The 71,161-nt window shown below is 44.6% G+C and overlaps 3 protein-coding genes across 5 annotated transcripts; 1 reads left to right on the top strand and 2 right to left on the bottom strand.

The window, feature by feature from the left end:
- Nucleotides 1-35,981: 35,981 nt before the first annotated feature.
- LOC100276694 (uncharacterized) lies at nt 35,982-37,523 on the bottom strand. Of its 2 annotated transcripts, none has more exons than XM_035965612.1 (3): nt 37,037-37,523; nt 36,815-36,934; nt 35,982-36,700 (listed from the first exon to the last, which is right to left on the bottom strand). In XM_035965612.1, the coding sequence occupies exons 1-3, from the start codon at nt 37,055-37,057 to the stop codon at nt 36,350-36,352; spliced, it is 492 nt and encodes a 163-aa protein (XP_035821505.1). In that variant the 5' UTR covers nt 37,058-37,523; the 3' UTR covers nt 35,982-36,349. The 2 variants fall into 2 exon arrangements, with proteins under 2 accessions (XP_035821505.1, NP_001360997.1); NM_001374068.1 differs by having other exon boundaries at nt 35,997-36,700; nt 36,815-36,931; nt 37,037-37,301.
- Nucleotides 37,524-38,148: 625 nt separating this feature from the next.
- LOC100191998 (uncharacterized) lies at nt 38,149-43,963 on the top strand. Of its 2 annotated transcripts, none has more exons than NM_001137422.1 (17): nt 38,149-38,445; nt 38,530-38,583; nt 39,039-39,100; nt 39,171-39,252; nt 39,353-39,476; nt 39,601-39,684; nt 39,832-39,946; nt 40,193-40,343; nt 40,445-40,657; nt 40,892-40,963; nt 41,121-41,171; nt 41,271-41,321; nt 41,411-41,521; nt 41,597-41,761; nt 42,477-42,551; nt 43,135-43,373; nt 43,597-43,912. In NM_001137422.1, exons 1-17 carry the CDS (start codon nt 38,230-38,232, stop codon nt 43,724-43,726), a joined length of 1,995 nt encoding a protein of 664 aa, NP_001130894.1. In that variant the 5' UTR covers nt 38,149-38,229; the 3' UTR covers nt 43,727-43,912. The 2 variants fall into 2 exon arrangements, with proteins under 2 accessions (NP_001130894.1, XP_035822983.1); XM_035967090.1 differs by having other exon boundaries at nt 38,154-38,445; nt 40,445-40,692; nt 40,864-40,963; nt 43,597-43,963.
- Nucleotides 43,964-44,586: 623 nt separating this feature from the next.
- Nucleotides 44,587-46,033, bottom strand: LOC100281334 (uncharacterized). Its single transcript, NM_001154252.2, has 4 exons — nt 45,754-46,033; nt 45,609-45,660; nt 45,437-45,504; nt 44,587-45,181 (listed from the first exon to the last, which is right to left on the bottom strand). The coding sequence occupies exons 1-4, from the start codon at nt 45,907-45,909 to the stop codon at nt 44,705-44,707; spliced, it is 753 nt and encodes a 250-aa protein (NP_001147724.2). The 5' UTR covers nt 45,910-46,033; the 3' UTR covers nt 44,587-44,704.
- Between the last annotated feature and the right edge of the window lie 25,128 nt (nt 46,034-71,161).

Raw genomic sequence — 71,161 nt, 5'->3', positions numbered from 1 at the left:
ATGATAGTAACTAATATAATTAGGTTATGTGTAAGTAACTAGTGCCCGTCTCTCTAATTAGTAAATTAAATTGTTGAAGTATAGGAAGTAATCAGCTTCAAGTGTCGTTATATGGATAAGAAACACAATAAACGAGATGTTACCATTTTTAATACTTGCGTGGAAAATCTAATATTGTTAAATAACCAACCTCATTAGACTAGTATAAGAAGCAGTGCGATTAGGACATCGTTTTCTGTGTGTTCTCTGGGTTGTATGCTTGCAGTAGAATGTTGTGAATAATTGTAAAACACCGATTAAGTGACTATTCCTTTTTAACTAAGTCTGTCTATGTGTAAGTCATCGTAAATTTATGTGTACAGTGTACTTAACTAGTTTAATAATAGAGTAACTAAGAAAGGATAAAAGTGAATGTGGTAAATGCTTGTACGTGTGGTGTCGTGTCGTGTTGGTTAAATATAGGAAATGTTCGTCGTCTTTCCAGTAATGTTGACTTGTTGTGCCCAATGACGTATAGATAGGTAGCGTTAACGTATGGATGTTTATGTGTCTTACTAGTTAAAGTTAGTTCACTATGTACTTGGAGTATCTTGTGCTATTTCATCATATTCATACATATGCATCTTGTATCTCATTTAGGACCGAGAGATGATGATCGTGCAAGTGATGTGGTGCCAACCGCAAGATGCAGTTGGTGGACGACCCAAAGAAAGATGGACTTAACCAGTGGATGCTCGCCAAGCGAGTGTCACCTAGCAAACACTATTTAAGTGTTAAATTCCAGGCAAGCCCTGGTTTTATGCATAACCCTTTATATATGCTATTTTACTGCACTTAATGTTTGTAGGCTTGTACCGTGCACTTAAGTGTAGGAGTTGTCAGAAACCCTAGTTGCATGAACTCAAGATTCCTTTTGAGATGGATACTAGCATGCTAGGTCGAGTAGCCGCTATGCTAAATCAGGATCTCGGTAGAAGTCGAGTGATTTTCTAGCACTCGCGCGAGGTCAGGAATTGGTTGTATCCATTTCGATAACAAAATGATGATGGTCTATGGACACGGATCCATGGGGATGCGTTGTCTATGAGACAAAATTGGAATAAGGATTAACATGCGGATACCTGTGTCAAGCGTTTGAACGTACTAAACACATGTCGGTAAATCTGGTAACCGGTAAGCCTAGTATCTGAGTGAAGTCGGGCGCGGACTTTTCTCCTCACTTGTCCTGAGACTGGGTCTCCCATTCTAGATATGGTGGGTACAAGTGCGGCCACTGCACGACGGCAGCCGGGGTCAGTGGAGCATTGTATGTCAAGGCAGTGAGCCCTAGCCGCGAACGGGAATCGATGGGGACGGTTGACGTGTGTGGGGACGGAGTGCCCCTACATGTCGTGTGTTTAGGTTTACCTTGCAAGGTTAAAACTCGATTTGAATCGTCTGCTTCTCGCAGCTAATGAGACTGCTTGATCCATTGTACTGCATTGAGTAATAAGTGGAAATGAGATACTGGCAAAAGATGATTGATATAATGTTTGATACCATGTATGAATAGCCAGGTGCTCATCTAGTCTAAATTATTAGTTTAGAACTTGAAAAGCTAAAACTTGTTTTTAGACTCAGCTAGTGCTTTTGGCAAACCAAACCCCTCAGCCAAACAACTGCATGGTCTAGAGGTAGAGGAGTAGACTCCTCACACCGGGTAAGTCTAGCTGAGTATTAGTATACTCAGCCTTGCTTGTGGCATAATTTTTGCAGGTACCTCCTTGTGTTGGTTGATGGTGTGACTTGGCCTTCATCCCTACCACCGAGATAGATGGTCGAGAGGGTTACTGCTTTCGCAGGAGAGGACCAGGAGGAGTAGCGTGGCCAGGCTTTGCCATGTTACTCGGTTTTCTCCATTAGTTATTTCCGCTGGTTACTATTTCTGAAACTCCGATAATGTAATCACTAATGATACTTCCTTAATTTATGGTATTATGATTTATTGTATTTGTCGGTACCCTGAAACAGGGGTACCCCTTACTACAGTGTGAAGGCACGGTGCCCGCGCGGCTATCTCTAGTCGCGTAGGGAACAACGCCCGACCCCACCACGTGGATGGCTCTAGGGCCACCACGTGGCCAGAGAAGACAATATCCTCCAAGGTATCAACGGTGGATCCGGACCCCATGGGAAAGTGCCAGACCCCTGCATATATGGACCGGACCTCGGGGCAGGGTCCAGGACCTCCGCGGGTACAGACCGGACCCTAGAGACGGGTCCCGGACCTCTCTGTGTAGGTTCGGGCCACTCTCAGTAGGGTCCCGGGATTCTGGTACAAAGAGTACCTGGACCTTAGTCAAGGCCAGGCGGAGGTCCGGAGCCGACACATGTCCGGACCATACCGTGTACGCTTCTGCTCCCCGCTCAGGCGGAGACCCGATGCTGCCACGTGGCCCACTGCCCGTGACGTAAGCCAGCGGGCGGAGCCTGACGTAAGTGAAAGGGAATTAGGCTTACACCTATTTCCTAAATGATTTTGGTGGTTGAATTGCCCAACACAAATAATTGGACTAACTAGTTTGCTCTAGTCTATAAGTTCTACAGGTGCCAAAGGTTCACAAAAAGCCAATAAAAAGACCAAGAAAAGGGTTCAATAAAAAGAGCAAGGGATAACCGAAGTGTGCCCTGGTCTGGCGCACCGGACAGTGTCCGGTGCACCACCGGACAGTGTCTGGTGCACCAGGGGACTTCAAGCTGAACTCAACACCTTTGGGAATTCTCAGAGGCGCTCCGCTATAATTCACCGGACTGTCCGGTGCAACACCGGACAATGTCCGGTGCCCCAAGGGAGAGCATCTCTGAACTCGCCAGCTTCGGATTTCTGCTCCGCTAAAATTCACGAGACATGTCCGGTGCACACCGGACTGTCCGGTGAGCCAGCGGAGCAACGACTACTTCACGCGCAACGGTCGACTGCAACGCATTAAATGCGCACCTGCGCGCGTAGAGGAGCAGTGCACGCGCGGGTGGCACACCGGACAGTCTACAGGACTTGTCCGGTGCGCCACCGGACAACCAGGCGGGCCCACACGTCAGAGCTCCAACGGTCAAACCCTAACGGTCGGGTGACATGGCTGGCGCACCGGACACTGTCCGGTGGCGCACCGGACTGTTCGGTGCACCCGTCGACAGGAGCCTTCACCAAACGGATAGTTTGGTGGTTGGGGTTATAAATACCCCCAACCACCCCACATTCAAGTCATCCAAGTTTTCCACCTTCCAACTACTTACAAGAGCTAAGCATTCAATACAAGACACACCAAAGTGATCAAATCCTCTCCCAATTCCACACAAGGCTTTAGTGATTAGTGAGAGAGATTTGTTGTGTTCCTTTGAGCTCTTGCGCTTGGATTGCTTTCTTTCTCATTCTTTCTTGAGATCAAACACACTTGTAATTGAGGCAAGAGACACCAATCGCGTGGTGGTCCTTGCGGGAACTTCGTGTTCCAATTGATTGAGAAGAGAAGCTCACTCGGTCCGAGGGACCGTTTGAGAGAGGGAAAGGGTTGAAAGAGACCCGGTCTTTGTGACCACCTCAACGGGGAGTAGGTTTGCGAGAATCGAACCTCGGTAAAACAAATCCTTGTGTCTCACTCTTTATTCGCTTGCGATCTGTTTTCACGACCTCTCTCGGACTCGTTTATATTTCTAGCGCTAACCCGGCTTGTAGTTGTGATTAAGTTGTTAAATTTTAGATTCGCCCTATTCACCCCCCCTCTAGGCGACTTTCAATTGGTATCAGAGCCCGGTGCTTCATTAGAGCCTAACCGCTTGAAGTGATGTCGGGAGATCACGCCAAGAAGGAGATGGAGACCGACGATAAGCCCACTACAAGCCACAGGAAGGCTTCATCGGAAGAGTCCTGCAACAAGGGAAAGGGAAAGGGGAAGGAGAAGAAATCCTCTTCCCACAAGTCGCATCGGAGTGGCGACAAGAAAAAGAAGATGAGGAAGGTGGTCTACTACGAGACCGATACTTCATCGCCTTCCACATCCGGCTCCGACGCGCCGTCCATTACTTCTAAGCGCCATGAGCGCAAGAAGTTTAGTAAGATCCCCCTACGCTATCCTCGCATTACTAAACATACGCCTTTACTTTCCGTCCCATTAGGCAAACCACCAACATTTGATGGTGAAGATTATGCTAGGTGGAGTGATTTAATACGATATCACCTAACCTCACTCCACAAAAGTATATGGGATGTTATTGAGTTTGGTGTACAGGTACCATCCGTAGGGGATGAAGATTACGATGAGGATGAAGTGGCCCAAATCCAACACTTCAACTCCCAAGCCACAACTATACTCCTCGCCTCTCTAAGTCGAGAAAAGTATAACAAGGTGCAAGGATTGAAAAGTGCTAAAGAGATTTGGGACACGCTAAAGACCGCGCACGAGGGAGACGAGGTGACCAAGATCACCAAGCGGGAGACGATCGAGGGGGAGCTCGGTCGCTTCCGACTACGCCAAGGGGAGGAGCCACAAGACATGTACAACCGGCTCAAAACCTTGGTGAACCAAGTGCGCAACCTCGGGAGCAAAAAATGGGATGACCACGAAATGGTTAAGGTTATTCTAAGATCACTTGTTTTCCTTAACCCTACTCAAGTTCAATTAATTCGTGGCAATCCTAGATACACTCTAATGACTCCCGAGGAAGTAATCGGGAATTTTGTGAGCTTTGAATTGATGATCAAAGGCTCAAAGAAGATCAACGAGCTTGACGGCCCCTCCACGTCCGAAGCACAACCGGTCGCGTTCAAGGCGACGGAAGAAAAGAAGGAGGAATCTACTCCAAGTCGAACACCTATCGATGCCTCCAAGCTCGACAACGAGGAGATGGCGCTCATCATCAAGAGCTTCCGTCAAATCCTCAAGCAAAGGAGGGGGAAGGATTACAAGCCCCGCTCCAAGAAAGTGTGCTACAAATGTGGTAAGCCCGGTCACTTTATAGCAAAATGTCCTATTTCTAGTGATAGTGACAGGGGCGACGACAAGAAGGGGAGAAGAAAGGAGAAGAAGAGATACTACAAGAAGAAGGGCGGCGATGCCCATGTTTGCCGGGAGTGGGACTCCGACGAGAGCTCCACCGACTCCTCCTCCGACGAGGACGCCGCAAACATCACCGTCACTAAGGGACTTCTCTTCCCCAACGTCGGCCACAAGTGCCTCATGGCAAAGGACGACAAAAGGAAGAAGGTAAAATCAAGATCCTCCACCAAATATGAAACCTCTAGTGATGAGGATAATGCTAGTAATGAGGAGGATAACTTGCGCATTCTTTTTGCTAACCTAAACATGCAACAAAAGGAAAAATTAAATGAATTGATTAGTGCTATTCATGAGAAGGATGATCTCTTGGACACCCAAGAGGACTTCCTTATTAAAGAAAACAAAAAGCATGTTAAGGTTAAAAATGCTTATGCTCTAGAAGTAGAAAAATGTGAAAAATTATCTAGTGAGCTAAGCACTTGCCATGAGACTATTGACAACCTTAGAAATGAGAATGCTAATTTGTTAACTAAGGTTGATTCAAATGTTTGTGATGTTTCAATTCCTAATCTTAGAAATGATAATAATGATTTGCTTGCTAAGATTGAAGAATTAAACATTTCTCTTGCTAGCCTTAGGATTGAGAATGAAAAATTGCTTGCTAAGGCTAAAGAACTAGATGTTTGCAATGTTACTGTTGGGGACCTTCGGCCTCCGAAGGTCCTCAAAAACAGGATTTAACAGTATTTCTGGAGTATAATGTGTGAACAGGTATCTTCGGATCCAAGTCGGCATCACAGTAGACCAGAGTAATACGAAGGTTGATACAGCGTCGAAGGTGTAAGCAGGAAAGCTTCGGCGCGACAACAAAAAGTGAAACCGACTTAAAGATGAAAAGGCTATTTAGACCTCGACAGATTACTATAGAATTATTACCAAGTGTAAAGGGCATGAATGTAATTTTGTATGGGTTGTGTCCCGTGCCTATAAATAGATGAACAGTACCCCTGTACTGTTCACGCTGACTTGGCATTCGCTTTTTGCGTCACACTTGTACTTTCTTCTCCTTTCAATCGGAGGTACACCTGTAATTCAATAATGTCTTTGTTTATGTCTGATGAGTAATATATAATTACTTATGTTATCTTTTATATCCTTTACATTTTATCCTTCGTCGCTATTTAACGAACTTATGAAGGTATGTCCTTCGTAACCTTCGTCCGAAAATCATTATATCCTTAGGGAAATAATGCTTCGAAGGACGAAGGATTTTGACGTTTAACATTTTGTGTTGCCTTGTTCTTAATTCATAGCATTTGAGAACAAGCCCCCAACATTGGCGCCCACCTCCGGTGAACTCACTTCCACTCTGAATTTTTTGAACACCTTCGGCGATCATAAATCTTCGTTATGGCGCCGAAGAAAGCTTCAGCGACTGGGGCTGCAGCTCTGCAAGCATTGGACCACAATCAGGAGACAGTCTCCCTGCGGGAGGCCCGAAGCCAGAAAAGGAAGGCTGTCAGCCCAACACCACCAGAGGATGAGATAGATCAAGAAATCAGAAACATGGAGATGCTTCATCAAGAAGTACAAAGGAAGAAGGAAAAGATGGCCAGGCTGGCTGAACTACAAAAGCAGATAGACGAAGCCTCTGAAGAAGTTCGTCATCTTGCTCAGGATGAGCAGTACCGAAGGCCTCAGCATCAAGATCTTCATTAGGAGGGTTTTCCCAACGAAGATGACTGGTATGACAATTTCCATCACGGAAATTTTGTTTTTGATGATGCTTCTCCTCTGTCCGCTGAGCTGCAGGCTACACCTTGGCCTCCGTCTTACAAGCCGCCTCAACTTCCTGTATTCGATGGTCACTCGGACCCGAAGCAGTTTTTGATGAGCTACAAAGCAACAGTATCTTCATATGGTGGCAATGCTTCAGTCATGGCCAAATCTTTCGTCATGGCTGTCAGGAGTGTTGCTCAAACCTGGTACTCCTCCCTTCGACCAGGAACGATCACTTCATGGCAGAAGCTGAAGGACTTGTTGTTAACTAGCTTTCAAGGATTTCAGACGAAGCCAGTCACTGCTCAGGCTCTGTTCCAGTGTACCCAGGATCACGAAGAGTACCTTCAGGCGTATGTCCGAAGGTTCTTGCGTTTGAGGGCACAGGCACCAACGGTGCCCAATGAAATTGTCATTGAGGCCATGATCAAGGGGCTTCGGCCAGGTCCGTCAGCTCAGTACTTCGCTAGGAAGCCCCCTCAAACTTTGGAGAAGCTGCTCCAGAAGATGGACGAGTACATCCGGGCCGATAATGATTTTCGCCAAAAAAGGGAGGAGGCTTTCAGGTTTTCTGAAATGACCAGGGGCTTCGGAGGGAGGTTTTACCAGAGGCACGTAAGATCAATTCATAACTCTGCACAAAATGAGGATAGAGGAAGCCAACAGCAAAGGCCACAATGTTCCTCACAGGCTTCGGGGCAACAGCAAAGCTCATTCCGACCACCAGCTCCAAGAGGCAGAGGCGCCAGGGGCTTCGGAGGAAGGTTTAGCGATCAACCGAGAAGAATCTTTTGCTTATTCTGCGGTGAGAACAAAGGCCATACCACCAGGATGTGCCATGTTACTATTCAGAAGCAAAAGGAAATAGCCGAAGCCGCAGCGCAACAAGCTCAGCCGAAGCAGGTCATGCATACAGCTTCATATCATTCGCCATACATTCCAGAGTATGTGGGCAATCACCCTGCAGTTTCTGTTGCTTCGGCGAGTCAGCCTCAAGCTTCCTGGCAACAGCCCCCGCCTCCACCTCCGCTGCAACAAGGTCAGCAGCCAGAAGGGAGCCAGTATGCTCCACACCAGAGGGACTTCAGAGAGCAGTCCGAAGCTCGTACAGTCAATAGCACTGTGCCAGAGTCAAAGCACATCTATTGACAAATATCCTACCTTGATAAGCAATCTTTTTCATTCAGTTTTATTTTCTGTAATAAAGGACATTGTTCGGATTTCATGTAATTAGTTTCGTTGATTCCTACAAGGAAAATATGTTTTCTTCACAGGTTTAAGTTGATTAAAATTCAAAGACTTGTGATAATAAAAAGGACCTTCGAACTATCGAAAATTCTTCGAAGCAACAAAAAGTCGTTCTAAGGAACGCAGAGTAAGTCTGCCGAAGTCACAAAAAGTCGTTCCAAAGAGAGCGCAGTGTAAGTTTTCTGCTCCAAAGTCGTTCCAAAGGGAATGCAGAGCATACAGCGAAAAGTCAACGCTGATACCACCTAAGTAAAAGGCGAAGCGCGAAAAGTCAACGCGAATACCGCTGAAAGTAAAAGGCGAAGAAGCTCCTAAGGGAGGCTTACAGCGAAAAATAAACGCTGATTCCGCCGAAGTAAAAGGCGAAGAAGCTCCTAAGGGAGGCTTATAAAAGAATCATGTTTTATTGCAGGGATGTGTCTGTATCTTCGGAATAAACATCACCTCGCATAACATAACATCATCACATCATTTTGCATAGCATAAGCATCATACATCATTTTGCATATAGCACAAGAGGTGGACACATTATCAATGTACAGAAGAACGCTTTGAAAATATCTTTACGAAGTGTAGCTTCGGAAGTGTAGCTTCGGAAAATATCTTTACGAAGCTTGGATTTTATTCATCAGAACACTGGATATTGTTGTGACAAAGAAAACTTTTTCTTCACGAAGCATGAAAAGAAGGGAAGGTGTTTTTTCGTCAAAGACTCAAAAGCGGTACGTATAAAGTTTCATGCATCGTAAAGAATTGACTAACAAAAATAGGTATATTACATTTGGGGTTACAAGATATTACAGTATATTACATTCCAGAAGTTTATACACAAAATACTCAATCTTCTCTCAAAACGACTTCTGCAGCCTCGTTCAGGAGCCGATTGACGACTTTGTCCAAAATATCTTCAGCCATCTTTTTGATTTCGTCGTCTCCTTTCGGCTGAGGGCCCGAAGACGCTTCAGCAGGATCTGAAGTAGGACAGGACACGGCTACGTTGCTATTACAAATCGCAAACAAATCGTAAAGCTTAAGATTACAACACAATAAGAACTATTAATTAATACCTAATTGACCTTCGGCCTCTACGCTCTTTTCAGCAGCGTCAGCTACTTCTCTAGCATCGTGAATTCCCTTTTCGCTTTTTCGAATAATTTCACCGGCCATTTCTCGGCCACCATTTTCCCAGATATCAGTAAAAAATTTTCCACCAATTATACTTGCTTCGGCCGAAGGATCTCTTGCATCTTCAAAAGACAAAGCTGCTTCGGATTGTGCTAAAGTTTTTACGTGTTCGCAGCCCTTCTTCTCTAAAATGGTGGCAATTCCTCTGGCACCAGAGAAAGCACATATATCTCCACGGCTATTTAAAATTTCTTCGAAGGCCTCAGCTTCGTGGTCAATCCATTCAATGGGACCTTCGGGATTGCCTCTCGTAAAGTTTTCCTCGCTTGAGAAGGCGCCGACTCTGGCGAAGCTAGTTCTTAACTTCTTAACACACTCTATAGACTTATTGTAGCATCTCTTTTTGGATGAACGAAGCTCTTCAACAGTTACTTCTAGGTGATCTGCCCATTGGTCGCTGAGTTCTCGCCTTGTTTCTTCAAGCATGCGCTCTTCCTTAGCTCTGGCCAGTTGTTTCCGAAGATCTTCAATTTCGCGTTTTTGAACTTCAGCTTGACCTTTGAAAGCAGCTTCGTTTTCCTTTATTTTATTTATCAATAAGTGTAATATTTTATCTTTTTCAAGACCTTCGTTCCTCAGTTCAATAACTTCGGAACGAAGGTTGCTCAGGGCTATAGAACACCCTTCGTCTTCAGCATCTTTCTGAGCCCTGAGGGCATTGCTAAGTATCAGGCCCTACGCAGAGAAATATGTGTGTCAGTAGGATTGATCAAACAAAATTTTTTTTTGACTCAACAAAAAATACAAGGATTGCATTTGTCGCACCTTTAAGCTATTGTAAGCTAGGCTGTCGGCCAGACCATTCTTCGATAGCACCGAGAGCCCGTCTTCTAAGGTTGGGAATCCGAAGCTCTTGCTCATCTCCCGACAGACAGAAATCTCCTTGCTGTCAGGAAGACAATACAAGAAGTCTTCTTCTCCACTGCCATTGAATATTAGTGCCCCCTTTGGATACTTCAGTTTTCGGGCATAGTGCTGGGCCTCTTGCTCTTCTTTTTCTGATAATTTTCTCCCCGAAGCATGACGAACAATATAATCACGAACTTTGGGGGATGCTTCGGGGGCAATGACACCGATTTCTTCAACAAAAGTTGGCTTTGTTATTTTTTCTACCTCACTCTCCAAGGATTTTATCTTTGCGGGCTCTGAAGGCCCAGCTTCGGCTTCAGTTTTTTGCTCTGGAGCTTCGGTACCAGAAATTTCAGTTGTTGCTTTAGGAATGATAGCAGCCTTCTTCGGAGGTGTGCTTGAAGAGTTGATCGTTTCCAGCACATCTAGCACATTAGCCATCCTCTTTCTTTTCGGAGTTACTGCTGGCACTTTTTGATTTTTTAATGTCTCAATGTTTGATGCAGGACTCAAAACTTCTGATGTTTTTGATCCCTCAGTTGCTTCTTTTGCCTCCTCCATTTTTTCTGTGAACGGCTCTTCGGCCTTCTCTTTCGTTTCTGATAATAAAATCTTTGATTGCTCCAATTCTATCTTTGTTGGCGCTTCGGCCGTTTCTGCGACTTCTGGCAGCAAAGTTGGCTCGGTTGGTTTTTCAGCTTCGGTGGTCGAAGAAGTTTCTCCGATAAACTCAGGCACCGAAGCTGGTTCAATATAACGCGACCGATGTGTGAGGACCTTTATTTTCTTTCTTTTTGGTTCTGGCTCGTTAGGAGCAGTGGCAGCTTCTTCTTTTGAAGAGATTGTGTTTTTTCTCTTTTGCCTTCGAATGGGATAGCAATAGTCAGGGTAGACAAACCCGATTGCATCAAATACCCGATTTAGCCTCTTCTTTTTTCGGCCTCCGAAGGCTGCTGACATTGCAGTATCTTCAGCCTTCGAATAAGCCCCAAGCAGTTCATCACTTAAATTCTCAATACTTTTTAACCAGTCATCATCTGGCTCAGCGAATTTATCTCCAAATTTAAAAGTGTACTTCAATCTGATAAGACCACCTTCGTCGGCCTCTTTTATGGTTTCTTGCGGCATTTCCCATTTCTCCGCAAGCGGCCATACCCTGAAGGCAATATGCTCTTGAACTAAATCTCTTGTTCCAATAAAAGAACAGATAACACCGAAGGCCCTCTGGCATTCTTCGGCAGCGTCATTCATTTCAACCTTCGGCCTCCGAAGGCCGAAGCTTTGCCAAATAGGGCGCATAATTACACCTTTGATATCTTCTCGAGCTGACGGATCATTTTTCACATAAAACCATTCTGTTGTCCAGTCGCCGGGCCATCTCTTCCGAAAAGTTGGCACGGGGCAGCTTGACCCGGACCGGGAAACGAAACTGTAGCAGCCGAAATTATTATGGTATTGTTCCTTACCCCAAGGTTTTGTTTCATATGATAATTCATGAATATTGCAGAAGCTTTTTGCGTCAGGCTTCAGACCTTGGCTTCTCACGGCCCAAATGAAGATATTCAGCCTTATGATTGCCTCGGGGGTTAGTTGGTGCAGATAAACTTCGAAGATTTTTAGCACCTCCACGACGAAGCTGCTCAAGGGGAATCGCAATCCAGCTTTCAAAAAGCTTCGGTACACCACAACTTCATTCTCTTCAGGGTGTGGACAAGTCCTTTCCCCTTCGTCCGCCCTCACAATGGACAAATCCCGGAAATACCTCCCCCTCATATTAGCAAGATGGTTTTCTTTGATAGTTGATTTGCCGAAAACCGCATGACTTGGTCGCCAGGGGCGATCTTCGGAGTCTTCACCGCCACTGTCCACATCATAGCTGTCACTGTCACCAGTATCCTCAGACAAACCTTCCAGAATCTCCTTGGTGATTTTTTCTGTATTAGTCTTGGACATCGCTATGAGAAACCCCAAGTTTTTCTCTTCGTCGAGGCTCAGCTTCGTCTCAGCAGCAATCTTCTTATCTTCAGACATCTTCGGAGGCACTAAAAAACTATTTTCAAAGCCGAAGCTTCGAAACAAAAAGCTTAGCAAATCGTAATGCACAAGAGCTAAAAATTGAGTGAGCGGGAGCAGTGGGCCAAAGAGCGTATCAAATGAGTCTGCGGTATGGCCGTATATATACGCCAAGGGCGTTGAAAATTGAAAGGCCCCGCTTGTCAGTGAATGTTGCTATTCTAGCAAAGGGAAGGTGTTTTTTCGGACCTTCGGCGAAAAGCCTTCGTCCATGTCGCAATTTAAATTTATTACTTTAAGCAAATTAATATTGCGAGGGGCTACTGTTGGGGACCTTCGGCCTCCGAAGGTCCTCAAAAACAGGATTTAACAGTATTTCTGGAGTATAATGTGTGAACAGGTATCTTCGGATCCAAGTCGGCATCACAGTAGACCAGAGTAATACGAAGGTTGATACAGCGCCGAAGGTGTAAGCAGGAAAGCTTCGGCGCGACAACAAAAAGTGAAACCGATTTAAAGATGAAAAGGCTATTTAGACCTCGACAGATTACTATAGAATTATTACCAAGTGTAAAGGGCATGAATGTAATTTTGTATGGGTTGTGTCCCGTGCCTATAAATAGATGAACAGTACCCCTGTACTGTTCACGCTGACTTGGCATTCGCTTTTTGCGTCACGCTTGTACTTTCTTCTCCTTTCAATCGGAGGTACACCTGTAATTCAATAATGTCTTTGTTTATGTCTGATGAGTAATATATAATTACTTATGTTATCTTTTATATCCTTTACATTTTATCCTTCGTCGCTATTTAACGAACTTATGAAGGTATGTCCTTCGTAACCTTCGTCCGAAAATCATTATATCCTTAGGGAAATAATGCTTCGAAGGACGAAGGATTTTGACGTTTAACATTTTGTGTTGCCTTGTTCTTAATTCATAGCATTTGAGAACAAGCCCCCAACAGTTACAATTTCCGATCTTAGAGATAAAAATGATATATTGCGTGCTAAGATTGTAGAACTTAATTCTTGCAAACCCTCTACATCTACCACTGAGCATGTCACTATTTGCACTAGATGTAGAGATGTTGATGTTAATGTTATTCATGATCACATGGCTTTAATTAAACAACAAAATGATCATATAGCAAAATTAGATGCTAAAATTGCCGAGCATGAACTTGAAAATGAAAAATTTAAATTTGCTCGTAGTATGCTTTATAGTGGGAGACGCCCTGGCATCAAGGATGGCATTGGCTTCCAAAAGGGGGACAATGTCAAACTTAATGCCCCTCCTAAAAAATTGTCTAATTTTGTTAAGGGCAAGGCTCCCATGCCTCAGGATAACGAGGATTACATTTTGTACCCTGCCGTTATCCCGAGAGCAAAATTAGGAGAATTCATTCTAGGAAGTCTCACTCTGGCCCTAACCATGCTTTTATGTATAAGGGTGAGACATCTAGCTCTAGGCAACCAACCCGTGCTAAGTTGCCTAAGAAGAAAACTCCTAGTGCATCAAATGACCATAGCATTTCATTTAAAACTTTTGATGCTTCTTATGTGTTAACTAACAAATCCGGCAAGGTGGTTGCCATATGTTGGGGGCAAACACAAGGGATCAAAGACTTGTGTTTGGGTACCCAAAGTTCTTGTGTCTAATGCCAAAGGACCCAAAACCATTTGGGTACCTAAAGTCAAGAACTAAACTTGTTTTGTAGGTTTATGCATCCGGGGGCTCAAGTTGGATCATCGATAGCGGGTGCACAAACCACATGACAGGGGAGAAGAAGATGTTCTCCTCCTATGAGAAAAACCAAGATCCCCAAAGAGCGATCACATTCGGGGATGAAAACCAAGGTTTGGTCAAAGGATTGGGTAAAATTGCTATATCACCTGACCATTCCATTTCCAATGTTTTTCTTGTAGACTCTTTAGATTACAATTTGCTTTCCGTATCTCAATTATGTCAAATGGGCTACAACTGTCTTTTTACTGATATAGGTGTCACTATCTCTAGAAGAAGTGATGATTCAATAGCGTTTAAGGGAGTGTTAGAGGGTCAGCTATACTTGGTAGATTTTGATAGAGCTGAACTCGACACTTGCTTAATTGCTAAGACTAACATGGGTTGGCTCTGGCAACGCCGACTAGCCCATGTTGGGATGAAGAATCTTCATAAGCTTCTAAAGGGAGAGCACATTTTATGATTAACAAATGTTCATTTTGAGAAAGACAGGATTTGTAGTGCATGCCAAGCAGGGAAGCAAGTTGGTGTTCATCATCCACATAAGAACATCATGACGACTGACAGGCCGCTCGAGCTCCTACACATGGACCTATTCGGCCCGATAGCTTACATAAGCATCGGCAAGAGTAAGTACTGTCTAGTTTTTGTGGATGATTATTCTCGCTTCACTTGGGTATTCTTTTTGCAGGAAAAATCTCATACCCAAGAAACCTTAAAGGGATTCTTGAGACGGGCTCAAAACGAGTTCGGCTTAAGGATCAAGAAAATCAGAAGCGACAACGGGACGGAGTTCAAGAACTCTCAAATTGAAGGCTTCCTTGAGGAGGAGGGCATCAAGCATGAGTTCACTTCTCCCTACACCCCACAACAAAATGGTGTAGTGGAGAGGAAGAATAGAACTCTATTGGACATGGCAAGAACCATGCTTGATGAGTACAAGACTTCGGATCGGTTTTGGGCCGAGGCAGTCAACACCGCCTGCTATGCCATCAACCGGTTATATCTACACCGAATCCTCAAGAAGACATCATACGAACTCTTAACCGGTAAAAAGCCCAATATTTCATATTTTAGAATCTTTGGTAGCAAATGCTTTATTCTTGTTAAAAGAGGTAGAAAATCTAAATTTGCTCCTAAAACTGTAGAAGGCTTTTTACTAGGATATGACTCAAACACAAGGGCATATAGAGTCTTTAACAAGTCCTCCGGACTAGTTGAAGTTTCTTGTGACGTTGTGTTTGATGAGACTAACGGCTCTCAAGTAGAGCAAGTTGATCTTGATGAGATAGGTGATGAAGAGGCTCCGTGCATCGCGCTAAGGAACATGTCCATTGGGGATGTGTGTCCTAAGGAATCCGAAGAGCCTCCAAATGCACAGGATCAACCATCCTCCTCCACGCAAGCATCTCCACCAACTCAAAATGGGGATGAGGCTCAAGTTGATGAAGGAGAAGATCAAAGAGATGAGTCACCTCAAGATGACGGCAATGACCAAGGGGGAGATGCAAATGATCAAGACAAGGAGGATGAAGAACCAAGACCGCCACACCCAAGAGTCCACCAAGCAATCCAACAAGATCACCCCGTCGACACCATCCTCGGCGACATACATAAGGGGGTAACTACTAGATCTCGTGTTGCACATTTTTGTGAGCATTACTCTTTTGTTTCCTCTATTGAGCCACACAGAGTAGAGGAAGCACTTCAAGATTCGGATTGGGTGGTGGCGATGCAAGAGGAGCTCAACAACTTCACTAGGAACGAGTTATGGCATTTGGTTCCACGTCCTAATCAAAATGTTGTAGGAACCAAGTGGGTTTTCCGCAACAAGCAAGATAAGCATGGTGTGGTGACAAGGAACAAAGCTCGACTTGTGGCCAAGGGATACTCCCAAGTCGAAGGTTTGGATTTTGGTGAAACCTATGCACCCGTAGCTAGGCTTGAGTCAATTCGTATATTATTGGCCTATGCTACTTACCATGGCTTCAAGCTTTACCAAATGGACGTGAAGAGTGCCTTCCTCAACGGGCCAATCAAGGAAGAGGTCTATGTTGAGCAACCTCCCGGCTTTGAAGATAGTGAGTACCCTAACCATGTGTATAAACTCTCTAAGGCGCTTTATGGGCTCAAGCAAGCCCCAAGAGCATGGTATGAATGCCTTAGAGATTTCCTTATCACTAATGGATTCAAAGTCGGAAAAGCCGATCCTACTCTATTCACTAAAACTCTTGACAATGATTTGTTTGTATGCCAAATTTATGTTGATGATATTATATTTGGGTCTACTAACGAATCTACATGTGAAGAATTTAGTAGGATCATGACACAAAAGTTCGAGATGTCTATGATGGGGGAGTTGAAGTATTTCTTGGGATTTCAAGTAAAGCAACTCCAAGAGGGCACCTTCATTAGCCAAACGAAGTATATTCAAGACATTCTAAACAAGTTTGGGATGAAGGATGCCAAGCCCATCAAGACACCCATGGGAACCAATGGGCATCTCGACCTCGACACGGAAGGTAAATCCGTAGATCAAAAGGTATACCAGTCGATGATAGGTTCACTACTCTATTTATGTGCATCTCGACCGGACATTATGCTTTCCGTATGCATGTGTGCAAGATTCCAAGCCGACCCTAAGGAAGCTCACCTTACGGTCGTAAAACGAATCTTGAGATATTTGGCTTATACTCCTATGTTTGGGCTATGGTATCCTAGGGGATCCACTTTTGATTTAATTGGTTATTCAGATGCCGATTGGGCGGGTTGTAAAAATCAATAGAAAGAGCACATCGGGGACTTGCCAGTTCTTGGGAAGATCCTTGGTGTCTTGGGCTTCAAAGAAGCAAAATTCCGTAGCTCTTTCTACCACCGAAGCCGAGTATATTGCCGCAGGTCATTGTTGCGCGCAACTACTTTGGATGAGGCAAACCCTCAGGGACTACGGTTACAAATTAACCAAAGTTCCTCTTCTATGTGATAATGAGAGTGCAATCCGCATGGCGGATAATCCCGTTGAACATAGCCGCACTAAACACATAGCCATTCGGTATCATTTTCTAAGGGATCACCAACAAAAGGGAGATATCGAGATTGCATATATTAACACTAAAGATCAATTAGCCGATATCTTTACCAAGCCACTAGATGAACAAACCTTTAACAAACTTAGGCATGAGCTAAATATTCTTGATTCTAGGAATTTCTTTTGATGTTTTGCACACATAGCTCATAAATATACCTTTGATCAAGTCTCTTTCATGTGTTATGACTAATGTGCTTTTCAAGTGAATTTCAAACCAAGTCGTAGGCATATTGAAAGGGAATTGGAGTCTTCGGCGAAGACAAAGGCTTCCACTCCACTCCATCAACTCATCCTTCGCCGTCGCTCCAAACAATTCTCCGTTTTTGGTATAATCTTCACTCATATGTATTTTACCAAAGGGGGAGAAAGTAATTCAAAGGGCTTATACTTCACCCAAAGTATCCGTTTTTGGCGATTCATGCCAAAGGGGGAGAAAGTATTAGCCCAAAGCAAAAGGACCGCACCACCACCTAATTTTAAAAATAATGATTTTCAATTGGTAAATTTCAAATTGGTATCTTAATGTGTTCAAAAAGGGGGAGAAAATAGTATTTTCAAAATTGATATCTTAAAAACTCTCTTGAACACTAAGAGGAGGATTTCATTGAGAGGAAGTTTTGTTTAAGTCAAAGGAAAAACATTTGAAATAGGGGGAGAAAAATTTCAAATCTTGAAAATGCTTCACAAAATCTTATTCATTTACCCTTGAATATTTGCAAAAGGACTTTGAAAAGGATTTACAAAAGAATTTGCAAAAACAAAACAAGTGGTGCAAGCGTGGTCCAAAATGTTAAAATTAAAGAAACAATCCATGTGTATCTTATAAGTATTTATATTGGCTCAATTCTAAGTAACCTTTGCACTTATATTATGCAAACTAGTTCAATTATGCACTTTTATACTTGCTTTGGTTTGTGTTGGCATCAATCACCAAAAAGGGGGAGATTGAAAGGGAATTAGTCTTACACCTATTTCCTAAATGATTTTGGTGGTTGAATTGCCCAACACAAATAATTGGACTAACTAGTTTGCTCTAGTCTATAAGTTCTACAGGTGCCAAAGGTTCACAAAAAGCCAATAAAAAGACCAAGAAAAGGGTTCAATAAAAAGAGCAAGGGATAACCGAAGTGTGCCCTGGTCTGGCGCACCGGACTGTCCGGTGTGCCACCGGACAGTGTCCGGTGCACCAGGGGACTTCAAGCTAAACTCAACACCTTTGGGAATTCTCAGAGGCGCTCCACTATAATTCACCGGACTGTCCGGTGCCCCAAGGGAGAGCATCTCTGAACTCGCCAGCTTCGGATTTCCGCTCCGCTAAAATTCACTGGACATGTCTGGTGCACACCGGACTGTCCGGTGAGCCAGCGGAGCAACGACTACTTCACGCGCAACGGTCGACTGCAACGCATTAAATGCGCGCCTGCGCGTGCAGAGGAGCAATGCACGCGCGGGTGGCACACCGGACAGTCTACAGGACTTGTCCGGTGCGCCACCGGACAGCCAGGCGGGCCCACACGTTAGAGCTCCAACGGTCGAACCCTAACGGCCGGGTGACGTGGCTGGCGCACCAGACACTGTCCGGTGGCGCACCGGACTGTCCGGTGCGCCCTTCGACAGCAGCCTTCACCAAACGGCTAGTTTGGTGGTTAGGGTTATAAATACCCCCAACCACCCCACATTCAAGTCATCCAAGTTTTCCACCTTCCAACTACTTACAAGAGCTAAGCATTCAATACAAGACACACCAAAGTGATCAAATCCTCTCCCAATTCCACACAAGGCTTTAGTGATTAGTGAGAGAGATTTGTTGTGTTCCTTTGAGCTCTTGCGCTTGGATTGCTTTCTTTCTCATTCTTTCTTGAGATCAAACACACTTGTAATTGAGGCAAGAGACACCAATCGTGTGGTGGTCCTTGCAGGAACTTCGTGTTCCAATTGATTGAGAAGAGAAGCTCACTCGGTCCGAGGGACCGTTTGAGAGAGGGAAAGGGTTGAAAGAGACCCGGTCTTTGTGACCACCTCAACGGGGAGTAGGTTTGCGAGAACCGAACCTCGGTAAAACAAATCCTTGTGTCTCACTCTTTATTCGCTTGCGATTTGTTTTCACGCCCTCTCTCGGACTCGTTTATATTTCTAACGCTAACCCGACTTGTAGTTGTGATTAAGTTGTTAAATTTTAGATTCGCCCTATTCACCCCCCTCTAGGCGACTTTCATTAAGGCCTCTGGGCCGTGCGTCCTCTGCATTTATTGTGGATAAGGCGCACCGCCTGTCAAACTGGCAGGTGATGTGCCACCTCAGCATTTAATGAGCCCTGTCACTCCACTGGCAGGCGATGTGCCGCCTCAGCATTAAATGTGCCCTGTCCACTCCGCTGACGGGCGGCGACCAAACCATCCTGCATGTGGTGTGCCTGTCCATTCCGTTGGCAGGTAGTACGCCCGTGCTGCGGCATACACTGTGCTCATCATGGCTCGCGCGTTACCGAGGGAGTAGCCGCGAGATATTAATACTATATGGACTACGGACATTATGGCGCTTGGAGATCTTCTGGGCTACACTGGCATGGGATACTTCCATATGTATTCCCTTCGTTTTGCCCCTGGGCCCACATGTCGGGGCTCAGCACCCTTGTACGTGCCCCCCTTGAGCTATAAAAGGGAGAGCACACAACGTTACAAGGCAGACCCAACTTAGGCTCAAGCTCACTTAAACTCTCAAACTCACAAGTTCATACAAGCTCTCAAGCTCAATACATCACACAGTGGAGTAGGGTATTACGCTCCGGTGGCCTGAACCACTCTAAACCCTTGTGTGTTCTTGTGTTCATTCCGATTCCATCTAACAGGCAAAACTCTTAGGCCCCTCCACATCTTAGGATTTAGGGCGGGTGTGTTCCGCCACCCGGCCGGAGAATTTCCTCTCTGACATTTGGCGCACCAGGTAGGGGGGCCTTAGGCTTTAGGTTTTTGCTTGTTTTTCTGCTCGACGCCATGGTTCACATCGTCGAGCACCATGATTTCATGCCCGAGGATTTCATGGTGGAAGAGGCAGCTGCCTCTTCCACACCGTGGGCCACCAACCTCCATGCGCCTAGTGTAGCTGCTGCTGTGCACTCGGCTCGGCAGCACACTCCCGCGCAAACATCTAGGGCGTCTAGGGCTTCGCCTGGGGCGCTATCTGTGGCCAGAGAGCTGCTGCGCCACCCCCTAGCTCCACGGCCTCGACGGGGGCCATGAAGCAGTGGTGTGACGACGTTGACCGCCTGCTCGGCATGGCGCACTCTGGCTCAACCAGGCCCAGGCCTCGGTCATGCCAGCGTCAACATGAGGCGTCGGCATCAGTGCGCTCCCCTTCGATGAGGGCCGCACCGACTGAGGACCTGCGGGCAGAGCTCAACCGCTGGCAAGTGGGCGAGGATGCCCTAGCCTCTCTGGAGAGGTCTAATGACCTGTGGGTAGAACTCAACCGCAGGCACGCGGGCAAGGATGCCCGCGTCTCTCTGGAGAGGGCGCGCGAGCGCCGACAAATTGTCGAGGGTCGCAACCTCGACTACGACTTCGTTGCGGTTGCACCGCAGACTCCAACGAGCGCCCAGATCCAAGCAGGTGTCCCATTGGCCGGCGTGGGCTGCGCTGCACTGGCGGATCATCTCTGCGCGGCGACCTGGCCATCCAAGTTCCGGCCACACTTGCCGGAGAAGTACGACGGTACGACAAATCCGTCAGAATTCTTGCAAGTTTACGTCACCGCCATTACGGCAGCCGGTGGAGACACCACCGTAATGGCGACATACTTTCATGTTGCCTTGTATGGGCCACCCGGACTTGGCTCATGAACCTTGCCCCAGGATCGATCTACTCCTAGGAAGAGCTCTGCGCGTGGTTCACAGCGAACTTCGCCAGCGCTTACCAACAGCATGGCGTAGAGGCTCACCACCACGCAGTGAGGCAGGAGCCCGGGGAAACTCTCCGGGCGTTCATCTCCCGCTTCACCAAGATACGAGGCTCCATACCTCGTATTTCAGATGCTTCCATCATCACTGCTTTCCGCCAGGGAGTACATGATGAGAGGATGTTGGAGAAGTTAGCCACACATGACGTGGAAACTATCACCACGCTATTTGCTCTGGCTGACAAGTGCGCCAGAGCTGTCGAGGGCCGCGCATGACACTCGGCGCCACAGACCGGAGTTGCCCATACACGTGGTTCGGGTGTCGTCGCTCAGGACAGCAAAAAGAAGAAGAAAATGAACCACGACCGCGAGAAGTCGTCGTCTGCTGCTCTGGTCGTCGCAGCTGTGACTGGGGGTCGGAACAAGCGCAACAAGCGCCCACGGCCGCAGAGGGGTAACAGCGGCTCATGCCCTGTACACCCCAACAGTCGCCATAGCACCGTGGAGTGTCACGAAATCATCGAACTCGCGAAGCGCGTCAGCGAGCGGCGCGAGCAGACCTCCAGGGATGGCTCCCCACCTCATCGCCGGCCTGGCAAGGAAAGGGTCGACAGCGGCGAGGTGGCCGCGAGAGAACGGGACCTCGGGTATCAGTCACCCGAGGGGGTCCTGAAGGATGTTTTCACTGGAGACTCAGACTCCGGCGACGACAACTAGCCGGGCCACCAGGGAGACCCCGTTCTTCCTGGTCTACGGGGCCGAAGCCTGCCTTCCCCCAGAAACCCTTATGGACTCCCCACAGGTCCAACCTTTTGATGAGTCTATGCAGGAGCAGTTGCGGCGTGAGGACATGGACTTCATCAACGAGCGCAGATGACAAGCGGCGATCTGAAATGCACGTTACAACCAAGCGCTCGGGCGCTACTGTCAGCGGATCGTGCATAGTAGGGAGCTCGGGTTCTGGGACCTAGTCCTACGGTGAGTACTGAACCAAGAAGGGCTCCACAAACCCTCCCCCAGTCGGGAAGGACCCTTCAAGGTGACGGAAGTACGCCGGCCCGAGCGTGTCTGCCTTGCCACAACTAAAGGAGTGCCTCTTTCCAACCCTTGGAACATAGAGCATCTCCGTAAGTTCTATCCATAGGAGCAAGTCTGAGGGGTTGGGGTTTCTTCTTTTTGTAACTAGGTTGTGCATACGTGTATGCCAGCCCGGTCAGGTCCGCCCTCGTAAGCCTGGCCTGTTGGTTAAGGAACTTCTGAGAATAACTGGAGGAATTCTGCTCTAAGTTCATCTTCTCTTTCCCAAGTGGCCTCATCTTCTGAATGGTGACTCCACTGAACTTTACACATGTTGATAACTTCACTCCGTGTAATTCTGTGAGATGTTTCCAAAATTCTGAAAGGGTACTCTGAATAAGTCAAATCTTCCTTAACATTGAGTTCTTCCATAGGTAATTGTTTCTCCGGTACTCTTAAGCATTTCTTAAGTTGTGACACAAGAAATATGTCATGCACATCTGACAAACTATCGGGTAGCTCTAACTGGTATGCTACTTCACCTTTTCTTTCCAAAATCTTGAATGGGCCAGTGTAGCGAGGAGATAGTTTACCCTTAACCTTAAATCTTTTCATGCCTCTCATCGGTGAAACTTTAGGGTATATGAAGTCTCCTATTTCAAATATCAACTCTCTTCTTCTATTGTCATCATAGCTTTTCTGTCTCGACTGTGCTATCTTCAAATTCTCTCCGATAATCTGTACTTGCTTTTCTGCTTCTTGGAGAATTTCTGGACCAAATACTTGACTTTCTCCGGTCCGATTCCAATAAAGTGGTGTTCTACACTTTCGTCCATAAAGTGCTTCAAATCGTGCACATAAATAGAGTAAAGATCCTATCATCGACCGGTATACCTTTTGATCTACGGATTTACCTCCCGTGTCGAGGTCAAGATGCACATTGGTTCCCATGGGTGTCTTGATGGGCTTGGCATCCTTCATCCCAAACTTGGTGAGTATGTCTTGAATGTACTTCGTTTGGCTAATGAAGGTGCCCTCTTGGAGTTGCTTCACTTGAAATCCTAGGAAATACTTCAACTCCCCCATCATAGACATCTCGAATTTTTGAACCATGATCCTACTAAACTCTTCACAAGTAGATTTGTTAGTAGACCCAAATATGATATCATCAACATAAATTTGGCATACAAACAAATCATTTGCAATAGTTTTAGTAAAGAGAGTAGGATCGGCTTTTCTGACTTTGAAGCCATTAGCGATAAGGAAATCTCTTAGGCATTCATACCATGCTCTTGGGGCTTGCTTAAGCCCATAAAGCGCCTTAGAGAGTTTATAGACATGATTAGGGTACTCAATATCTTCAAAGCTGGGAGGTTGCTCAACATAGACCTCCTCCTTGATCGGTCCATTAAGGGAGGCACTCTTCACGTCCATTTGATAAAGCTTGAAGCCATGGTAAGCAACATATGCAAGTAATATTCGAATTGATTCAAGCCTAGCTATGGGTGCATAGGTTTCACCGAAATCTAAACCTTCGACTTGTGAATATCCCTTGGCCACAAGTCAGGATTTGTTTCTTGTCACCACACCATGCTCATCTTGCTTGTTGCAGAAGACCCACTTGGTTCCTACAACATTTTGATTAGGACGTGGAACTAAATGTCATACCTCATCCCTCGTGAAGTTGTTGAGTTCCTCTTGCATTGCCAACACCCAATCCGAATCCCTTAATGCGTCTTCCACCCTGTATGGCTCAATAGAAGACACAAAAGAGTAATGTTCACAAAAATGAGCAACACGAGATCGAGTGGTTACCCCCTTATGAATATCACCGAGGATGGTGTTCACAGGGTGATCTCGTTGTATTGCTTGGTGGACTCTTGGGTGTGGCGGTCTTGGATCCTCATCATCTTCCTTGTCTTGATCAATAGCATCTCCCCCTTGATCATTGTCCTCCTCTTGAGGTGGCTCCTCTTGATCTTCATTTTCATCATCTTGAGCTTGATCCTCATCTTGAGTTGGTGGAGATGTTTGCTTGGAGAAAGATGGTTGATCTTGTGCTTGTGGAGGCTCTTCGGATTCCTTAGGACACACATCCCCAATAGACATGTTCCTTAGCACGACGCATGGGGCCTCTTCATCATCTAGCTCATCAAGATCAACTTGCTCTACTTGAGAGCCATTAGTCTCATCAAACACAATGTCACAAGAAACTTCAACTAGTCCAGTGGACTTGTTAAAGACTCTATATGCCCTTGAGTTTGAGTCATAACCAAGTAAAAAGCCTTCTACAGCCTTAGGAGAAAATTTAGATTTTCTACCTCTTTTAACAAGAATAAAACATTTGCTACCAAAGACTCTAAAATATGAAACATTGGGATTTTTACCGGTGAGGAGTTCATATGATGTCTTCTTGAGGATTCAGTGAAGGTAGAGACGGTTGATGTCGTAGCAAGCGGTGTTGATTGCTTCCGCCCAAAATCGGTCTGAAGTCTTGTACTCATGAAGCATGGTCCTCGCCATGTCGAGTAGAGTTATACTCTTCCTCTCCACTACACCATTTTGTTGTGGTGTGTAGGGAGAAGATAACTCATGCTTGATGCCCTCGTCCTTAAGAAAGCCTTCAATTTGAGAGTTCTTGAACTCCGTCCCGTTGTCGCTTCTTATCTTTTTGATTCTCAATCCGAACTCATTTTGAGCCCGTCTCAAGAATCCCTTTAAGGTCTCTTGGGTTTGTGATTTTTCCTGCAAAAAGAACACCCAAGTGAAGCGAGAATAATCATCCATAATAACTAGACAGTACTTACTCCCGCCGATGCTTATGTAAGCAATCGGGCCGAATAGATCCATGTGGAGTAGCTCAAGTGGCCTGTCAACCGTCATGATGTTCTTGTGTGGATGATGAACACCAACTTGCTTCCCTGCTTGACATGCGCTACAAACCCTGTCTTTATCAAAATGAACATTTGTTAGTCCCAAAATGTGCTCTCCCTTTAGAAGCTTATGAAGATTCTTCATCCCAACGTGGGCAAGTCGGCGATGCCAGAGCCAACCCTTGTTAGTCTTAGCAATTAAGCAAGTGTCGAGTTCAGCTCTATTAAAATCAACTAAGTATAGCTGACCCTCTAACACTCTCTTAAATGCTACTGAATCATCACTTCTTCTAAAGACAGTAACACCTATATCCGTAAAAAGACAATTGTAGCCCATTTTGCATAGTTGAGAAACAGAAAGCAAATTGTAGTCTAAAGAATCTACAAGAAAAACATTTGAAATAGAATGGTCAGGAGATATAGCAATTTTACCAAGTCCTTTGACCAAACCTTGATTTCCATCCCCGAATGTGATAGCTCTTTGGGGATCATGGTTTTTCTCATAGGAGGAGAACATCCTTTTCTTCCCAGGCATATGATTTGTGCACCCGCTATCAATGATCCAACTTGAGCACCCGGATGCATAAACCTACAAAACAAGTTTAGGCCTTGTTCTTAGGTACCCAAACAGTCTTGGGTCCTTTGACATTAGAGACAAGCACCTTAGGTACCCAAACACAAGTCTTTGAGCCCTTGTGTTTGGCCCCAACATATTTGGCAACTACTTTGCCTGATTTGTTAGTTAAAACATATGAAGCATCAAAAGTCTTAAATGAAATGTTATGATCATTTGATGCAAAAGGAGATTTCTTTTTAGGCATTTTAACATGGGTACAACGCCTAGAGGTAGAAGCCTCATTCTTATAAATAAAAGCATGGTGAGAAACAGAATGAAACTTCTTAGCATGAATTCTCCTAATCTTATCCTCAGGATAACCAGCAGGATATAAAATATAGCCCTTGTTATCCTGAGGCATGGGAGTCTTGCCCTTAACAAAATTAGACAATCTTTTAGGGGCATTGAGCTTGACATTGCCTCCCTGTTGGAAGCCAATGCCATCCTTAATGCCTGGGCGTCTTCCACTATAAAGCATGCTTCTAGCAAATTTAAATTTTTCATTTTCTAAGTCATGCTCATTTATTTTAGCACTAAGTTGAGCTATGTGATCATTTTGTTGTTTAATTAAAGCTAGGTGATCATGGATAGCATCAATATTAATGTCTATACATCTAGTGCAAATAGTAACATGCTCAACAGTAGATGTAGAGGGTTTGCAAACATTTAGTTCATCAATCTTAGCATGTAAAATAGCATTTTCATATCTAAGATTGGAAATAGAAATATTGCAAACATCTAAATCTTTAGCCTTAGCAATTAATTTTTCATTCTCAATTTTAAGGCTAGAGAGAGATGCATTCAACTTGTCAATCTTAGTAATCAAACTAGAATTATCATTTCTAAGACTAACAATTGAATCATCACAAACATCTAACTTCTCAACCTTAGCAATTAATTTTGCATTTTCATTTCTAAGGTTTGAGATAATATCATGGCAAGTGCTTAGCTCACTAGTCAATTTTTCACACTTCTCTACTTCCTGAGCATAAGCATTTTTAACCTTAACATGCCTTTTGTTCTCCTTAATAAGGAAGTCCTCTTGGCTATCCAAGAGTTCATCCTTCTCATGAATAGCACCTATCAATTCATTTAATTTTTCCTTTTGTTGCATGTTTAGGTTGGCAAAAAGGGCAAGTAAATTATCTTCATCATCACTAGAGTTATCCTCATCACTATATGTTGCATATTTAGTGGAGGCTCTAGATTTTACCTTCTTTTGCCGTCCTTTGTCATGAGGCACTTGTGGCCGACGTTGGGGAAGAGGAGACCCTTGTCGACGGCGATGTTTGCGACGTCCTCGTTAGAGGAGGAGTCGGTGGAGCTCTCATCAGAGTCCCACTCCCGGCAAACATGGGCATCGCCGCCCTTCTTCTTGTAGTATCTCTTCTTCTCCTTCTTCTTCCCTCTCTTGTCGTCGCCCCTGTCACTGTCACTAGAAATAGGACATTTTGCTATAAAGTGTTCGGGCTTACCACATTTGTAGCAAACCTTCTTGGAGCGGGGTTTGTAATCCTTCCCCCTCCTTTGCTTGAGGATTTGGTGGAAGCTCTTGATGATGAGCGTCATCTCCTCGTTGTCGAGCTTGGAGGCGTCGATGGGAGTCTACTTAATGTAGACTCTTCTTTCTTCTCCTCTGTCGCCTTGAATGCGACAGGTTGCACCTCGGGTGTGGAGGAGGCGCCTTGCTCGATGATTTTGTTGGAGCCTTTGATCATCAATTCAAAGCTCACAAATTTTCCTATAACCTCCTCGGGAGACATTAGCTTGTATCTAGGATCACCACGAATTAATTGAACTTATTTAGGATTAAGAAAAACGAGTGATCTTAGAATAACCTTGACCATTTCATGGTCATCCCATTTTGTGCTCCCAAGGTTGCGCACTTGGTTCACCAAGGTCTTGAGCCGGTTGTACATAGCTTGTGGCTCCTCCCCTTGGTTGAGCATGAAGCGACCGAGCTCCCCCTCGATTGTTTCCCTCTTGGTGATCTTGGTCACCTCGTCTCCTTCGTGCACGGTCTTGAGCACGTCCCAAATTTCTTTGGCACTTTTCAACCCTTGCACCTTATTATACTCCTCTCGACTTAGAGAGGCGAGGAGTATAGTAGTGGCTTAGGAGTTGAAGTGCCGGATTTGGGCTACCTCATCCGAGTCATAGCCTTCATCCCCTACGGATGGTTCCTGCGCACCAAACTCAACAATGTCCCAAATGCTAGCATGGAGTGAGGTTAGATGGTGCCTCATTTTATCACTCCACATACAATAATCTTCACCGTAAAAAACCGGTGGTTTGCCTAGTGGGACGGAAAGTAAAGGGGTGCGTTTGGAAATGCGAGGGTATCGTAAGGGGATCTTACTAAACTTCTTGCGCTCATGGCGCTTAGAAGTGACGGACGGCGTGTCGGAGCCGAAGGTGGATGGCGACGAAGACTCGGTCTCATAGTAGACCACTTTCTTCATCTTCTTCTTCTTGTCGCCACTCCGGTGTGACTTGACGCGGGGAGGTGATTCCTCCCTCTTCTTGTTGCCGGACTCTCCCAATGGAGCTTTCCCGTGGCTTGTGGCGGGATTCTCGCCAGTCACCATCTCCTTCTTGGCGTGAGCTCCCGACATCACTTCGAGCGGTTAGGCTCTAATAAAGTACCGGGCTCTGATACCAATTGAAAGTCGCCTAGAGGGGGGTGAATAGGCAAATCTGAAATTTATAAAGATTGAGCACAACTACAAGCTGGGGTTAGCGTTAGAAATATAATCGAGTCCGAAAGAGAGGGCGAAAAACAAATCACAAGCAAATAAGGTGGATGACACAGTGATTTATTTTACCGAGGATCGGTTGTTGCAAACCTACTCCCCATTGAGGCGGTCACAAAGACCGGGTCTCTTTCAACCCTTTCCCTCTCTCAAACGATCACTTAGACCGAGTGAGCTTCTCTTCTCAATTAATTGGGACACTTAGTCCCTACAAGGACCACCACACAATTGGTGTCTCTTGCTTTGATTGCAAAGATCTTAGAAACAAGAAATGGGGAAGAAGAAAAGCGATCCAAGCGCAAGAGCTCAAAAGAACACGTCAAAACTCTCTCTTCTAGTCACTATTGCTTTGAGTGGAATTGGGACTTGGAGAGATTTTGATTCACTCTAATTGTGTCTTGTATTGAATGCACTAGCTCTTGTATTGAATGTGTTGGCTGAAATCTTGGATGCCTTGAAGTGTGGTGGTTGGGGGGTATTTATAGCCCCAACCACCAAAGTGGCCGTTGGGGAAGGCTGCTGTCGAAGGGCGCACCGGACAGTCCGGTGCGCCACCAGACACAGTCCGGTGCGCCAGCCACGTCACCCAACCGTTAGGGTCCGACCGTTGGAGCTCTGACATGTGGGGCCACCGGACAGTCCGGTACTGTCCGGTGTGCCATCTGCGCCTGCTCTGACTTCTGCGCGCGTAGTCCGCGCACTGTAGCTCATTGTTCACCTTTTGTAGACGACTGTTGGCGCTGTAGCCGTTGCTCCGCTTGGCACACCGAACAGTCTGGTGCTACACCGGATAGTCCAGTGAATTATAGCGGAGGGCATTTTCAGAAACCCAAAGCTAGCAAGTTGGAGTTGATCCACCCTTGTGCACCGGACACTGTCCGGTGGCACACCGGACAGTCCGGTGCGCCAGACCAGGGCAACCTTCGGTTTTCATTGCTCCTTTCATTTGAACCCTTTCTTATAACTTTGTATTGGTTTGTTGTGAACCTTTGACACCTGTTGAACATATATTCTAGTGCAAACTAGTTAGTCCAATAATTTGTGTTGGGCAATTCAACCACCAAAATCTTTTAGGAAAAGGTTTGACCCTATTTCCCTTTCAGTATGAATGCCTGCGAGACTTTCTTATCACTAATGGCTTCAAAGTCGAAAAGGCCGATCCTACTCTCTTCACTAAATCTGTTGCAAAGGACTTGTTTATATGCCAAATTTATGTTGATGATATTATATTTGGGTCTACTAACAAGTCAACTTGTGAAGAGTTTAGTAGGATCATGATACAGAAACTCGAGATGTCTATGATGGGGGAGTTTAAGTATTTCCTTGGATTTCAAATCAAGCAACTCTAAGAGGGCACCTTCATCAGCCAAACTAAGTACATTCAGGACATACTTAAGAAGTTTGGGATGAAGAATGGCAAACCCATCAAGACACCCATGGGAACCAATGGACATCTCGACCTCGACACGGGAGGTAAATCCGTAGCTCAAAAGGTACACCGATCGATGATAGGATCTTTACTTTACTTATGTGCATCTTGACCGGATATTATGCTTTCTGTATGCACGTGTGCAAGGTTCTAGGCAAATCCTAAGGAAGTTCACCTTAGGCCCGTGAAAAAAATCATGAGATATTTAGTTTACACTCCTAAGTTTGGACTTCGGTACCCCAAGGGATCTACCTTTGATCTAATTGGGTATTCCGATGTCGATTATACCGGATGTAAAAATGGTAGAAAGAGCACATCGAGGACTTGTCAGTTTTTGGGAAGATCCCTGGTGTCATGGGCTTCAAAGAAACAAAACTCCGTAGCTCTTTCCACCGCCGAAGTCGAGTACATTGCCGCAGGTCATTGTTGTGCGCAATTACTTTGGATGAGGCAAACCCTTAGGGACTATGGCTACAAATTAAGCAAAGTCCCTCTCATATGTGATAATGAAAGTGCAATCCGCATGGCGGATAATCCCGTTGAACACAGCCGCACTAAACACATAGACATCCGGTATCACTTTCTGAGAGATCACCAACAAAAGGGGATATCGAAATTGCTTATGTTAGCACCCACAACCAATTAGCCGATATCTTTACCAAGCCACTAGATGAGAAAATGTTTAGCAAACTTATGAATGAGCTAAATATACTTGATTCTCGAAACTTTGGTTGAAACATTGCATACATAGCTCATGTATATACCTTTGATCATGTCTCTTTCATTTGGTGCAAATGCATATTTCTTATTCTTCTTGTGCCAAGGCTAAGACTAATGTGTTTTCAAGTGTATTCTCTATAATTAGTCTTAGATTGAAAGAGAAATGGAGTTTTCGGCAAAGCCAAGGCTTCCACTCCAACTCTGACGGTATCATCTACTCTTTGTCGTTACTCATATAACTCTCATTGGTATCACCCTTCACTCATATTTTCTTTACCAATGGGGAGAAAGTATTAGGCCCCAAAGGGGGAGAAAATGCAAAAGGGCTCTCAAATTCTCCATTTTTGACGATTAATGCCAAAGGGGGAGAAAATATTAGCTCAAAGCAAAAGGACCGCACCACCACCATTTCAAAATTTCACAAATAAGTATTTCAATTGGTATTTGAGATAGCTTCAAAATGAATTTTCAATTGGTATGTGAAGTGAATTTTCAATTGGTATCTCATTTGGTATTTCAAAATTGTTCTTCAAATGGGTAGCTTCAAAACTTCACATTAGTATGACAAATTTCAATTGGGATAATTTCACTTAGTATCTATTTCAAAACCCTCTTGAAAGATAAGGGGAGAATTCATTCAAAGGGAGCTTTTATTTAGTTAAAGGAGAAGCATTTGAAATAGGGGGAGGAATTTCAAATCTTAAAAATGCTTCTTGCAATTACATTCCTATACCTTTGACTATTTGCAAAAGATTTTGAAAGGATTTTTTCTAAAGGTTTGCAAAAAAATAAGTGATGAAAATGTGGTCCAAAATGTTAAATAAGGAAAAAACAATCCATTCATTCTTAGTCATATGTTTAAAATCTTTCAATTGGTATAATTCTAAGTAACATATGCACATTTATCTCAATTGCAAACTAGTTACATGTCTACACTTCATATTTGCTTTGGTTTGTGTTGGTATCAATCACCAAAAAGGGGGGGATTGAAAGGGAAATTGGGTTAACCATTTCCTATAATCAATTTTGGTGATTGATGTACAACACAAACTACATGGACTAACTAGTTTGTCTAGATATCATTTTTCTCGGGTTCATAAGGTTCAACACAAACCAAGAAAGAAATTCAGTTAGGGACTCAATCAAAGATTGGAGCAAGACTTAGAGTGTGCTGATTTTTGGCGCACCGGACAGTGGTCAGGCGCCCCTCGAACAGGCCACTCTCGGGATTTCAGAGGCGCGCTCCGCTATAATTCACCGGACTGTCTGGTATGCCACCGGACTGTCCAGTGAGCCAGCGGAGCAACGACTCCCTGCGCGCCAACGGTCGACTGCAGAACGCTACAACGCAGAACAGTGCCGCGACAGAAGTCAGAGGTCACCGGGCTGTCCGGCGTGGCATCGGACTGTCCGGTGCAGTAAAAAGACAAACGCCTTCGACGGTCAACTGCTCCGAACCCTAACGGACGCGCTGACGTGGCGCGCACCGGACTGTCCGGTGCGCCCATCGCCAGCAGCCTTTGCCAATGGCTAGGAAGTGGTTGGAGCTATAAATACCCCCCAACCACCTCATTCATTGTCATCCAAGTATTCTGAACATCCCATTCATTGCAAGAGCAAAAGACTTCACTCCAAGACACATTCAATAGATCAAATCCTCTCCAAGCCTCCAAATCAACTCAATTCCACTAGGGACTTGAAAGAGGGTGTTTTGTGTTCTTTTGTTGCTCTTGTTGCTTGGATTGGCCTTTTCTTTTCCCATCCTTATTCTCAAGTGCTTTATAAGCGAAGCAAGAGACACCTAAGTGTGTGGTGGTCCTTGCAGGGTCTTAGTGATCCGTGTGATTAAGTAAAAGGCTCACTCGGTCTAAGTGGGCGTTTGAGAGAGGGAAAGGGTTGGAATAGACTCGGCCTTTGTGGTCTCCTCAACGGAGACTAGGTTGTTTGGAACCGAACCTCGGTACAACAAATCACCGTGTTCACTTGTTGATCTTCACTTGATTTGTTTTCCTCTCTCAATAGGTTCCTGAAAGTTGCCTAGAGGGGGGGGTGAATAGGCGGAATCTGAAAATTATAAACTTAAGCACAACTACAAGCCGGGGTTAGCGTTAGAATTATAAACGAGTCCGAAAGAGAGAGGGCGAAAACAAATCACAAGCAAATAAAGAGTGAGACGCAGTGATTTATTTTATCGAGGTTCGGTTCTTGCAAACCTACTCCCCGTTGAGGTGGTCACAAAGACCAGGTCTCTTTCAACCATTTCCCTCTCTCAAACGGTCACCTAGACCGAGTGAGCTTCTCTTCTCAATCAATCGGGACACTAAGTCCCCACAAGGACCACCACACAATTGGTGTCTCTTGCCTTGATTACAATTGAGTTAGAAACAAGAAAGAAAGAAAGAAGAAAAGCAATCAAAGCGCAAGAACTCAAAGGAACACAAATGTCACTCTCTCTAGTCACTATTTGATTGGAATGAACTTTGGACTTGGGAGAGGATTTGATCTCTTGTTTGTGTCTTGGAATGAAGTCTAGAACTCTTGTATTGAATGCAAATGGATGAAACTTGGATGCATTGAAGTGTGGTGGTTGGGGGTATTTATAGCCCTAACCACCAAAAGAACCGTTGGTGAGGGCTTCTGTCGTATGGCGCACCGGACAGTCCGGTGCGCCACCGGACACTATCCGATGTGCCAGGCACGTCACCAGGCCGTTGGATTCTGACCGTTGGAGCTTCTGACAACTGGGCCACCGAACAGTCCGATGGTGCACCGGACAGGTCCTGTTCACTATCTGGTGTGCCTTCTGACGCCTGCTCTGACTCTGCGCGCGCAGTCGCGCACTATAACGTTTCACTGTAGCGTTGCAGACGATCGTTGGCGCGGAATAGCCGTTACTCCGCTGGCACACCGGACAGTCCAGTGCTACACCGGACAGTCCGGTGAATTATAGCGGAGTGGCTTCCAGAATTCCCGAAGGTGGCAAGTTCGGAGTTGGGTTCCCTGGTGCACCGGACACTGTCCGGTGGCACACCGGACAGTCCGGTGCGTCAGACCAGGGCTGCCTTTGGGTTATCTTTTGCTCTTTTTGTTTAAACCCTTTCTTGGTCTTTTATTGGTTTGTTGTGAATCTTTGGCACCTGCATAACTCATAATCTAGAGCAAACTAGTTAGTCCAATTAATTTGTGTTGGGCAATTCAACCACCAAAATTCATATAGGAAAAGGTGTAAGCTTATTTCCCTTTCAGTTCCCTTGTTCATATTGATTTGAGTTTGCTCCCAAACAACATTCGCATTGATTGAGCAACTTCAAGCAAGGATAACCATCTTTTGAACCCCGATTTAATTCTAACGCTAACCCCGGCCCTAGTGCAAGTTTAAGTTTATAAATTTCAGGTTTCGCCTATTCACCCCCTCTAGGCGACTTTCAAGTTTTTCGAGCCATGCACAGGTGTGACGGGAGAGAAGCAACAACATTCTACGCCAGAGTGGCTCGTCTAGATTTTCCATTCATGCGTTAGAATATGGCACATTCTAGAGTTTCTTCAACCTCCAGGCGATTGCCATGGTGTCTTCCAGACGAGGATGAGGGCGAGGCTTGATTTTCCAAAACACAGGGAACCAAAGACGACTAAAGCGTTTTGTGATGAACAACAAGAAATTTAACATGTCGCTAACAAACTTGGGAGAGTAGTGAGGGGAGAGGTGATCTAGTGAGAATTAGACGATGTTGTCTGCTCGACGACAATAGAGTGTGGGTGAACAACACTTTGGAAGCTTTTAAGGAAACGTCACATCAAAGCATCAAGCGTTTTAGACATGAGGTTGAAGGAGGGGAGGAAGGTTGGGGAAGATGCTACCGGATCTGCATCGTAAAATACGTTGGGGGGAGCTCAGAATTCACCCGACACTTTCGCTCCGAGTTGGAGAGGGCGCTGGCATGCTCGGCGAGGTCGGAGCTGCTCGCTGGAGGCGAGTACACACCATTCAGACCGGCTAGGGGGGATGCTGAGGGGGTTAGAGTTTGGAGGCAACGGAGGGCCACCGGGGTATCTACAGAATGATACAATATCTATCATTATTCTATAGATTGATTAATTTCGTTCAATTGGCATAGCTCGCGATCTAGCTCGGCTTAGCTCACTGTAGTAATAAGTCCAAAAAAAACTAGCTCGGCTCGGCTCACCCGCCTCAAACTTAATTTCCAACTCTATCCACCACACACACACAATGTACTTCATAGCCGAGTGTTTGTTTGGTTTAGCTGTATTTTTTTGAAAATTTGATTCTAGCTACAAGTTGTGAGAAAGATGTTGTGAGGTGACGATTGAGAAGAAACTGAAATTTGTTTGGTTAAAACATTTGTCAACTATAGATTTTTTAAGAGAATGACAACATGTAATATGGATGACAAGAATATAGAAAATCTAAAATAGAAGATGATGCTGAATTGAACTAGAGAAATACGTAGATTTTTTTAAGAATCTATACTGTTGTTATACCCGATTCTAAATTTTTTGGTACAAACACATCCTGATTCTGGCAGGCCTTGCGCTCCTCTTGGGCCTTCACAATCACATGGGCGTAGTAGTGCATTTGTCTAGTGTTGTGTGACCGTCAGCAGTGCTGACAGTGACACCCATGGTGGCAGAACCGGGAGGGTCGTGGTAGCTGCGTGAGACGGAGCCCCACAGCACAGGCGGAACGTGGTAGCTGTGGCCTGTTGGAGAATGGAGCCACCGCACAGCACGGCACGGCCATGGATCATGGACGGAGCATGGGAGGGGCAGAGTTCGCCCATGCCATGACTGCCCCAGCCGTGCCACGCGGCGGCACCCTGCAGCCATGTGTCCGCCTGCCACAGCACAGTCCAGTCCTCGCCTCCGTCCTTTCCGTCGGCGTGATTGCGTGATTTCGTGCGTGCGTGTGCGCGTGACATCAACCCAACCATCAGTAGTAGCATCCAAAGGACGGACGAACGAACGAAAGCAAGCAGCCGTGGGCGTGGCTTTGCTTCGCTTCGCTTCCCGAAACGAGCGCCACGATGCTTACCATGGATGTCGTCATCGCACGCACCACCAGCGCCGTCGCTGTCGATGTCGATCGACCGGCCGGCCGCTGTTTGGGGGCGGACACAACACAGGAGGGAAACCCAGACCATGGGCAAGAATCATCACCATCATCATCATCATCAATCAACAAGAACAGCCCCAACAAACAACCAGGATCACAAGACCCCCGCGGACCGGGCCATCATCGTCTGTTTCCATCGAATCGAATGACCTGGCCAGGACAAAGGAACAAACATGGCGGCCGGGACCGGGAGAGCGCGGAATGATGCAATCCCTCCCTTGCCGGAAGAGGAAAAATCCTTCTGGAACTTTCCGGCACCCACCACTTCAGTCAGGGCCGGCTTCTCCAGCTATGGTAAAATAAAGACGACGACGAGAGAAGCAACAGGTGATTGCAAAGCTGCCGCGAGTGTTTGGAACGCGACTTCCCTTTCAGGAAACAGCCACCGACTCGCCGCGGCTGGGTGCGTGCGTGCTTGCCCAATGCTGGCCTGCCGCTGACCATTTCGCGTGCCCAGATCCGCGAGGTTGAAGGCTTCAACTTTCGAAAACCAAGCAAGTTCGAATCAGATTGACGCGATTCGAGAGCGCGCTGTGCTGGTAGCTGGAAAGCACCCGGGCATCTCCACCAAAAGCACGCCCAGATCCAGCAAGAGCACAGGACTAGCGTTAGGATTGCAAGAATGACCAACCATATAATCTCTCCTTACATTGCAAGAGAAGGTTACAGCAGGACAGCTACTACTAGCACACTACTAGCGGCAGGATTACAACTAGAGGAGGCGGTGGCAAGAACACAGCAAGCAACGGGAGGGGGAGAGAGGAACAGAGCTGCTAGCCTAGCGCGGACACGGATTATTAACTCGCCTTGTTCGAACCGACGAGCTACTACTTAGCCGGGAAAACTTAGCATAGATCCAGACGGACGGATCTGTCTGGGGCTCAGATCATGCCGCACGTCCAGCGAATCGGGCCCTCCTCTCCTTTCGCCGCCTTTGGGCGCGGCGTCTCGGGGGCCGGCGCGGTTGCTAGCCAAGTCAGGCGTACACGACGCCGGAGGAGAGCGCCATGAGCAGGATGGCCGCGCGCTCCTCCTCGCCCAGGCGGCGCCTCCGCCGCATCCGCCGCCGCTGCTTCAGCACCACCTCCTTGCCGAACCCCACCGCGCGGAGCTCCACGGTGACCTCGTCCGCCTCCTTGTTCCGCTCCCGCTCACGCTCCCGCTCCCGCTTGGAGGAGGCGGCGGCCGCCGCCGCGGTGGCCTTCTTCTTCCGCTGCTGCTGCTGGTGCTCGCTGCCGCCGGCGGTGGCGGCCTTGCTGCTGGACTCGAGGCCCATGGCCTCCCGTCTCTTCTTCCGGTACCGGATCCCGCACGCGTTGCACAGCGACTGCGGTCACAGATCGGGAGCTGGTTAGAGCAGGACGGCACAGATCGGGGACGAAAAGGGCACCCGGAGCCGCGCTAGGGTTCCGGGGAGCGAGATCGGGACTGCGCTGCTCACCATGGGTCCGCAGGGCCCCCCGCGCCAGAGCGGGGTCTTGGTGGTGTGGCACTCGGTGCAGGCCTTGGTTTCGCCGGACGCCGGCGCGCGCTCGTCCGGATCCAGCGCCACGCTCCCCTGCTGCGACACAGGACGGAAACAAGCAGCCGCGGCTAATTAAGACCCGCACCAACCAATCATCGGGGCACAGATCGGGAGAAGAGACCGCGGATCGGAGCTCACCTTCTCGACGGATGAGTCCATCTCCGGCGACAGGACCGGCGGATCTACCACCGCGGAACTACCGCTCCCTTCCTCCTCCGTCTCCAGCCTCGCGGAACCCCCGGCCGAGCGCTCCTGCGCTCGCCGCCACTCCCACTGCGCGGATCGGGAGCTCGATCCGCCGCGGAGGACACCACTGCTGCGCGGATCTGGCGCGTCGTCGGCGGGGGCGGCAGAGCGAGCGAAGGTACTAGGGGTTAGGAGCGGGAGAAGCGTCGAGTGGAGGGAACCGAGGCGTGCGATCTGTTGTGCGCGGGTGGAGTGGAGTGGGGTGGGTTGGGGGTGAGAGGGGGTGGGGAGAGAAGAAAAAGGGGCGCTGTCCGAGGGTTTGATCTCAAAAATGGAGGAGGGAAAGAGGGGCGCGGCCGTGGAGGGAAAACGGAAATCCGTGGAGCGAAATTTTGGGCTGAATGTTTGTGTGTGCGCCACGGCTGAGCAGCAGCAGCTTCAGCTCCAGCTCGGGCAATCTGTTCAAACCACGCAATCAGTTCTGGTGTTCCAAGTAAAGCCACAGGTCTACAGTCTACTAGGCAATAGCCATACCTGGCCCCAGCTACCAGAGGGTGGCGGCGGCACTTCTGCTCCATACTCTCCCAAGCCCAGGTTCCTCACCAGTGCAACTTTCGATGCGGCCAGCCACACGGGCGACCACGCGCGGCCGCGCCGCACCAGATCCGGCCCGGACCGACACTACGACCCAAAAAGAGGAGGCGCGGCTCGGCGCACGCAACAGCGTCCCGGGAAACGTCCGCCGCTGTCCGCTGTTCGCACCGTGCCAGCCGATCCAGTGCGGGCCGGGGCTGGCGGCAGGAGTGCAGGCCCGCGCTGTCCGCCGCGGGAAAACCCTAAATTTCCCCGCCCTCGACGAATTGACGGAACTGCCCCTCGCGCGCTTTGACCGTCCAGCTGGGCTGGGCCCGCGCGAAGCTGCTGGAAGCGTCGTGGACCCGGCGGTGGGCCTCTCGGTTGGTGGGCCTGGACGCGTCTGCAGGCGCCACGGCCCGAAACCGAATAGCGTACCGCTGATTAGGCCCAGTACCAGCCCACGGGCGGGCGAGCTCGCATAAACCCTAGATAGGGCATGTCGGGTCTGGTGGGAAACCCTTTCATCGTCCTCCTGCGTCGCCAGAGCGGAGCAACGAGGGGCGCGCGCGATGGCAGGCGGCGGTCTCCAGGGAGCGAAGAAGCGCAAGCGCGAGCACGCGGAAGGGAAGGCAAAGCCTCGGAAGCAAGTCAAGGGAGGCGGGGACGGAGCGAAGCGGAAGAGCCACTCGGCCGCCGGCGGCTACACGGCCCATGGCGGCGCCGGCGAAGTTGTCGCGAGGAAGAAGACCCCGGTTACCCCCAAGGAGAAGCGCCTCGCGGCCAAGGTATCTCTTAATTGCTCGTTTGTGCTCCGAAGCGCCTTTGTATGTCCCCGAGCTTAGGTTGACGGACGGGCTGGACTGTGCCAGGAAATGTCGGAGGCCAGGAAGATGAAGAGGAGGCAGCATTACAGCCTTGAGAAGGTACTTCAGTGCTGTTTTTCCGCACCATATGTTCCAGTTTGGGGCTTGCACCACCTATGTTCAGGTCATATTATAAATTAAGATTCTTGTTGTAATACTTTTGCTGACAAGCTGCATCCTGACTTGCACTATGATGGATCGGTCCGATGTGGACAGAGTTTATGTTAAACACATCAGCCTGTATGTAGTCATATGTCCAGAGAGCCAGTTTCTGCAACTAGGTTTTGCTTGCACTACTTACTTATTGAACGGTTCTTTTGATGATTGCTATTATGTGCTCTACTATCCAAGCCTGATTTTTGCCTTTTTCGATTTTGAATTTGGGTGTTGCCTCCACTAAGATCATCAACACCAACAAGTTCTTCAACCTTGACTGATGTTTGTGGTGACAGTAAACTCGTCAGGTTGCTAAATTCAATGCTTGTTTGCTCTGTTTGACCCTGAATACTGGCCAGGAACTAACGAAATTGTGGGAAAAGATGAGATGTCACGATGTGAGCAAAGAGGAGAGGTCCAAGTAAGCAATAGGGTCAGTCTTGTATCTTTATGTTTGCATTCATACATTGACATAATTGTCACCATTCCAGGGCAGTAAGTCAGGCTATCCATAAAATGGATGGGAAATATTTGGACATTGCCACATCACATGTTACTGCACGTGTTCTTCAAGTAAGCTTAGCACACACAGTATTTGTCAATCTGCTGCGTTTTTTGTTATGTTGCCTGTGTCCTGGCTTTTGATGATCAGTTGCTCACTGTCGTTTGGCAGACATGTGTAAAGTGGTGCTCGGAGTCAGAGAGGGATGCTATCTTTGATGTTCTACAGCCACATTTGCTTACCCTTTCTTGCAAGAAATATGCCGTTTTTCTTGTAAAGAAGCTTATAGAACTCGGTACATTTCGTACAGCTTTATATACAGATCAGATCATGTGTGGTCATGTTGCTATGTTAGAATGTTACATGATAGTTTGATACGACCCTTAGCTGCATTAACATGATGCTATTTGTGGTTGCAGCCTCTAAAAAACAGTTTGCCAGTTTCATATCTTCCCTTCATGGTCGTGTTGCCAACCTTCTTCATCATACTATTGGAGCTGCAGGTGTGTGTTCAAAACTCCCCATTTTCTTTTCTCATGTGTGTAGAGAACTGCCAAAGTAAATGTTTGCATGCCACTTGGATGCACATGTTCCTATAAGTAACAATAGAAATAAATCAAGGTCTCATCAATATATGTTCTTTTTTGCAGTCGTTGATTATGCATTTCAGCGAGGAACACAACGTCAGAAAAGGCAATTGTTAGTTGAACTGTACTCCCCTGAACTTCAGCTATTCAAGGATCTGACTGTGCAAAGTTCCTCCTGGTTCGTACAATATAAAACCTTGAATCCTGGTCATGTATTTTAGAAGTTTCCTTTGCTATTTATTCTTTCTGAACATCTTATGAACAGTCGTAATAGGCTAGAGCTAAGCATGTCTTTTACAGTTTTCCCCTGTGTTAGAATTATAGGGGAAATCACTGTGACTTTGGTTATCCGTACGAGAGATATTTCTCTAGATACAATGGATTTTTATTTGTGGCAAATCCTAATGTTCAATTACTTTTCCAGTTTGATAGATACAATTTCCAAGCTTGGGTTGCAGATATCATCTGTCCTGCTTCATATGACTATTGTGATTGATAAAATCTTGGAGAAAGGTACTGTTGAGTACTTAATAGTGCACACGGCCATATTGGAGTACTTTACAATTGCAGATAAGGTAATCGGATTGTATCCTGTGTTGTGCAATGTTTATTGTACCTGCCCTCTGCTGTGAACTAAGTATTCAATTTATCACATTGTAACCTATGTCTTTGGTAGACCTCAGCCTCGGATGCTATTTGTCAACTTATCCCCCTTCTTACTCAAGGGGCATTAATCATAGATGGAGATGAACCTACAAACGCTCCAGAACTACCAAAGAAAGCAAAAGCTAAGAAGAAAAGGTCGAAAGAGCCACTTATTGTTCGGATCATGCAGACAAGGGAAGGATTAAAACTAGGAATTAGTTGCGTCAAGTATGGCAGTGCAAAGGTATATCTGCACAAGTTATTATATTTTAACTTCAGGTCAAACACGTTCTCCGCTACTATCCACTGGTGTTTTATTCAGTGTTGCTTTAGTTTTGTAAATTTTGTGGTGCTTGTATATCTTTGCAAATTGAATTATGCACTACACCGTACCGAGTAGTCCTTATTGTGAATTTATTTTCTACTGCATGTACTGTCTTCATTAACAAGACTAAGTGGGCGCGAGAATGTATTTCAGGACAGGAAGAAGATTATTAAAAGTTTGAAGGGCCACATTATGAAGCTTGCTCTAAGTGATTTTGGATGTCTTGTGAGTAATGACTGTATTTATTTACAATTATTTTGGCTCTTAAATTGGTAATATTGTTACCTGTTGCATTTCTCCCTTTTCTAGACAAGATTCAAGTTCTTGTGAATGGATTCGATTTACCCTCAGTCCTCTGCTAACACATCACTTTCTTATCCAGTTTCTTATCTGCATTATTTCTATTGTTGATGACACAAAGCTTGTTAATAAGGTTGGTTAGCACGTACTGTTTGCTTTCTGTGAGAATCATTCCTCTTGTTGCAAGCAGTAAGAAATGGGCGATACTAACAGTTTATCTTTGGCCTGGTAGATTGTCATTCAAGAGCTGGTAAAACATTTAAAGCAGCTCATTTTTGACAAGGTAATAGTTTCCCTTGTTTGAATAGTCTATTTTTTTTTGTATACTTGTGCACTTAAGACTGTTACTAATTGATCTACTTGCTGAAACAGAATGGGAGACGGCCATTGCTGCAACTACTTCACCCTTTTTGCTCACGCTATCTTTCTCCGAATGATCTAGCTTGTCTGAACTACAATGTGCCTTCTCTTAGTTCAACAGAGGTAAGTTAGCTACTCTTTTATCTACAAGTATTCTATAGAGAAAGACATCCTAAATAGTTGATGTTTTTGGTTCAGGTTGAGACATCAGAGAGTGCTATAGGAGTTATAACAGAAAATAAATTAGATGATGTGACTGCTCAAGATCCCAATGGCTTAGAAGGCAAGCAAATTGTGTTTGAGAGCAAGAAGGATCCATTACAAAGGCGACATGAACTGTTGATAAAAAGTGAGCTTGCCGAGGTGATGCCCGTTCCTATTTTATAAAAGTGGCCCATATCACTCTTTTAAGAGCGTGCTAATTCTTGCAACATGGGTAGATATAGTTTAATCACAGAAACTCTAGTTCCAGGCTGCTAATCTCAATGCACAATGTTTTGTGTGAACAGCCATGGATATAGAAAGGAAGCAAATTAAGTGGGAGATAAATCTGTGGAGTAGTAGGTCACGTGCAGGATTTCTTGTGTACCCACCCTTTTTGTCTGCGTACTGACTATTATGTATCCTTTGAAATAAGATAGGTTATTGCCCTTCTGTTTCTGATGTTACCATTGATTCTGATTATATTTCTGTGCCTTGGCCCATCTTTTTGTGGTTGTACTTATCTTGATGGAATTCTATTTTCTATGTACTTGAAATATGAAATATGTTGTGGATGGATATTGATATATTGGAGGTTATATTCACACCTGTTTGCAATCTGGCTCTGAGCTTAGGGCACATATAATGCAAGATGCTTAAAGCATTAGTGCTTAAAGAGAGAATACTACATTAAGCATGCCCTTATAAAAGTTAGTCCCAACAATACAAACGGATTCTTAAATAAGCTCAACTAACTTGCTAGTAGTACACTTCAAGCACCTGGAGTAAACAAAAACATAGTATCCTCCTTATAAGCATCTCATGCAGTTAAACGATTGGATTGTCCTCCTAATATATATTTTTAATTTGTTTGTAGGCTCTCGTTCAGTCATGCATTGAAAATGTTGGAGAATTACTTCGAACAAATTTTGGCAAAGAAGTATTGTATGAGGTAATCTGCTGTTATCTATGGATCCATGGAGATGAGACACCTGCCCTTTACTGTTTTAGTTTTTTTTCCATGTGCAACTCTTTTTTCCATCATGGCCTCTATATTCAATTTGTCCTTAGTATGGCGTAAACCTTTTTGTCGTAATTTTCCACCAAAGCTATTCCTTACAACATCGATTTGTATAGTAACCGTTTTTTACTCAATAATGACAATTGCTCATTGTTCATGCCTTGTAATTTTAATGTAGAAGGCCAAAATTCCTTGTAGCATTGGTTTTGAAAGATAACCATTTTTTTTCTAATAATGACCATAGTCCATTCCAAATTAAAGTTATATTTAAGTAGAAAAATTGGATCGAAAAATGAATTTTGTGGACCGTTATGTTTATTTGGCTATTGATTCTCTATCTAACATATATAAATTTGTATGTTCCTAGTTTCTTGAAGTGTTGAGTCGATGAGAAGAATAACTATGTACATAATGCTCCATACAGACATATATAGTTCCTTTTTCTTGTTATCATTTGTAAAAATTTCACGACTATCCTGACTTGAATGGCGTGGTGCTATTTTGAAACATGAAGATGGCTGTTGGTGGTAAAGACAACGTTCTGGATGGCCTCACCGATAGGATCCACATGTTGCACGATGCAATAGCGTCTGATGCGGCCCAACCGAAGACTGAAGATACGGAACATGCATTTGAAAACTTCTTTTCCAGCCGTGTAATCAGAAGAATGGTAATCGATTGCCCAGCGTTTGCAGTCACTCTCTGGAGAAAGGCTCTTCAGGGGAAGTGCAAGATATGGGCTGAAGGACACAGGTACTATGCTTTACTTCTCAATATGATGCCATGTCGCCATGTACTCGTGCTTCCAAAACTCTTGCATCTGTGGCATGTTTGTGTAGTTATGGCTTCTTTAACCCTTTTTCTATTGTTGATTGTGAACTTGTAACGATTCATCATATTCCGCACCTGCATAGATTACATGCTGTTATAGGATCTCTCCCTGATAGCAAATTATTTTTTGGACGTCTGGCTGCAGTTCGAAGGTGGTTGCGAGTTTCCTGGAGTCGCCAAGTACGGAGGTCAAGGATCTTGCAAAACCTGAGTTGCAGCCGCTGGTTGATGCTGGCATCCTTAAAGTGCCAGACCCTAAGGTTGTTCAAAAATGACTCGTGCGCGGGGGCCTTTTTGCGCCAGTAAATGACTCGAGGACCATCCCTTGTTTAAGGGATACGGATAGGTTTTTTGAAGCTCGTTCTGCCGATAAAAATTGTTAAATCACTCGTTCGTGTGTACGCCAGTCCGTTGTACACATACCCTGGATATATGGTGAATCGGATACGTTATTTTGTTTTAAACTCGGAATGCTCCTTTTTATCTATAAATTTTTTTAGGAGATTTGTGTTCTTGTCCTGCTTTGGAAGGCCAAAAATTATTTTACTCTTGTTTTTTTTTAAAAAAATCCGAGGTTCTTGTAAGCTCACTAAACGTTGAAGTGGAAGAGAGATATGAGAAGAGGAGAAGCGAGCAGTTAACTTACGGTCAACTAAGAAACATGAGAGCTTGCTTGGACACAAGAAGCATTACGAGAGGGGTCCTACATTATTAATACTAATAAAGAGCTAACTTCTATACAGATTATGTGCATCAGATATGTTCTCTTAACTAAATGGCAGGCTACAATCATACTCAGCTAGCCATTGGTTCTATTATTAAACTTGCACTCAATTGTTCTCGACTCTGTTTGCTGAAAGCCGAATTAATGAATTAAATGGAAAAACGATGACGGTTTTTAAAACTTTGTTTAGATCTGATACATTTGCGAATTATGATGCTATTTCTAAATGTTGTTATAATATATGATAAATTATTAATGTTGATCTATTTAACCTGCTAACCTAAGAAATCAGATATTCTGCCCTGAAGTAACTAACATTGATCTATTTTTATGAGCAATAAGGTGGTGATGACCAGATAATCTGTTCATGCCAACAAGTGAAGGATGCCATACTTTTCTTGCTTGTTCTGTATCCTAAGGAGAATTTCTGATCTAAAGATTGTTCGGTACATCCTTTCCTTTTCGAGCTGAAAAACTAGAGAGAGAGAGCTCTGCTGCTCATATGCTGATTGCTGATGGCGTGCCGAGTTCACCATGCACGCCTATCGGTGCACTCTGTCGCCACCGTCCTGATCTGGTACACTGGCGACTCGCCGCCGCCCCTGCACCACCTCCGGTTCAGGGCTTGCCGATCCACTGCTGCGCGGCCAAGCCAGTCCTCGGAGTGCCGGAGCTCAAACGGCGGCGGGCGGACGTGCGGGTAGTCTGGGAAGCGACGGCCGTCAGAGGGATCGAAGAGCGGGAACGACTGGCGGCGGCGCGCGCAGGCCGCGGCGTCGTTGGCCCGCAGGCAGCCGTCGATGACCCGGCACTCGTCCCGCAGCCGGCTCTGGATCGTCTCCCGCGCCGCCTTGCTCCTGGACGCCGCCGGCGCCGGCGCCTGGTGGCCGGACGCCGGCTGGGACCACCTGGCGGCGTAGCGGTCGTGGCACGCGGCGCAGAAGCTGCCCCGCCGCTCCAGGTCGAAGGCCCGCCGCCTCGCCTGGTCCGTCAGGCACGCGTGCGCCTGCGTGAGATGAGTTATGAATGACAACTGCTGTTAAATGCTAGGGGGTGGTGGTAGTAACATATGTGATTCTGAATGGTATGGCGATAATTGACCATGTATTCTACTATTTCAAAAAAAATACAATACTGTATTATCAAATAAATATCCTTAGATTTGGATACATTTTAAGAAAGAATTGACTTTGTGGTTCGAACAAGAGGAGTCTGATTGAGGAGGGGACGGCAATGCAGGAACGCGGGTGGTCCGCCGTACCTCGGAGACGATCTTGAACGCGACCTCCGCCTTGGGGTGCCTGTTCTTGTCCGGGTGCAGCTGCAGCGCTGCGTGCGTGTGCGTCCAAAACCACGGAACCAAACATAAGCTGTTAGCAAAAACGAATCAGACGTCCATCTGCGTGAACGGCGCGGCGAGATCGCGTGCTCACCGAGCTGCCGGTACCGCCTCCGCACGGCGTCCTCCGACGCGGCCTCGCCGATCTGCGCACGGCGCCACGAACAGGTACGAGTCAGAATGGGTGAATGGATCGGAGGGAGGCGGCGGCGGCGGCGGGAGTGGAACGAGGTGCTCACGGAGAGGACGAGGTACCAGTCGACGAAGTGCGGGCCGCGCGGGGACGACCGGCGGCGGCGGCGGTGCGTGCAGGACGCGAACGCCGCCGACGCAGCGCACACCTCCCGTGCCGCCAGCGCCCTGGCCGCGTCCGTCGCCGCGCCAGCGCCCACCATTGTTGCTAGATCGATCGGCCGCCCGCCCGCCTGACTGGTTAGTAGCTAGACTAGAACAACGACGATCCTCGATCGGCGGGGGGTGCCGGCCGTGCACGAGCAGCGCGGCAACACTTGCAACCCCACAACTCCGCTCCTCCCCACCCCAGTGGTGGCACGGCGGCGACAGTAATAGTGACCGGTCGAGGGCGAGAGCGCATGCACGTCACGTACGCGCGCCGTGCGTGGTCGTGGCCATGACCTAGCAACAGCAAGCGAGTAGGAGGATCGGATCGGGTGTACTCGGCACGGGGCCGCGGGCGGTTGCTTGGCTTGGGACGCCGTGCGTGCGTGCGTGCGAGTGCGACGAAAGAGAAATGCGTGCGGTTGAGTTGGGTTTGGATCCATACGCCGGGTCTGCGGGGATTGCGGGGGCAGCCGTTTCCAACCCAAAGAGATGCAATTCAGTTGGGTGTTTTTTCGATTAATCATCTACCACCACCTCCTTTCATTTCCGAAGAGATTAAATTCTAGCTGTAGCCAAAGTCAAACGATTCTAAATATAAATATTTTTATAATGAATGGCTATAAATAGAAATACTAAAACACTGTCAACAACATGAATGGCTCCAAATAGAAATACTATAGGGATATATTTTGCAATGAATCTAGTACTGTGCTTATTTGCTATAGTAAATAGTTTTTTTATACATAAATAAATTTATTCTGTAATCATGTTCTTTCTAGAATGGAAAGGGTCGATTATTCCACGCAGAAATCTTTGCTCCTATAAAACATCAGCTTTTCTGATATCCACCGTCGTTCCTTTTTTTTAAAAAAAAAAGTTATTATATTTCTTTCTAATCTAACCCGCAATCACCGGTTTTTCTAGTTTTCACCATAGTCCCTCTTGCGAAAGAGTCACACAGTAGACTTTGATACCAAATCACGACAACAAATGGATGATGGACCTGTTTGGTTCGTGGCTAACTACGTCACACTTTGACTAAGGTTAGGTGTTCGAATTGAAGAACTAAACTTAGGCAGAAAAGTTACAAAGTGTGGCAAGTTAGGCAGTGAACCAAACAGGCCTGATATACGTATACCGCCATGGTAGCAATTGCTTGACAAATTTTGGCATCAATCATAATTAGTATCATTCTTAGGTTGTCTCCAAACCTTACCCATCATATCTCTCATTCTATCTCATATTTCAAATTTCACTCTGTGAACAGTCTGGTCTATATTCTTTAGTGAAAAATAGTGTTTTGCACAATTATATACACGATCTGTTGGAGATAATCTTAGGGTAGCTAACTTTTGAATTGGTTGGTTTGGTACAAATTAAGTAGTTGATCCTAAGGTGGCCATCTACTCAATGTTTTAGTCAAAAAAGTATATACAATTTGCATTGTTTATTGTGCAGAATATAACAATTGTGTCGTCTTAATGCACTGATATTGTACTAGTTTGTTGTAATAGTAGGTACTCTTTGTAGTGGTATTTTCTCATGGATAGTAACTAATGTTGTCTTTCCTACATGACACTTCTGATTATGGTAATAGGTTCTTAGACATTATGGCTATTAAAATAAGGTTATCTACGAGTAGATGGGGAGAGAAGTTAAAAATGGTAAAAATGCTATACATAGGTCTACGAATCTGTAGTTGAGAATTTTTTATTAAAAAGATATTTAGAGTTGCAGATTTCTCAAATAAATGAGGCATTGATTTTTTTAAGTTTTTTATAACTAATTAATTAACTAAGGGGATGTTTGGAATGATTTCTAGAGCAAAACTTGAAGACAAGCTGACAATAGACAGTCAAACAAGAACCCTACTACAACATGTAGTATAATTTTTAGAGTACCTCTTTTAGTTCTTTTAGTGCTCTGAAATTCTTTAAAGACAATGTAGATATAAAGTATAAATATATTTATCTATGTTGTCACTGATTATAAGAAATAAATCTAGACTTTTGAGCAGAACTGTTTCATTAAGAATTTTGGAGTAAATCTACTCTAGAGTGGAACAAAGCCATGATACACATTCTCTAACTAAAAAAAAAACAAATATCCCTCATCATCGGAGTTGTTCCTTCTTCCTGCGCTGCACTTCCCACGGCTGCTCCAATGCATGGTTTCAAATCCCGCACGGTAACAGTTGGTTACTATTAAAATTTCTCATTAGCGTGCGGTACTAAACGAAAATAGACCCCGACGATATTATCAGAAAATTCGTTTAAAATTTTGAGTTTCAAAAAATCTATAAAAATGGGAAAAAAATCCTATAAAGTATGTCATATTTTTTTTTCAAAACTAATCAGCATTTATCGGTGGTAAATCACCAAAAAGCGCTTGGGATTCATCGAATACCGCCCGAGAATAGCAAATTTCATTTTTTTAAATTTGAAGTAAAAACCGTTCAAGATTTACGAATTCCGGTGATATTTGAGCGGTTTTTCGACTTAGCTCATCATCGGGATTTAGATGGAAGGCGAGATGGTATACCCTGTTCCAATGCCTGCACTTGCCAAGGCTATCTACAGGTTGCTTGCTTTGCTTGTCTTGTTTACCATGTAGTTTTTATGACAAAATTTGAACTCTAAAAATGCAAAGCGCACGTGAGACAGAGTACACCACTACACCTTACGCCTATCTAGGCGGCTCTCTTGGAATTCTCCATGCCAAGAAATAAGCCAGGTGTAGATGTGGTAGGAATCTACTATGGCTACGAGCACTGCTAAGAAAACAGCACCGGCGTTGAACTTGTAACTCCTTGAGCCGTGAGACCCTGACAGTAATGTCTCAGCAGCCGTGCTACCTGACAAGCAAGCAAGAACAAAAGAAAACCACAGTCAAAGAAAATGCCTTGAGAGCTGAGAGACTTGAGACTACCAACTAGTACTCCTGTGGACGGTCAGAGCAACTCCAGTAGCTCTAAAGACTCTTTAAATTAATAATTTAGATAGTTAATCTAAAAACTGCTCTCGATAGCTTTCTAAATAAAATTCCTAAATTTAGCTACAACTTATCTAAACTGATTTTATCTCTACATTTGATAACCATTTATCAACTACCCTAAAAGAACATCGTGACTTTTTTTGACATGGATAGATTCAAAATAAAGCTACAACCTATATCTAAAGAGCTATTGAAGAACCCATAATTTTTTATTCTCAAAGTTATTTAACAACTCCTTAAATATGTAATTTAGAGAACTGAAATTTACATAACTATGGAGCTACTCTTAGACCAGCCATAGATGCCTCCACTGCGATTTTATTTTTTAAAAATTACCTTTATTTAACTTCTTTTTTATATATAAAAATACATCCTCCAAAAACAAGGTGATTTTAAGGGTCTGTTTGGTTGGGCTGTGGCTGTGAAAAAAGTTGCTGTGGGCTGTGAGCTGTAGAAAAAGCTGCTGTATGCTGTAAGTTGTTAAAAAGCTAAAAACCGTTTGGTAGAAATCACTAAAAGTCGTTAAAAATTCTTCGATATATGTTTTCACAGTTCCATCCGAAAAGTCACTAAAAGCAGGTCCAAGGGTGCTTTCAGATTTGCACTACGAGAAAGTCGGCTTTTAGAAAAAGCTGCTTCCTGGATCCAGCCCTTTGGTTGGCTTTTGGCTTTTAGGGGGCAAAAGCCAAAGCCAAAAGTCAAACCAAACACACCCTAAGAACTTTGCGGCCTTTCCTTCCAACAAGAAGATCGAATCAATTTGGATGCGGCCCACTCCAGCCCAATAGGGCAGTGTGCGTTCCTACCACCAAAAGCACACGGTGCCGGCCCAACGGTACCCACCAGCGCCCACTCGAGTCCCACATGACGCGGACCCACAAGTGTTGTTGGCCAGCCGACAGCCGCCCTGTTGCTCATCATGCCGTGTTAGGGATGCCAACGGACTGTCGGACAGTACCATTCTATACCTATACAGATAAAAACAATTTATCTGTCGGATTACGCATATATACTCCCGGGTATAAAATTTTACTTATACTCGTACCCATGCGGGCATAAATAACTGAAAGTGAAATGGAAAAAATACGGCCATCTTATAGATCTTATGATCCAAACATATTTTATGGTTATATATGGACATATGTTGTGTCTCTGCAAAATTTCATGAATTTTTTAGACTATTTGTGTATTATTAGCTTCTTGTTGTAGAAAATTCATCAAAATACAATTAAATTAATAAAATATCGTAGCGTCGACCGAAAATTACAAATAAGTTACCAACACTAATAAATAGTCTATAAAAATATAATCTTAAGTTCCCACATGGAGATAACCTTATATCCCCACATGAAAATGATAGAGTCTACTAATTTGATATAAATTTAGATAGTATTTCAATCATTTTGGCCTAAATGTGTTTAAACAAAAATATTATGTGCTACAAAGTTATAGATCTCTTCGAGCTCTACAATTTTCATATAAACTTTATCTTCATCTAATTTCATATGTAAAAGTTATGATTTTGTAACTACATTATGCAGAAAAATAAAAACGGGTACCCGAATTCTAGGTACCCGTATCTGACTCGAATATCCAAGTATTTAGCGGGTAGTCCTTGCTTCGTATCCGATCCGAATCCGAAGCTGCACTATCAGGGTATTACCTGTATTCGCCCCGAATATAAAATAAAAAATACCTGAATCCGTATAAAAAAACTCGGGTATTTACAATATCGGTATCCGGCGGGTATATCCGACCCGTTTTGACCTAAAAATTGTTACATCAAGGTGATACAATAATCGTGAGACATCTCTGCCCATCTGGCGAGCACACCACCTTAAAAAGAAAAAAAGATAAGAGAAAAACACACTAAAATTTTGAATCCAAAAGCTAGATTGTCACCCATATGCCCAGGTAAAAAAATCCTCGACCACCTATGCCAAAAGTTGACACACCACTGCAACCAAATCCTGCATACGATCCTTCTGCATGATAGCCATCGAACTAAGCCAACGGATAACCAAATAGATAACATGCAAAGGAGTAGCAACAACTTTTTTTTTCAAAAACCAAATCATTCCTGCATAACTGTATTGAACAACAAAAAGATGCGACTCCAAGGAGAAAAAATGGCTTAAGATTATAAGCAATTCATCCAACCAGGTCCAAAACATACTAGCGACATTGCGAGGTGGTGTTAAACCTGATGCCACATATATGATTGTCCATACCGCTCTAGCAAAATGACACTAAAAACAGATGGTTAATTGCCTCTTCTTTATAACACAAACAACATTGTTTACTACCTTACCAATTCGTTTACCTAGATTATCTTTCGTTAAGATGATGCCTTTATGTAGGTACCAAATAAAAATCTTGATTTTTAGAGGTGCTCTCATTTTCCAAAATTTTTATTCAAGTTAGGGACATTACTATGGATTAAAGACAAATATTGGGATTTCACTGAGAAACGACCATTTGGAAGTAAATTTCAATGAAATTTGTCCTCAGTTTGGCTTAGCACTACTTTAGTAACATGTGGTAAGAGATCATTCCACGCATCTAATTTGTGTCCAATTAGGTCACATGGACATGTGATTTTGGTGCAGTGGCATCTAGTACATCTGCTACTGTGCAAGCCTTATTTTGGGCTATATTATATGGAGAAGGGCTTCCAGACAAACATTGTGAGTGCTATGGTGGCCATGGATCCCCATCCATTAATTTGTAGATTTATTCGAGGACGATTTCACAAAATGGTCACGTATTGGCACTCGCACTGGACACTTCGGATCTATGGCTACGTGGACCAGATGGCAATACAATGTTTTCTCGTTTGGTATTTGTTGCACAAATTAATCCCCATTAGGATCACTGATACCAAGTTTACAATGAGCATGGTCACATTGCTCTTCGGTGTTGAAAGAAGTTCCACAAAAACTTCAGTGGTCCCAGAAACAGATCAAAGGAGGACCGAATTATGGATTGGACTGGAGATGGCCACAATACGAATGAATGGAGCCGTCACGAAGAGGATGTCTAACTTGCAAACATGTGTGGTTCTGCGTGCTGTGCACATGGGTGATGGTCTGATGGGCCTGCAACCTGTTGTTATGCGTTCACATCTTGTAACGTTGAAGCCTTCTTTTTATGACTTTGCTAAAACTACTACATAATACTAAGTGTTACTTGGACTGCTGGACTGGGGCTGTAGCCCCGCGTCCTTGGTCCTAGATCCACCCGTGAATGGCCCTAAGAAGACAGCTTCAACCATTGTGGCCTCATACAACAGAGACACGCCATGGTACGCTGACAGTCCACAGACCATATTACTAGAGATCTTGATAAGCTGAACATGAGGAAAGATTACAATGATTATGATTGGGTGCATGCAACCAATGGGATGGGTATGATGATAAAAGCATATAGATTAATCTACTACTATTATCTCTTACCATAATATCTCAACAAACCACACATAGCAAATAAAAACATGTCCACCTTGTAGATTAAATCTATCTTGAACATATCTAGCAGCAACAAGAGTGATGGACTCATCATTACTCACATCAGAGATTGCTCTAACCTAGTTAAAGATGAGTTCATGGTGTCATTAAAGTTCGATGGACAATCATATGGTTGTCGTGCAAAAACATGATTCACCCCAATTTATGTAGGTTCTTCAATGAAGCGAGGTTTTAAAGACACTATTCTCCTTGTCCTCGTTACATCGGACGTCAGGGATAGGGATAGAGGTGTCTAAGATCACGCATCACCAATAACTCCCGCATCTAAAATCATAACCCCTAGTAGATTGGTTGTTTTTCATGCCTTTTGGAGGAAACACCCTCTCTATTATATACGGGGATCGATTAGGCTCAGAATAACCACATATCAAACTAAAGCCCTATGTTACGATCTTTATGATCTGATGGATTCAATTCAAAATTTGTCATGCAAGGCAAAGTAAGAAACTAACTTAGTTACAATCTCCACGGTCTGATGCATTTAGTCCAAACTATCGCGCAAGGCAAAGTTTGATTTCTGAGTGAGTCTTTGAGATTTATTCTAGAATTTATTGTAAAGTGAACTTCAACACAATTTATTATACCTAAAATACAACCCCTTCCATTTTGTCTAGTTTTCTTGAAGTTGAAAAGTGCTGCTTGAGAATATTAACTGTTATTTTGATGATCGACATGTTGTATGCATATTAAAATTACTGATATCAAAGTTATCATGTTGTCAATATCACCCATTCTACTTCTTTTCTCTCTCTCCTCATGCCTCCACCTCCGCGCCACCCTGAAAGTGCATTCATCCCTTTTGTGAGTTTTGGTAATTTGGATAACAACACATTTAAAGGTCTAACAAGTTTGCTAAGTGTTGAACAGGAAATTCAGTATGATGAACATACTTGAATAGTGTATAATGATCAGTGAACAAGGTTCAACACAAGGTCAAATAACCAGTGAGACAATGCAAATGGATATAATATGGTCTCTATATTGGTTTGAATATATGGACAAGTCCTGAGAAATCACTATGCATAAATATGATCATAATAGAGGTTGAAGTGATTAAGAGGATTGGTCAAGCCAAAGTGAATAAGATATGAGGAATCGTGAATTGACTTGACCATATTACTATTACTCCATATATGAATATATGAGAATCAAACTAGAGCTTGATTGATCTTAGCAATTATATCTAGATGACATTCAAGCAAGGTTCACAATATTGAAGAAATAATTCTCTCAATGGATGCTCAATAGGATGTGACTCAAGAATGGCTTGATAGGGTGAAGATAGCAAGGAAAGGGCTTCGAGGAACTAAGCGAAGGTGAAGGCCAAGCGATGGCTTGTAGACCGAGGTACCATGGCTAAGGTGAAGAAGAGAGTACTTGCACTAAGTTGATGAACTAATCAGCTATGAAGAGTTACAACATGTTGATGCATCAGTAAGGTGACTTGAAGCCATGATTTGAACTCATATATGGTGAAATGGAACAAGTCACAGGCTCGATTTGTGTTTGCTTCAAAAGGTGAGACAAAGATGTTTGTGATCCTTATGAAGCAACATCATGGAGAAATCACACTTGAGACACCAATGACTCAAGGAGTTTACTTAATTATATTTTATTTGACTTGAGTATAGGAATCGTCATACTATAAAGGGGGATCCATAAAGAAGGTTGGTGTTGGTACTAAAGCTCAAAATCCTTGATCTAAAACTTCCATTTTACCCTGGATTCACTTCGGTTTTCTCAAAATCTGTGCAACAGTTCAAAAACCGGTTCAACCGGACCTAAAACCGGTTCAACCGGTTTCTGCACTATTCCCCTCTGTCACTGCCAGTCTGCCAGTCAGTCCTGTCAGAAAAAGTCATGTGCAGATTTTTGGAAAACCGGTTCAACTGAATTTGAAACCGGTTGAACCGAATTTTGAATCTGGTTCAACCGAATTTGAAACCGGTTGAACCGAATTTGAAACCGGTTCAACCGAATTTGAGTCCGGTTCAGTCTCCGGCTGAGTCTGCCAGTGAACCGAAAACCGACTGGTGGAATCCGGTTCAACCGAATTTGAAACCGGTTCAACCGAATTTCAGTCAGATTTCCCCAACGGCCACCAGCTTTTGGGAGCACCTTTATATACACCTCCCACACTCTTCCCCACAGTATAGCACGCACAAAACTCCATTTCTAACCTGAGAAACACCTCCCACTCTCTCTCACACACCTCTTGCCTCTCCCATTTCAAATCTTTGGAGAGAAATCTTTGAGTGAGTTTGAGAGCTGCGGTTTTTGTGCTTCATTTCCAAATCTCTCTTGCTCTTCTTGATTCGAGCTTTGGTACTACATCGAGTTCTTTGTGGATTCATTACTCTTGGAGCTTCTAGCTCTTAGACGACTAGGTGTCTCTTGTGAGTCTCCAAATCTTGTGGAAGACCACAAGAAAGTTTGTATTACCCGCTCGTTTGAGCAAAGATTATTGTGTGGGCTTGACCTTTGTGGTCGGCAAAGGGAGGTTTAGGGTTGAAAGAGACCCGGCTCTTTGTGGGCGCCTCAACGAGGAAGTAGGGCACCTTGGTGGTGTGACCGAACCTCAGGATAAATCTTGTGTCTCTTGTGTTCTTGCTCATTGTGTTTGTTTGTGTTCTTCGTTCTCTCACCATTGCGTGGAAGATTTGTTTATATATTTTTGGTGTGTGGATTTTGAGAAGTGCCCTTCTCAGATCTACTACTTTGAACACTGTGGATCAACTAGAACATCTCATTTCCAAAGTTAACTGGGTGAATTTCGAGATCAATTCAGTTTTACCCAGTTTGCTTCTAGTTTTTGTTGAAAAAGTTTTAACTTGCCTATTCACCCCCCTCTAGGAAACTTTCAATTGGTTTCAGAACCTAATCCTCGTTCTAACGCTTAACCGCGTGAGGAAAAGATCATGTCGGGGGGACTAAGAAACGAAAGTGCTTCTAAGCTTGAAAAAGTTGAGGTTGCCTCGACTTCATCTTTTGTTGCAGATGTTGATCCTAGGGCAATAGATCTTGCCATGAGAATCGCCGAAAGGATGTTCCTAAAAATGAAGGAAGATGAGGCGAAGATCAAAATTGAAGAAGAAAATGATTGATGGAGACCAAACGACGAATCCACCTCTTCACAAGGTTCGTCTTTCAAATCCACTTCTCATATGTGCTTTATTGCTAATGGGAGTGACAGTGAAAGCGAAAGTGAGGATGAGGAGGAGCAAGAAAGTGATAGTGAAGATGAGGATGATCTTCAACAATTCTTCGCTCAGCTAAGCAAGAAACATCGGATGAGCTTGCTCAAACTCATGAAAAGAGCGGAAGAACAAAAAGAAATGCTCAAACTTAGAGAAGTTGACCAAAGAGCATGAGAAGCTAAAGTGCTCTCATGATGATTTGGTCCAAAGGTATGAAGACATTTCAATTGAGCAAATTAAAGTTGTTAATCATTCATCATATATTGCTCAATTAGAAAATAAAAATGCTATGTTCAAGAACATGATAGAAAGGCTAAATATTGAAAATCTAGCTTTGCAAGAAAAACATGATATGCTTGTGTGCTCTCATAATAAATTTATGGATTCACATATCATGTTAGAAATGGCTCATGAGGTTGTGTTAACTAATTTGAAATCATACCAACCTCACATATGCACATGTACTCAAGTAGAAACTATATTATCATGTGCTAACAAATGTTGCTCTGAAGAAAGCCAATCTTCCATTGAGCTAGAAATTTCAGGAATTAGTGATATTTCTATCACACAAGAAAATAAAGAGCTCAAGGAAGAAGTTGGAAGGCTAAGAAGGAGCTTCACTCTTTTGAAGGGAAAGTGTCATGCTCAACCTTTTCAAGATAACCATGATAATATGGTGAAAAAGCTTGAGAAGGGGACAACCGTAGCATGCACAAAACCCCTTCAAAAGAATACCAAGCTTTCCAAGAAGGGCATGAGCAAAATTCATGGTAAGAAAATTAATGCTCATACTATTTGCTCTAACAATGTACCTATGTGCTTCAACAAAGAAAGATCAAAGAGAAGCGATAGAAGGTGCTATGGATGCAAGGAGAAGGGTCATGAAATTGATTCATGCCCCCACATGAAGAACCAAGATCTTGCACGATCAAGAAAGATGACCATAAAAAAGGATGAAAACAAAAGACAAATGCATTGCAAGGATAAGCACCGCATTTGCTACAATTGCCGTGAAAAAGGTCATCTATTCAAGGTTTGTCCAAAGGGTAAAACTCTTAAGCCTAACTTGTCAATACATTCAGATATGCTTAGGAGACCTAAATTTGACTCTTGTGCTAGAAAGGTGATGAGTTCACCAAATTCTAGGACCAAGGCTATTTGGGTGCCTAAGTCCTTATTGGCTAACCTTGGTGGACCCATCCAAAAATGGGTACCAAAATGTACTTAATAAGTTTTGCAGGTACCCAGAGATGATATGAAGCTTTGGGGTGCTTGAGCGGTTTAACTCAATTCTTATCTCAAGCTATCAATCTTACATTGTCTATCCTTTAAGATTGACCCAAAGATGAATTGAGTTGTTATATCACTAACTTCATATTCATCTCTAGCAAGAACTTGTGTTGTAGGGAATAATGATTAACCTTTGTGGGAATCAAGCAGAAGGCCTACAACCAAGTGATATCCAAAGGATGGTAACAATTAATTCTTAAGTGCACATTGCTTTTAATTGGTATATTCCTTTGTGTCTTTTGTAGCCACATAGGAAAAATGAAGCACTTGAGAATGAACTTAAAAGATTTTACCTTGCTTTGGAAAGGATCTAATTATATGGTAGATTGCAAGTTCATATTTTTATATTGTGACAATCTACATGCTTTAAATTAATTGTATGTATCTTGTGGCATATTTCAAGTTAATCATCATATTATTGCCATGACCTAGACATAAAAAGTATTATCCCATGTTCTTAAATGAATAGAGTGCTAAGTAAGAAATTCAAATTATTAAAGCACTTACCAAAAGAGAATTCTCTATATGACTAGAGTTGTGAGACTAATGTTTCTATCCAAGTGTTTATGTAGTCTCACAACATGAGAATGTGTTTCCCAAATGGAGTGTGCCATTAAACATTCAAAGAAGATCGAACCAATACTATGTGATGTATTCATTCTTGTTTAAATTGGTTTTGAGTCTTCTACATTAATCACTCACCATGCTATGAATTAAACTTGCCATGTAAAACTTAATTAAATAATAATACTACTTTCATCTTTTTTTGCAATTGATGTTATGCATGATGCTTGTAAGGGTAATTTAGTTCATATCATGAGGTTTCCTTGTTTTAGTAACCTTCTTGTCATTCATATACTAGAGGTTGCTAAATAGGAAACTATTGCTTGTGTTACTAATACAATCTCTTTTAAGATATTTTGTGGAAATTCATAAGTAGAGATTGTGATCTTTCAATTGATAAAATCACAAGCTTTAAAGGTTAATCTTCACCTAAAAGAAAGATTAGGAATGCTCAAGGCAAAGGTATGGAACAAATTGCTTCAATTGGTAGTTGATCAATAGTAGTTCCTTCCAATTGGCATTCTTTCAATTGGTAATAATATATTTTATGGAAAGGAATGTCAATATGAAGGTTAAATTCCTTTTGGCTTAAATTTCTAAATTAGTGCATATTGTGAATTCACTGCTTCATGTGCATTAACTTAAAAGGAATTTAATTTATGCCTTTACTCCTCATAAATGATGATTTGTTTGCCATTCATATATATATATATATCATCATTCATTAAATACTTCCTTGTACTACTAATACCTCTTTTCAAAGTGTTTTATCGACTAGTTTTAAAAGGAAAAAGAGATAACAAAGAAGGAAGTCTCCACAAATGATGAAAAGAAGAATACTAAGGTGACACCACCACCGATAGTAAGATCTTTCAAATTGGTACAACAATTGGTACGCTCTACTTTGTGGTAAGTATTCTTAAGGATAAGTCAATTCATTGCAAATTTTTCATGCCTTGACCATGATATGTAATGTACTCCTCATGAGACTCTTAACTGAATTGAAAGTGCATGTGGCAAGTCATTCAAATACTTGATGCACATATCTAGTGGGAGAACATTATATATCTTGTGTCGTAGAAAATAAGTTTCCCTTGAGTAAGTTATACTAAGACAATCTAAAATGGTAAATTTGTATCTCATTCATATGGATTGTAATCTTTGTTTTCTAAATAGCTACTCTTGAGGCAGTTTAAAATTCCCTTATCATTAAATCTAAAAGTGCATAAGAATCCTTTTTGTTGATATTTATGACATACATATGCACTAACATGGATATGATTTTTAAACTGTAAAAGGTACAATTAGTGATCCATACTCTCTAAATCTTGTAAACCTATATTTTGATATCTTATAAATTTATTTCAATCGGTATCCATATGCTTCACATTCAATTGGATCACTAAGTTGAAAATTCCATGCATAACTTGTCTTTATGATATGAATGTTTGTGCGACTAACCTTGATAAGCTAGGTGCACCCAAGGTCAAGCTAGGTTCATCATCAAGAAGGCAACACAATGATGATCACTGCTTCAATGGATCAAGTTGGGTGCTCGATAATGAATGTATAAATCATCTTTGGAGATAGTAGCTAGGATGGTAACAACTGAATCTCAAGTGCATATTATTTTCAAATCTTATCTTTTTGTGACTTGTGTAGCCACTAAGGAAAAAGAAGCACTTGAGGATATACATCAGATGTTGATTATGAAATAAAGGTCTAATTGGAAGTTGAATGAATATTATCATATGGTGAACAATCCAAAATTATGTGACGTATTCTCTATCTAGTTAATTTGGATTTGATTCTTCTATATTAGACACTCACCATAATATGGATTAAGTCATCCCTTTAGACTTCATTGAATAACCATGCATATTATCCATGTCATTCAAAATATATTGTGCATGAGGGTTCAAAGAAATTTAGTCCATATTATGATGTTTCTTTATTTTAGCAACACGCTTGTCTTCCACATATAAAAGGTTGCTAAACAAGAAACTAGTGCTTGTGCTACTAATGTCATCTCTTGTGTTGAGTTTATCCATAGAAAATCTATGTTAAGAGATGGTGCTTGTTTTAAATTGGATAAATCACAAGCTTAAAGGATACTATTCAACTAAAGTAAGATGAAGTTGATAAGAGGCCAAGGTATGAAAACTTCCTCTCCTTCAGTTGTTTTAGTATTCTATCCTTAGTGGGATGTACCATAGTATAGGTTAATTTCCTTGCAATATAAAATGTTCAATAGTGCATATAAATTTGACATCAACTATATGTGTGCACTAATTTAAAAGAATTTAATCTATCCTTTTGGGTTTCAAGAATGATGATTTATTCTCCATCCACATATAAGGATTATCATTTGTGAAACCCTCCCTTGTGTCTCTAATGCTCTCTTTTCTAAGTGTTTCAGTAAGCTCTTTCCAAGTGCTTTCAAGATGGATTCAAAATCTACGGATATAAGAGTCTTGGTTGTTTCAATCATTGAGTTTCAATGGGTCTCATATCAAGTATGATTGAACCAAGCCAAGATGAATGAAGTTCAAGATCGCCTGGTTGGATGAAATCATAAAGAGAAAAGAAATCACAGTGATTCAAGAAGGGAGTTACACTTTTTGTCAACCAAATAATGGAGATGTAGTGACATATTTATATGATATCCGTCATTATGAGGTTTGAGGTTCATATTAGCATGCTTTGCCCTTTAGGATTTCAATTGATATACTTTCAGTTCTTAAACTTCAATTGGCTTAATTTTCATCATCTATGTAAAGCATGTTATGTTAAACCAAGATATAGTGCAAACATCTCCTTTAACCTCGTATTTTTGATGTGCATAAGTGTACTTTGTGTACTCTTGCATGCACAAATTGAGGGAGAGTTTAACCTATATCTTGTGAGACTAATGATTTCTTTTAAGTTCATGTTGTGTAGTCTCACACCTTGGAGAACATCAAATGAGGATGAGTGGTTCCAAGGAAATGATCAAATATTTACCACATGTCACCCATGGATTAGTTCTATTGGGGAACGATATGTGTTCTCTAGCATAAATTCAATTGTTTCAAATATATTATGCCTTGACCAAGATATATGGTGAACTCCTCTAAGAATCTTAATTGAATCAAGTGCATGTTACAAGTAATTCGAGTACTTGATGCATACATTTAGGGGGAGCTCATTCTATATCTTGTGTCCTTAAAGACTAACATTTTCTTTTAGTGAATTTGTGTAGTTCTTTGAAGAGAATGAGTTTCTCTTGATCGTTTAAAGAGGATAAGTTTCTCTTTGAAATGTCAAGCCTATCAAAAGCTAAGATAGAAATTCATGATTATAATGAAGACCATATGGCATGGAACAAAGGTGTGTCACTCCATGAACTATTGTATTACATTTGTGTATCTAGGCTCTTACAAGTTAGTGTATGCATGTATATGCAATATCTTAAGTCACATCATAAGGTTGCACTTGAATCTTGGCTTAAAATATTGCATATCATGTCTATTAGTATACCGTTTGATTATGAGTAATTCCTTAAATTGGTGCAATTTCATATTTTCATACTTTATTTGTACCAAGGTTCAAATGGTAGAACTTAATCCCCTGGCCTCACAAGTCCAAGTGCATAAGCTAAACAAGTATTCATCACTTGTATGCATACATTTAGGGGGAGAATGGTCTATAATTTGAAACTTTGAGACTAACTTCATTTTCAAGTCTATTATGTGTGTAGTCTCAAATTAGAAAAGAATCTTCAAGTAAAGACAATCGCTTCCACTGCAAATTTTGATGGGTATCAAAGATTCTTTGCTCCAATAAATGTATCTTCTATACATTTCATAAGAGAATGAGTTTCTCTTGTATATGCTACTCCAACGTCATCTAAAATTGGTAAATATGTATCACATCTTTTTGGATTACAAATATCTGAAGTAGCATAGCTTATAGATTCTCCTGTCTAGAACTTAATTGATTAAATAGTGCACATGTTTCTTATGTTGCATGATTATGTTCAATTGATACTCCTTTTATGCCAATGGTACTTTAAGTTGCAAATAAGTACTCTCAACAGGTATCAATTGAATTCATATATATGTGTGCACTAAAACTTGAGGAGAACTTAGTGTAATATGCAATTAGTGATCTGATTATCTATCAAACTGTATCAATTGGTGGTTTTCAATTGATATTTTTCGTACATGATCACTAGTTGTATAATTCATACTTGTGCAATCTTCATGATGCCTCTTGTTATGATAAGAAAATGATAGGTGACTGTAACGCCCTGAATTTGGGGGTAGAATTTTTTTCTTCTTTTCTCTCACCAAATTCAGGCGTTACCCTTTTCTTTTTTCTCGTTCCCTCGCTAAACCTTGATCTTTTCCAAAGTTATAGCGGGTTTTGGCTTTAGACCCCGTGTAAAGCAAAACCTTAAAATACTTTATTTTGGATGGTGCACCATGCCGAACCATGCATACTTTTGATTGTTTAAAAATGTAAAAGCATTCATCCAAAGAAAATTAGATTTTAGAAAAAGAAAACCCCCTCTCTCCCTTTCCCATTTCGGCCCAGCCGCCCCCCCCCCTTGCGCGCCGGCCCAGCCGCGCCTCCCCCCTCCCCTCCCGCGTGGGCCTCCTGGCCGGCCCAGCCGCGCGCCCCCCTTCCCCCCTTTCGGCCCATGGCCGGCCCAGCCGCCCCCCTCCCTTTTCTTTTTTCCAAAAATCCCTCCCGCGGGCCCCGCCTGTCATTCTCTCACCCTCTCTCTCTTCCCCAAACCCTAACCGCGCCGCCCCTTGCCCTGCGCACCGCCGCCGCCCCTGTGCGCCGCCGCCGCCGCCCCTGCGCGCCGCCCCGTGCCGCCCCCCTCCGGTGAGGCTTCCCCCCTCTCCTCCCTCCCTCTCCTCCCTCCGGCGCCCTCTCCTCACCCGCGCCGCCCGGCTCGGCCCCCGGCCCGGCCGCTCGCGCCCCCGCGCCGCTCGGCTCGGCCACCCCGCCCGCGTCCGGCCACCCCGCGCCGCCCGCCCGGCCGACCCCGCCCGGCCCGGCCACCCCGCGCCGCCCGCCCGGCCGCGCCCCGCCCTCCCCCGCGCCCCGAGCTCGGCTGCCTCGTAGGGCTGCAAATGGGGTGGGTGTAAATGGGTATTTTAGGTGGGTTTAAGAAATAGTTTTGTTTTGGTGGGTTGTAATGGGTTTTAATTATTAACGGGTTGGGTTGGGTGGGTTTATTTTATATTGCGGGTCAAAATGGTGGATACCCATGGGTATAAATGGATTTGTATAGGTATGGGTTTCCATGGGTATTCACCAATCAGACTACCACCTTAATCAGTACCATTTTATTTTAGGTTTAGAGAAGTCTTTGATTTCTTTAGTCACACACAACACACTATACTATACCATTTTATCAGTACCATTTTATTTAAAAATGTGACCAACTATAAAGTTGTATAACTTTTTAATATCTACAAATTCTATTTTAATAGTTTCTACATCCGAGACCGTTTACAAAATTTGAATTTTAAATTTGAAAACTTCACACGAATTTTTCAATGATAAGATGATTTCAAATAAAAAAGTTGACAATTACAAAGTTTCATAACATTTCAAGACCTACAACTTTTATTTTGGTGGTTTTTCATCCGAGGTAGTTTGAAAAATTTAAAATTCAAAATTCAAACATAGTTTTGCATGGCAAGATGATTTCAAACCAAAACATTGTCAACTATAAAGTTTCATAACCCTTCAATACCTACAACTTTCATGTTGGTGGTTTTTTCTTTCGAGGTTGTTTTCAAAATTCAAATTTTAAATTTTTTAAATTCAGGCATAGTTTTCGTTGACAATATGACTTCAAATGAAAAAGTTGTCAACTACAAACTTCTATAACTTTTCAAGATCTACAAAGTTTATTTTGGTTGTTTGATCATTTGTTCATCTCACATGATAGTTCTAACAATATGCACAAATTCTATACATATCTCTCGTAGTTCCATAAACTATGAGAGAGAGATAAGTTTTATGAACAAATTTATTTTTAGTTTATCATATGAAGAAATGTTCAAAATATAAAATGTACATCATGATGAGTTATACAAATTTGTAGTTGAAAACTTTTTCATTTGAATTAATTTACTGCTTTAAAATGTGATTTTTAAAATGTGTATGCAGTTGGCTTGATGTGAGACAATAAGCTAAACCCACGGGTTTTCCATGGGTTTCCACCCAATTACGGGTTGGTTTGGGATTAATAATGTTATTGGATGGGTTAGGTTTAACTTCCCTATAGTATTTTTGGTTGGGTGTGGGATGGATATCAAAGTAATTAGATTTGGGTATGGGTGGGAGTGGATTGGATTTTTTGCCATTAGCAGGCCTACCGCCTCGGCCCCGCTCCGGCGAGCCCGTCCCGGCTTGGCCGCGCCCCTCGGCCCCGCCTCCGGCGACCAGCCCGCCCCCGCGCCCGGCCGCCCCTCCGGCGAGCCGCCCCTCCCCCTCCCGTGTCCGGCTCGGCCCCGCCCCCGGCGAGCCCGGCCGCGCCCGCTCGGCCCCGCCCTCGCGCCCGCTCCGGCGAGCCGCCCCGCGCCCGCTCCGGTGAGCCGTCCCCCGTCCCCGCCTCGGCGACCCGCCCGCCTCCCGGCGAGCTCGGCCGCCCCCCCCCGGTTCAACCGCCCCCGTGCCCCGGCTCGGCCGCCTGTTCCCGCGCTCGGCCTCGTCCGACCGTATCCTCGCTCGCCCGCGCTCGTTTTCCCCGGCTGCTTGCCCGCTCGCCCCGCCGTGCCTTGCTCGCGTCGTGTCGGCCCCTGCGTGGTCTCGAGCTTGGCCCAGCGTGCCTATGGCGCGCGGCTTTGAGCTCGGCTAGCGCTCGGCCCCGACGTGCGCACGGCTAGTCCGTGGTGTGTGCGTGCGGCCTCGCGCGCGTGCCCGCGTAGTGCGCGTGCCTTGGCACGACCCGTCGTGCCTCGTCTACCCCCCTAACCCCCCGTCTACCCCCCCGGTATCCTATATGCGCTAATCACGTCGTTTATATTAATAAGATAGGAGTCTCAATTTGGAAATTGGTTACGTTAGTTAATTTGTATAGCCAATCGTCTATCTTATTCAATGTTAATCTACTAAAAGTGATCGCGTTTACATTAGTGCATGTAGCTAATTCTTTTGTTAGAACCAATTGGAACTAGAACACGTGACGTCTAGTTATTCACCAACCCATAGTGCCCCTCGAGCATAAGCCTTAACCCCTGCGAGACCTTCCCTCGTTTCTTTCTAACCAAGGTAAATCCATTATCGTATGTGGTATTCTATGCATATTTGCTTTACTTGTTCTCTTGTATGGTGTACTGTTGGTTTCCTAATTTCAATGGATGGATGTATGTATGTTTGCACCCGCTTAGAGAACGATCCGGTTGAAGAGCCCGAGGAACTCGCAGGAGAAGCCCCTGAGCAGCAGTCGGTTGGTGGAGGCAAGTGTCCCTTGACCTATCTCTGTCCTATACATTCTTTAATTCACCTCCTGCATTACACATTTATGCCTAAGGATTGACTAGCTTTTGTTATCCATGTCCTTGTCTACCTATTTGGGTTGGATTATTATTGTTTAGCTTTATGCTATTGCTCAAACTCTAATCAATGAACATGATGAGATTATCTATGATACGCTGTTCTCCCTTCTCTTATTATAATGTTGTACTTGTGGTCATCAAGGGGGCTCGAGCGGTTTCTCGAGTGCCTCTCTGTAAGGACCTGTTCTATGGATGACCGCTCGGGAAAACAGTGCAACCATGAGGGTGGAATGGGGTGCCCTTAGCTGAATAATTAGAGGATCCGGGGTGTAGTTCACTTAGCCGTCGTGCCGTCAATGGGGCTCGGTGTATGCGGCTCGCTCTGCCAAGTTTGGGTTCGCCCCTTGGGGAGGAGTGCGGTGCATTTAGGAAACCTAACTGGTGGCTACAGTCCCGGGGAATCTTTGTAAAGGCTACGTAGTGATGCCCTGCTGGGTCACCTTGGTAGTGATCAATGGAGAGTCATGATCTCCGGGCAGAAAGGGAATCACGGCTTGTGGGTAAAGTGCACAACCTCTGCAGAGTGTTTGAAAACTGATATATCAGCCGTGCTCGCGGTTATGAGCGGCCAAGGGAGCTCCAGTGATTAGTGGTACTTGATCAGAGATACTTTGGTACAGGTGGTTATGAGATCGATGGTTTTGGTTATGACTATGGTGTTGGTAAGTGGTATTCTTTCCGTTTGGAAAGGGTACATCGGGCTAATAACTTGGGTTAATGCTAAAACCTGGCTTTCTATTAGTAAATAATAATCTGACCAACTAAAAGCAACTGCTTGACTTATCCCCACATAAAGCTAGTCCACTACAGCCAAACAGGATACTTGCTGAGTATGTTGATCTGTACTCACCCTTGCTCTACACACCAAACCCCCCCCATCCCCAGGTTGTCAGCATTGCAACCACTGCTCAGGAGAAGATGAAGCTGTGGAAGGAGACTTCCAAGAGTTCCAAGACTACGACGAGTTCTAGGTGTGGGTTAGCGGCAACCCCCAGTCGGCTGCCTGTGAAGGCCGCGTTTATCTACGTTTCTTTTCCGCACTTTGATTTATTGTAAAGACTATATGGACGTCTCAGACGTATGATGTAATCGACTATTTCCCTTCTTAATACTATTTTGAGCATTGTGTGATGATGTCCATGTTATGTAACTGTTGTGTACGTGAATAACTGATCCTGGCACGTACATGGTTCGCATTCGGTTTGCCTTCTAAAATCGGGTGTGACATAAGTGGTATCAAAGCCGTGCAGACTGTAGGACCGCTAACCTAGAGTAGAATGGTCGTTCTAAGGACTATAGACCTCTGTCCCTGCCTTGACTTTGATATCCCTTCAAAAGTTGGTCATACCGGCCAAACCTATGTTCTACTATATAATATACCTTGCTGAAAATCATGTTTTATTCTAATTCTTCATTTACTTATGATTCATTATTTGCTGGTCATATTGATTCTATTCTCACCCTTTTGCTTGCGATGTCTTTTGTAGATGGCTCGACTTAGACACACTGCACGAAAGTCTGTCATCCCCTTCTTACCCTCCCGCCTTGCTGAGCGTCCGCTTCGCCGTCCCGTGGCCGGACAGTCCAGCCACTTGGAGAGACTACACCACCGCCTGCATGAGGAGCAGGAACGTCGACGACAGGAGCAGCAGGGCTCTTCCTTCTCGCTCCAGCAGGAGATAGAGTCCGTGAGGAGCTACTCCCCCGTGCTTCCTCTGGAGGCGCCCTCTGCACCACCACTGGGCGCCCCAGCTTCTGGAGTAGCTGCTGGAGGAGACCCAGACGACAGAGGTGGCGACGACAGCTCGAGCCACGACACCGACCTTTCTGCTAACCTTGAGCCGGAAGGATGGGTTGCTCGACCCATCACTCGCGACGCTGCTCGCGGGTGTCACTTCCACGATGCGCTCGACACCCTGCTACGTCGGGCACTTAACCGGCATTGAAAGGGAAATGTGCCTTTGGGCCATTTCTAAGTATTTTGGTGATTGAGTGCAAACACAAGTGCTTAAATGTGAAAATATGCCCATGGATGAACAAAGTGCAAATCACAAGTTAAGGTATGTTTCTAAGCCTTAGTACATTGGTTGTGTACTAATATTCTTGTCTAAGTGTTAGAAACAGGAAGAAGAAGAGGAGTGGAGGGCTGCTTCGGGCTGGGGCACCGGACTGTCCGGTGTGCACCGGACAGTGTCCGGTGCGCCAGACCAGCGCGGAGCAAACCAGCCGCTCTCGGGTTTTTCTCCGGCGACTTCGGCTAAAATTCACCGGACTGTCCGGTGTGCACCGGACTGTCCGGTGAGCCAACGGTCGGCCGGGCCAACGGTCGGCCGCACGATCGGCGCGCGACACGTGGCCGAGCCAACGGTCGGAATGGGGCACCGGACTGTCCGGTGTGCACCGGACATGTCTGGTGCGCCAACGGCGCCCAGATCTGCAACAGACAGCAACGGTCGGATGCGCTGTTTATGGAAATAAATCGGGCACCGGACAGTGTCCGGTGTGCACCGGACTGTCCGGTGCGCCCGACGACAGAAGGCAAGGATAGCCTTCCAGATGTGTTCTCAACGGCTCCTAGCTGCCTTGGGGCTATAAAAGGGACCCCTAGGCGCATGGAGGAGAATACACAAGCATTCCTTGAGCACTCTTGATCACTCACACATCAATCTCGCGCACTTGTTCGACATTCTAGTGATTTGAGCTCCGTTCTAGTGTGCTAGTCTTTTGAGCTCAAGTCTGGGTCTTGTGTGTGCGTATTCGCTGTGATCTTTGTGTCGTGTGTGAGTTGCTAATCCCTCCTTTGCTCTGTGATTCTCTGTGAACATCTTTTGTAAGGGCGAGAGGCTCCAAGTTGTGGAGATTCCTCGCAAACGGGATTGAGAAAAGAAAAGCAAGAACACCGTGGTATTCAAGTTGATCATTGGATCACTTGAGAGGAGTTGAGTGCAACTCTCGTCCGTTGGGACGCCACAACGTGGAGTAGGCAAGTTTTGTACTTGGCCGAACCACGGGATAACCACCGTGTCATCTCTGTGATTGATTTCTTGTGGTTATTGTGTTTTGACTCCTCTCTAGCCACTTGGCCATAATTGTGCTAACACTTAACAAGTTTTTGTGGCTTAAGTTTTGAAGTTTTACAGGATCACCTATTCACCCCCCCCTCTAGGTGCTCTCAATTGGTATCAGAGCCGTTCTCTTCAAGAAAGGGACTAGCCGCCCGAAGAGATGGATCCTAAGGGGAAGGGAATCGTGATCAATGATAAGGAGAAGGAGTCCTTCGTCAATGAGCTCAAAGATGACAAGCCTACCGACTCCGGCTCGGGTCATAGACGAAAGGAAGGGAAGAAGAAGAAGACGAGGCGCATCAAGGAGATCGTCTACTACGACGACAGTGATGAGTCTACTTCTTCCCAAAAGGACGACGACCACAACGACTACGAGCAAAGGAAACCGGTTAATTCTAACTTTTCCTTTGACTACTCTCGTATTCCGCAAAGCTCAAATTCACATTTGCTTTCCATTCCACTCGGCAAGCCCCACACTTTGATGGGGAGGACTACGGATTTTGGAGCCACAAAATGCGTAGTCACCTATTCTCTCTCCATCCTAGTATATGGGAGATTGTAGATAGTGGAATGCACTTTAATAGTTCGGATAGTCCTATATTCATTAATGAGCAAATCCATAAGAATGCACAAGCTACTACTGTTCTTCTAGCTTCATTGTGCAGGGATGAATATAACAAAGTGAGTGGCTTGGATAACGCCAAGCAAATCTGGGATACCCTCAAGATCTCTCATGAGGGAAATGACGCTACCTTGCTCACCAAAATGGAGTTGGTGGAGGGCGAGCTTGGACGGTTCACGATGATAAGGGGCGAGGAGCCAACTCAAACATACAACCGGCTCAAGACCCTTATCAACAAAATAAGGAGCTACGGAAGCACGCGATGGACGGACCACGACGTCGTCCGACTAATGCTAAGGTCCTTTACCGTTCTTGATCCTCATTTGGTGAATAATATTCGTGAGAATCCCAGGTACACCAAAATGTCGCCCGAAGAAGTCTTAGGAAAATTCGTCAGCGGGCGAATGATGATCAAGGAAGCAAGGTACGTGGACGACGCCTTGAATGGACCGATCAACGAACCACAACCTTTTGCTCTCAAAGCTACAAGAAGCAAGGAGGTGCTACCTAGCAAGGTGGCACAAATTGAGGCGGTCGGACTTAATGATGAAGAGATGGCTCTCATCATCAAACGCTTCAAGACGGTGCTAAAAGGTCACAAGGGGCAGCCAAGCAAGACCAAGACGAAGGGGAAGCGCTCATGCTTCAAGTGCGGTAAGATTGGTCATTTTATCGCTAACTGCCCCGATAATGATAGTGACCAGGAAAAGGGAAACAAGAGGGAAAAGAAGAAGTACGGCCACAGGAACAAGATGAACGAGATCAACCTTCTTCCTCAACTATGGTGCATTCCCCAACCGAAGATGACGAACAGGTACCTCAAGTGGAGGCGCTTGATCAAGGGGGAGCACAAGATGATCAAGTGATGGAGGAAGAAGCGCAACCGGCACCTCCAACCCAAGTTCGAGCGATGATTCAAAGGGATCATCCCGTCGATCAAATTCTGGGTGACATTAGCAAGGGAGTAACTACTCGATCTCGATTAGTTAATTTTTGTGAGCATTACTCCTTTGTCTCTTCTATTGAGCCTTTCAGGGTAGAGGAGGCCTTGCTAGATCCGGATTGGGTATTGGCCATGCAGGAGGAGCTCAACAACTTCAAGCGCAATGAAGTTTGGACACTGGTGCCTCGTCCGAAGCAAAATGTTGTGGGAACCAAGTGGGTGTTCCGCAACAAACAGGACGAGCACGGGGTGGTGACGAGGAACAAGGCTCGACTTGTGGCAAAAGGTTATGCCCAAGTCGCAGGTTTGGACTTTGAGGAGACTTTCGCTCCTGTGGCTAGGCTAGAGTCCATTCGTATCTTGCTAGCATATGCCGCTCACCATTCGTTCAGGTTGTACCAAATGGATGTGAAAAGCGCTTTCCTCAACGGGCCAATCAAGGAGGAAGTGTACGTGGAGCAACCCCCTGGCTTCGAGGATGAACGGTACCCCGACCATGTGTGTAAGCTCTCTAAGGCGCTCTATGGACTTAAGCAAGCCCCAAGAGCATGGTATGAATGCCTTAGAGACTTTTTACTTGCTAATGCTTTCAAGGTTGGGAAGGCCGATCCAACTCTTTTTACAAAGACATGTGATGGTGATTTGTTTGTGTGCCAAATTTATGTCGACGACATAATATTTGGTTCAACTAACCAAAAGTCTTGTGAAGAGTTTAGTAGGGTGATGACGCAGAAATTCGAGATGTCGATGATGGGCGAGTTGAACTACTTCCTTGGGTTCCAAGTGAAGCAACTCAAGGACGGCACCTTCATCTCCCAAACGAAGTACACGCAAGATCTACTAAAGCGGTTTGGGATGAAGGACGCCAAGCCCGCAAAGACGCCGATGGGAACCGACGGACACACCGACCTCAACAAAGGAGGTAAGTCCGTTGATCAAAAAGCATACCGGTCAATGATAGGTTCTTTGCTTTATTTATGTGCTAGTAGACCGGACATTATGCTTAGCGTATGCATGTGTGCTAGATTTCAATCCGACCCTAAGGAGTGTCACTTAGTGGCGGTGAAGCGAATTCTTAGATATTTGGTTGCTACGCCTTGCTTCGGGCTCTGGTATCCAAAGGGGTCTACCTTTGACTTAGTTGGATACTCAGACTCCGACTATGCTGGATGTAAGGTCGATAGGAAGAGTACATCGGGGACGTGCCAATTCTTAGGAAGGTCCCTGGTGTCATGGAACTCTAAGAAACAAACATCCGTTGCCCTATCCACCGCTGAGGCCGAGTACGTTGCCGCAGGTCAGTGTTGCGCGCAACTACTTTGGATGAGGCAAACCCTCCGGGACTTTGGCTACAATCTGAGTAAAGTCCCACTCCTATGTGACAATGAGAGTGCTATCCGCATGGCGGAGAATCCTGTTGAGCACAGCCGCACAAAGCACATAGACATCCGGCATCACTTTTTGAGAGACCACCAGCAAAAGGGAGATATCGAAGTGTTTCATGTTAGCACCGAGAACCAGCTAGCCGATATCTTCAC

Source organism: Zea mays, chromosome 1 (genome assembly GCF_902167145.1).
Source record: "Zea mays cultivar B73 chromosome 1, Zm-B73-REFERENCE-NAM-5.0, whole genome shotgun sequence".
Lineage (NCBI taxonomy): Eukaryota > Viridiplantae > Streptophyta > Magnoliopsida > Poales > Poaceae > Zea > Zea mays.
This window is presented reverse-complemented; position numbering and strand designations above follow the sequence as displayed.

Bases quoted from the DNA above. Each gene is read 5' to 3' on its own strand.
- LOC100276694 (XM_035965612.1), bottom strand. From the start codon at position 37,057: ATGGACTCATCCGTCGAGAAG. The intron at 36,935-37,036 runs GTGAGCTCCGAT...CCTGTGTCGCAG, and splicing joins TGGACTCATCCGTCGAGAAG to CAGGGGAGCGTGGCGCTGGA. The intron at 36,701-36,814 runs GTGAGCAGCGCA...CTGTGACCGCAG, and splicing joins GGGGGCCCTGCGGACCCATG to TCGCTGTGCAACGCGTGCGG.
- LOC100191998 (XM_035967090.1), top strand. From the start codon at position 38,230: ATGGCAGGCGGCGGTCTCCAGGGAGCGAAGAAGCGCAAGCGCGAGCAC. The intron at 39,253-39,352 runs GTAAGCTTAGCA...GTCGTTTGGCAG, and splicing joins TTACTGCACGTGTTCTTCAA to ACATGTGTAAAGTGGTGCTC. The intron at 40,964-41,120 runs GTGAGTAATGAC...TTTCTTATCCAG, and splicing joins TAAGTGATTTTGGATGTCTT to TTTCTTATCTGCATTATTTC.
- LOC100281334 (NM_001154252.2), bottom strand. From the start codon at position 45,909: ATGGTGGGCGCTGGCGCGGCGACGGACGCGGCCAGGGCGCTGGCGGCA. The intron at 45,505-45,608 runs GTGAGCACGCGA...ACACGCACGCAG, and splicing joins GAGGCGGTACCGGCAGCTCG to CGCTGCAGCTGCACCCGGAC. The intron at 45,182-45,436 runs GTACGGCGGACC...CATCTCACGCAG, and splicing joins CGTTCAAGATCGTCTCCGAG to GCGCACGCGTGCCTGACGGA.